Below are 71,735 nucleotides of genomic sequence, written 5' to 3' on the forward strand. Positions count from 1 at the left end.
TGAGTTTCCCAGGCAAACTTAGCTTCAAAGCACTTTTATTCTTGTACTTTTCATAGAAAATACCATACCCAAAATATTAACTTTCAAAAAATTTATATATATGTATATGTATATATGTATATGTATGTGTATATATATGTGTGTGTGTGTGTCACAGGACATTTTGCAGAGTTCACAGCTGCAGCTGCAGCGCAAACAACAACAAACACTGTTTGTAAATCTGTCCTGCAGTTTATGCAGGTTCAGTTAGTGCTGCTGCTATAAGTAAGCCCAACAGCTTCCAGATAATTTTCTTCTGACAAGATGGCAAGAAGGTCATAACTGCTTCAAGCTCCCTGACCATATGATGTGATCAGGGAGCAAGGATAGGAAGAAGTCCTCTGCCCTACTATCTCCTGGATGTCTTGGAATACAATGCATTTGTCCCTTGGAAACCACTTCATAGGAGTGGGAGTTGTCTAAAACCTACAAATGAAGAGTGATCCTCGAAGAGCTGGGGCACATGCTGATGATCTCAACAATTGCAAGACGGCCTTGTTCCTGATGCTCAGCCGCTTCTGCCATTGATCCGAACATACAGTAGTCTGAACTAGATGGTTAACCTCACCTCGCCAACAAAATGAGAACAAGGTTTTGTTTTTTGTTTTTTGGCTATTCATCAATAGAAGTAATAATGCAAAAAAGTTAAAATCATTGTTACTGTTACTGGTACTGACCTGCACTGATGACTGAAAAAAATATTCAACTTATTCCCTTTTCTTTCTGAAAAGTTACTGGTAATATATAACCTGACATTTAAAGGGTAAAAAACATGGCCATAACATGCTAAGTGGGAGTTTTTCTGTCACTGCAAAAAAAAGTAATGATGCATATTTAATCACTGATACTGTTAATCATTGATATACATCCAACTGCAATCATGATGAGAAAATAAATCAGATTGCATGTTTATTTTGAAAAAAATTTTTAAGCTTTTATCTCTTTCTAAATAATTACAATTATGTGATCTAACTGATATTTAACTGGCACCTGTGGCTCAGTCAGGCCCCTTCTGGGAAATGGGGGGGGCCTCGAACCTCAGGGCCTGGGGCTCGGCCCGCTCTGGCGCGACTGGCTGCTGGCGGAGACTGCGGGCACTTCACTGCTGGGTGACCCCCGTCTGGGGAGCTCCTCAGCTCTTTTCGGGAGGGTGGTGCATCTGTCCCTCCGGTGGTACTCCGTGGGCTCCGTGGGCCTGCTTTATGTCCTGGGGGGCAGGGCTATGGCTCCCCACACCCACTATCAAATAGTTACATGGAAAAACCTTTTGAAAACAAGTGCGCTCAGGCACACAGGTGTGACCACAGGTGTACACACGGGTGTTCATAGACATACACACAATCTTCCCTGGCAGGTGCCTCAAAGCATGCCGTGCATTGTTGGTCTTGTGTGCTGCTCAGTAACACTCAATATTTATTATTTACTGTTACTTATACTTATCTAGAGTGTTGCTGTGGTTTTTGTGTTGTTGTCTTTATGTTTGCTTTCTTCTTCTTCTTTTTTTCCCCACCAGGTGATCTAGCAGATTTAGTCTTTTCTCTGTTTGCCTCTTCTCCCAGTTCTCCCTCCTTGCTTTAAACTTATCTTGTCTACGTCTCTCCTTTTCCTATCCCCCAGTCATTTCTGTTCCATTTGTAATAACTTAAAAGTTTAAAAGAAATTATAAAATAAATAAATAAATATCAAGTTGACCAGTATGGCAAAGCCATAATGATCCACTTGGAAAAGTAAATCCGTTGGGCATCTTTCTTGGCCTTCAGACAGTAATTCTGATTGCTACAGTGCCGAACGGAACAGGCAAAAAAAATCAATTATATTGAGAAAAAAATTGAACATTATTCCCCTTTTTTCTGAAAAGTTACTGGTAATATATAACCTAATTGACATTTAAAGGGTAAAAAAATCTTAATTTGAAGAAAATTTAGGTTTTCACCTCAAGGGCTGATGCCAATTTGAAAAATCAAGTTGAAATTGTTTAATATATATTCATTTTATAGCATTTTGTGACCTTAAGCAGGAGGTGGCCACTTTTGTCCATGAACATGCTAAGTGGGAGCTTTTCTGTTTTTCTGTCACTGCACAAAGAAGTAATGATGCATATATAATCATTGATACTATTAATTATTGATGTATTTGGCCATGAACAAGCTGAGTGGGAGTTTTATCTATTTTGCTTTCCATGCACAAAAATAACAATGCATAATAATCAATGTTGATGTTAATCAATTACATGTCCCAGACTCGACTATTAATAATACAAGAAAATCCAGTAGCACTGCGAATTTATGAAATGGTCATTTTTGAGGTTGTCTTCCAACAAGTGCATTGTACAAACAAACTGATGTTTTAAGGGTTAAACAAGTAAAAAGTCATGTCTATTTTATATTTCTGAAAAGAACTGATATTAGTAAAAAAATTTATGCAGAAAAAATAGCAAAAAAACATACAAATAACCAACCAACAGACCTAATCTGTTGGTTGGCACTTTTGGCCATGAACAAACTGATAGGATTGTGATTTTGAACAAACCCAGAGGGTTGTGTGGGTGTGTGTGTCATTCTAGATTAAAACTCTGCAATGATTTGTTTTTGTGCATGTTTCTATACAAATGCAAATGAGGTTGTACTGCCATGTTGTGCACTTTTGTAAAATGTTCACCTCCTTTAAATCCCTCCCTACATCCTTAAGCTATGATTTTTTAGAATCCGAAACGTTACCCAAAAGCTCTTTTTCTGCAGCCATAAATGATTCAATGGAACCAAATACCTGTGGGCGGGCATGTATTTCTTCCCCCGTCTCTTTACAGTACAGTTGTTGGATGTCTCTGGGGAGTCTGCTGGATTATGGAAGGGATTTCTGTAGGATTTCTGTAAAACAAAGACAACTGTTTTTTAAAACACTAAAGAGCTCGCCTGTTGCATCAACCAATCACAAAGCCTGCAGACATGACATACCCTTAAGTGCTGTTTACATGCATTTTTAACAGCAGACATCTCAGACTGTAAGCCGTGTATAATAGAGTATTGCATCAGTGGAACCAGAACGGCTGTGAGTATATAAACCTTTTAGAACAGCATTGGCCTACTTTGTTATCTAAATGAATAGCATTACAAAACTTCATCGGGATCTATTGTCTATGATGACATTTACACTAACCCAGTGACACCAGCTGACAAATACGTGATAAGACTTTCAGATAGAAATAAAGGACAAAGTGACAAAATGACATCTATGTAAAACATGGTTATATTTAAAAAGCAGAGGAGGTAAAAAACACAAAACAAAACCCATCTATACAGTGAAAAAATATATATATTGAAGCCTTACAACCACAAAAGCTGATATTAAGATAGTATTAAGTTGACCTCACTCACAAGAACAATGCATCCTTGAAGCCACCATGAAGTCCACTTATGTAGACTTCTGCATAGACTTCATGGTGGCACAGGTGGGAAAAGTGTCATGGAGGTTTGTCAAATAGTAGGATGTATTGATTCATGTTTCCGGACACAAATTTCCCCTTTTTTTCCATTTTCCTGCACACTATTTGTCATATCTCACATGTGTTGACTTTTGCGATGAGTCTTTTTCACTTTTAATGGGGGAAAGAAGTGCACATCTGGAGGGTCAAAGTAAAGATTTGTTTAAATTTAGGAATTACAAATTACTTTGTAAGTTTATGCAATAAAACTACTTTGTTAGGGGTATCAAAGGAGTGACGTGTCCCCAATGAAGAGTCTAGACAACATGTGTTCTGCAGGTACTAAATATGCTTACCTACATAACATCGGTTTAACAGTTGTGCTGACTGTCACAAAAACCCAAAAAACATGACAACTGCAGTCCATATACACAAACAGACTGTCTTGTGACTCACATTTTGCTGCGAGACTGGGCTGAGCACTCTTAGGAGCTATACTGACTACATCCTATCCTGTTTTCAGTGATAACTGAATAACTCCTGGGAGAAGATGTGCTCATCTGCAGTTTGTTTATGTGGTTGCCTGACATTCCACATGCATGCTGCATCAGTAGTTGAGAACATTGTGTTCTGAAGTGCAGTGGTGAGACAGATTCCTGCTAGAAACTGAAATAACTGCTCAGAAACACATGCCTGGACATGTATGCCTTACATAACAGGTCAGTGTAATCTCATCAGATGTGACCTGGCCTTACAATAACAAGGGAGGTACAAGAAGTCAGGCATTCACAATTTGAAGCTTGACTGATGACACACCGCAGCAAGAACAGGGCAAGAAGATCTGAAGACACGCTGCAGGGCATTTTCATTTGAAACACTCTGTGTCAGCCAAACAGCATCATTAGAAATGCTTAGCCCAACTGTGTATCTTAGATGTTCAGCTCAGTTCAGATTCAGGCATGTTGATAGTGTCAGTATAATTTTTTCATATTACATTTAAAATTCCCGAGTGCCTCCATCACACATCCCTAGCATCCTCTTCTGTCACAGCAACCCTCTGCATGTCCTCTTTTACTACATCCATGAATATTCTCTATTTCCTCTTGACTGGCAGCTTCATATTAAGCATCTTTGTTCACTTTTCCCACTGTCCCTCCTCTACAAATGCCCAAACCATTTCACCCTCTTGGCCTCTCTAACTTTGTCTCCAAAATCAGTTGTGTCAAGCTGGGTGAGGATTTACTAGGTTATGAATGTGAAAGCATAAAACATTCTGTGCTAAACAGACAGTGTAGGGTAGTTTCGGTAGATGACAGGAGCTTCAGGCATGTATGTTAAGTACTAAGACGTAAGAGGTAGCATGCTTTTATTTAGATCCTCGTGGTTGTTAGGTGTCATCAAAATAAGTCCCCAACCAGGCTTTACCCATATCCGTCATTTTTCTTCCATATTTAGATATTATCACACTGGACTTAAGCTGTCATTCTCTCTGCTCATTTCTAGAGCTTCTACTGACTATCATTCCTCTTTTTTATGCAGAGCATACCTGCCTTTCTGCCACCTGCATCCTGCTCTCACTACAGGTCACAATGTCTGTAACATCATAGTCCACTGAGACTTCTGCCTAACCTTATCTTTCAACCTGGCCGGTGTAAACAAAAAGGGGCTCAGAGCCAACCCCTAATGTAATCCCACCACCACCTTGAACTCATCTGTCACTCCTACCACACACCTCATCACTGTCCACACACATGTCCTGCATCACCCTCACATACTTCTCTGCCACCCCCAACTTTCTCATACAGTACCACAGTTATATCCTGGAATATTTTAAAGTGCTATTATCTCAGTATCCTCACCTTTAAAAAAAAAAAAAAAAAAGCTCTCAACAGAAACAACTTTTTTATTACACTTATTTTCAGTATTTCTTTAGGAAAACAGAACTAAACCCTCTTCCCCTTTCCCCATTCCCCTTTTGTTTGGTTAAAAACAAGCACTGTGGGTCAAAACAGTACTGATTTTCTCTTTGTGTGCGGTAAAAACAGGCCCTGTGAGTGAATAGAGTAATTGCAATTTGTATTTAAAACATATTTGCTGTTTCAGTTCAGATGTATATAAGCATCACTTCTGGGGGAAGGTTCACAGCTGGGATTCTTGTGTGTTGTTTCATCCCTTTAAGGGTGAGCCATTGTAATAGTTTCACCTGCACACACAAATCTGTTCTGTTTAGGTAGAGGAGATCGTTGACCAATCAGAAGACTGATGTTTAGATCCCTGGATGCTTTAGTTCAAATGCCAAAGTATTCTTGGGCAAGATGAGTTTTGCAGAGTGTGCATGTTAGATTAAAACACTTGGATGCAGAAAAAAGTGCTAAGATAAATGAGCCATGTTGTATAAAGCAGCGGTCCCCAACGGGTCAAGGACCGGTACCAGTCTGTGAGTTGTTTGGTACTGGGCCATGAGAGTTGAGGCTCGGGTGTGAAATTTATGGTTTTCAGGGTTTTTATTGATATATTTTAAACTGTTTTTATCGTTATTTCGGTTTCACTGAGTCTTTTCCTGTGTGTTACGAATCAATTTTTCTTTTTCTGGGCACCGGTGCTGGTTTTATTTAGTTGTATTTATTCACGACACCTTAAAGGCCGGTCCGTGAAAATATTGTCGGACATAAACCGGTCTGTGGCGCAAAAAAGGTTGGGGACCCCTGGTATAAAGCACTCAGTTAGATTAGAAACATATGAACTACTTCTTCTACCATGTGTGTTTTAAGGCTATTGAAAAAAGAAATGGAAAATCTTCATCCATCTTTTTTTCCCATCTTTTCTCCAATTTTTTCAAATCTTAACTTTACTTTGCCAGGTTCAATTTAATATCTTAAATCCAAAAGGATTGCAGTAATTTAGTGAAACTAAGCTCAGCGTTTCATAAATTCAAGTTAATCACAGTTAATTCATGATTTAACAAGAGTTAACAAGAATTCCTCCACAGCAATGTGAATAACTGACAATTACTGCAAACACTTGATTGCAGCTCTTGCTACCAAGAGTAGCACAACCAATAATTAGGCTTAGTGGAAAATTACTTTTTCATGTAAGGTTGGGTAGGTTTGGGTAGGTTTTTCATTCAATAAATGAAATCAGTATTTAAGAACTACATTTTGGATTATTCAGGCTATCTTTGTCTAATATTTACATTTTTTTAATGATCTGAAACATTTAAGTATGACAAATATGGAAAACATTAAGAAACCAGAAAGGGGTCCAGTACCGTTTCACAGCAGTCACGACAAGAATGCGACAACTGCATCAAACTGGGTGAGGACGCTCATCAGTGTGAAAAAATAGAACATTGTGTCCTACACAGACAATGTTGGGTTGATGACAACAGCTTCAGGCATATAGGTTACGCACTGAGACTGAGGGAACATTCTTTTATTTAGATAACTGTGGTTGTTAGGTGTCACCAAAATAAATCCCTCCCAGGCTTTTGCAGGTAAGTGTATGTCATTGTTCTTGTGTGTTATGATGTCATCGTGTTCCTACTTGCTGAGTTCTTTAAAGTTCACTCACATTTTTTAATGTTCGCTTTGATACATATCTGTGCAAAATCTTGATCTGCATTTGCTTTTATTTTTATAAAAAGAATGTTGTTTGCAAACATAAAAAAAAACTTAAAATCCAACTTCATCTGGTTGTTGTAATTCAAGGTGCAGGGCTTTCCTGGGCATGTTCTGATATTTGCATGATTCAAGAACAGGTTTCTCAGCTGTGTTATGGCTGGGTTTTGCCAAAGGCTTTTAAACAAGTCTGTCCTTTGTGGTTCTTTTGCTTTTATTTTCGCATTCTGTTTAGTTTTCAGTCAGTCTGTTAATTTAATCTGTCTGTAATCATGATTGCTACATCTAACTTAAAAAAAAGTGTCTTATTTTGGATGTTTAATCTTTGTTATTTTTCTGATAGTTCATTTGATCAACATTTTGGTGATTTCATTATTAACCACTTGTCAATTGTCTTGATGGATTTTTTCATATGTAAGCAGGTATCTGTGTTTTGAAAGTGGCTGAAAATATTTCAGTACATAAGAAACCCTCGTGTGATGGCTGCTTCCGGCAGGATTATGAACCACGTCACAAAAGCTTAAACTATCTCAAACTGGTTTCTTGAACAAAACCGTTAGCTCACTCCATTGAAATGGCCTCCACAGTAGTTGGATGGTGATTCATATCATGTATCAATTTAGTTTCACGTCCAGCACTTCTTATCAGTGACCTCGTGTGCTCTATTGCATCACTAGCCACACCCATCAGTACTTTCATGACATATGCAAAAATGTCATGAAGAGTACATTCCTATAGTAAAAGAGGCGTTTAACGAATGGAACGTAAGTTATTCATTTACTGTGAAAGAATTGTTAGGAATACAGCTTATTATGCTAGAATCAGTAAGAATAGAATAGAATAGAATAGAATAGAATAGAATAGAATAATCCTTTAATTGTCCCACAAGAGGAAATTTGGTTGTCACAGCAGCAGAAGAAAAGCACATATACAAACAGAACAGGACACAGAGCAGACACAATCACACACAATCTTTACCGAAAAAAAATATTTACATCTTGGACAATAGTAACAAAAACAGAGTACTGTACAGTTATTAAGATTAAAGTACAGTTTTTTTTAAAAAACAAAAACTTGGGTCTGTTAAAAGTATAAATAAATGTCAGTCCCATCACCATATTAATAAAGCTTAAAAATGTAGTTTTCAAAAGTATGACTTCTTAATTGATGTACATATATGAGGAAAAGAATGGGATCAAGTCATGAGCCCTGTGGAACGCCCAAAAATTGGGAACTGTGTAAGCAGGCTGTTCTTCATAATTAGTCAAAGCTCTTGCAGTCTTCAATTAGCAAGCACATTTTTTTCATTTCATTTTCATTGTGAATCAAACATAAAATAAACTTTTCACATATTTTTACTTTTATTTTTTACTTTTATTTAATGTGAAAATGTGTAAAACTATTAATTTGGATGACTCTGCTTTGTATATTTAAAAAAAAACTGAACTTCCAAAGAGTGTACTTTTTGTCTCAAAATTTGAATTTGAAAAAAAAATAAAAATATTTAATTAAAATGATATCCATTTACACGTGATTTTTTACAGCCGTTTCTTTTCGAAACATGACAGATCATCTCGTATATATTTCAGACATATCTCCTCAGACCATCAGGCAAAGTACGTCTGTACTACCTCAGACTGCTCTCATGTCGCCAGTATGTTTTCACTGTGTGTTATCCACAGCCATGTGTCTCAGGCCTCCCTGCCCCCGCAGTCCGACTCAGGCAGCGTGTGTGGCATGTGTTTTGGATTCCTGCCCAAGGCCTATACAGAGCACAGGAACAAGGGCCCCCTGTGTGTTCTGTTTTTCACATTCCTCAGCCCTGACATCAGCCCAGTTCCAGGAAGGACGCTGAAATGACTGTGTGCGGGAAGAGGCCCCCTTGACCTCTGCAGTCTGGCTAGCGTACCCTGGTTTGGTGGAGGCCCCTACCATCCCAGCCAAAGCCCCCACAACAATGCAATCAAAGGGATGCTTTACATACCACATGTTGTTTTGCAGCAGAAGTTAGATGGGTAGCCAGTGATCGTTAAGATGGATTATCCCCCCTTAGACTGCCATATGGAAATTTAGGACACATGCTGAATGTAAATATTATGCTTCACTAAAATGAAATATCAAACTAACTGAAAACTCGTGGCTTTTTTTATGTTTTAGTTTTTGGTAGTTTTGGCAATAGTTTTCTTGGGTAGATACTATTGCCACTCTATCAGTGTCTGAGTTTCTTTTAATGTCAACAAATATGCATGCATACTGTAATATATCAGTTTGTTTTCTCAGCTGTTGTTCTTCTCCTCGTAATCCTGCCCCTTTTTTGTGTATCCAATGAATGATCTTCACCTGTGGGGTTGTTAGCATCTCATTGGCTGATTTAAACTCGAGTTAGCTGCTAGAGGCCTCTTCAGAGGAGACAAAGAATGATGCTCTTTGTCCCCCAAAGGAGTATTTTTTTGTATTTCTGCATTACTTGATGGAGTTTAAGCTTTTATTTGGAATGTATTTACAGAAATGCGAGATTACTTTAGCATAAGATTTGTTGAATGACCATTATTTAATTAAACAGTCATTTTGACCTATCCTTCCGGTATTTACTTCTCTCTGTCTCTTGTCTTGTTATTGTTTGGCTTTTTTCAGTATTTTATTTGTTCCTGAGTAAATCGGTTTGGCTGAGATTAAAGTTATAGTTTTTACACAGCTGAATAAACGTCAAGCAGACAACTGATTATCAGAAGTGTGAGATGCTCGAGAATATACTCCGGTGTGCTGTTATATTTTAGATAGCAAGGAGTTTATTAAACTTCCCCGAAACAATCTGCAAATTTCATTAAAATTTAATAAACTATGATCTTGTCTTTATTTTTAGTTAGCACATACCTTAAACACTTACAGCTGTAAGCTAATGATAGTTATATAAGAGCAGATGCTGCTGGTGCAATAAGCTGTACGTTTTACATCCAATGGATGCGCGATCTGATTAGTCGACTAATCGCAAAAATAATCGGTGACTAGTCGACTATCAAAATAATCGTTTGTGGCAGCCCTACTACGGTATCAGTTTCAAAATCCTACATCACCTCATTCTCAAATGATCACATTCATAATCATGCATGTCCACCTGCCCAGCCTTGTGACGACAACACCGGATCAGCCGTTTATAGCTGAGCACATAAAAACACAGGCTCAGGTAAAACATTAAAAGGCGTTTGTGTCTTCCTGTCCAGAGACATTTAGTGATCAAATTACACTCCCCCCTCGAACCTGCTCATACCAGTTTGTGGTAGTTATTTCCTAGAGCCAGTATACTCTGGAAAATGGAAGGATTTAGATTTACTCGAGGTATTTTCCATGAGCTCACAAAATGGCTCAGATGGGTTTAGTTTGGATAATGGTTATTTTGTTCCACAGTACACTGAGAATGACATATTAACTCCAGAACCAAACTGTATGAAAAACAAAGTCATGTTTAAAAAAAGAATCGGTTTATTGTGCCAAAGTTTTTTCAGTACACGGTTTTCAGCACACATAATGTTTTATATGAGGACAGGAAATGTAAAAGCATTCTGTAATCGGGCGCAGAATGCTTTCAGTTCTGTTATTTATTTCTGGACTCAAAGCCAATGGCGTCGTCAGTTTCAAGTTTCCTGTCTGCTATATTTCATCTCGACTGCTTCATACATGAAGTCATTCGATGAGGTTTTCGGGCTCACGGCCAGCTTCGCCCACCAGATGCAGCCTTGTGTCGGGTTTCACACAAGCATAAGGCACAAGCATGTGAGTGAGTGAGTGTGTGTTCATGTTCATGTGTGTGGGTGAACAAGTGGGTGCCTCAACAGAAAGGAGGGTGGAAGCTTGGGAGGAGGAGACATCAAAGCCTCGGGAAATCGGATCCCCTCTTTCAACAAAGCAGGCCATGGGGTTTGGAGACAAAGGAAACGCGATCTGCCATGTGACTGTGAACGCCATGCATGCCTCCCCCAGTCTGGCTCCATTCAGCTTTTCACTCATTCAACTTTATCAGGCCCCACCACCACAGCGAGCATTTGGAACAAACTAAATTAACCTTTAGAGTAATGTTGTGGTTTGCATGTTTCTTTCTTTTGTTTTTTTTTTGTTGTTTTTTTTAGCGAGAGCTTGGGTGCCTCTTTTTTTTATATCTTGTGAGGTTCTTTTGTTTGATGTGGCTACTACTTTTGCTTTCATTGTTACTCATGTAGAAGCATATTTGTTTACACTGACACCGTGGGGGCTTCCCACCCTTTTTGGGGGGAGGGGGGAAAGCAAGCCTCGTTACATAAAATTGAAGTTTATGTTTAATTATTTGTTTCAGGTTGGCATGATTAAAGCATGTCTTTTTTCATGTTTTTAAGCACGTGTTAGTAAACTTGAACAATAATTACTTACAACTACCACAAAAGAAAACTACAAGTGTGTAAGCACTGCTACACATTTCATAACAATTTACTTTCATCCATATTCATAAATCTACTCAATGCTTTCTGCTAAAGATTTTCAGCTTTTCATGCTGTAGTCTCTCAATTCAACAACTACAGCATTCCCTGCTAAATGTTCTTATGATTTTGTATTAACACATACATGTCGTAATCAGTCCAGCTTTTCTAGTTTTGTTCTAATACAGATACCTTGGCTTCAGTTAATGTCATGGTCCTGGGTCGTTGACCCAGCGTTTTGTGTTTTGTGATTATTTCCCTCTGTTCTAGTTATTCTGTGTCCTCCCCCCTTGTGTCCGGTTCGGGTTCTAGATTTCCTGTTTTGTTCTGAAAGTCTGTGTCTGTTGTCATTGTGTTCAGCTTGTGTCCTCCAGTCATCATGTGTATTCAGATCAGCTGTTCTTCCCTCCTGTGTGCGATTACCCGATTACCTTGTGTGTGTGTGTGTGTGTGTGTGTGTATATATAGTGGGTGTCGGTCTGTGTTCGTTGTCGGCTCGTCTGTGTTTCTTGGTATCCTGGTCCTTGGTCTGCGTCTCTCTGCGCCGCTCTCCGTTTTGTAAGATTTCAGGTTTGCTCTTTAGTTTCTCCCAGTTTAGGTTTGTCATTACTCATGCTTCATTGCCTGTTTTTGCCACTGCCACCGTGTAAATAAACTTCACTCGTATCATCAGTTTGCTGCATTTTGGGTCCTCCTTTTCCTCCACTCCACACGGCTCACTCCGCCAGCCGTGACAGTTAAGATCAGTATCGGCTTATGGGTGGGGGGTATGACAAAGTCAAACATCAGAACTTCATTTGTTTCAGCATGTCTTGTATGACATGTCATCCAGCTGACTGCATTCTTAAAAGCCACTTTACCTTTAGAGTACAGGCTCACGCCCTTACCTGAGGTATTGTTAACATGTTCACAGGTGCTTGAGTAATACAGGAATTTGTTCCTCCTTGTCTAATGTCTGGATGTTAGTTTGGTGTGCTCTCCTGCAGATCATTCCTTCCAAAACAGCACATAATAAAGTGCTGGTGAGCAACTGCATTTGCAAAACGACAATATAAATAATTGCATTTCATTTAAAAATGAAGAAAAATCTGACTCATAAACTGTTGCAAAGAGCAAGTACCATCAGGAATGGAAAGGATTCATGACATGCAATGATGTGAGTTTATTAGAAATGACTGCAAAAACATTAAATCTATTTCTCTTTTATGGTAACTATTTCCACAGTGGTGAACCTTTTACTGAAAAGTCGACTAAGACCGAAAATTGTATAGGGATCTGAAAAACTCAACACCTATGTGTGTATTTTGTTGTGTCAGCGGCGCTTGAACAATCTTTATGTTTGCTTAATATGTCACCTGTATTTACGCAAAGTGTGATAAAGAACATCCGGACTGCATCCTTTGAACCCTGTGGGTCATAACTGCCACACCTCAAATGACACAGTCTGACCACACCTTGTGGGTGGTAGGTGTAATAACAGCATGTTCTCTGTTTAACCCCTTAAGTCTGTGTTGTTTCTCCGGACCCAAATGTAACTGAAAGAAAATACCCAAACTTAATCAGTAACAGCTCCTCAACTGTATGACGATTCTTGGAAAACAGACACTTGGGATACCAAATATTAAGAGATGGCCTAGTCTGAGTAACATTTATTAATGGTGTACTTTCGTAAAAGTCATGTCATGCATGACAGAAAGTTCCTGTTTTGCTTTTAAAAAGAACAATGATAAAAGCCAATATAAAAAACACTAACAGCAAATGTTTGCCTTGAGTCAAAGTGAAAAAAAGAAAAGAAAAAAAAAGGACCAAATTATTCAAAGACTTCCCGAGTTCACGCTATTGTAGAAGAGGCATTTCCGGCTCTGGTCAGTTTTCCTTATCAGTTTCCTTGCCCTTATTTGGAAGTTCCGGAAATTTCAACTTGTTCCCAACAGTTGATGTATAAATAAATTTTGTAACGAGATGCAATAATCTACAATCTCTTTGTAGATTATTGTAGATTAGACAATAGAGTGATCAATACAGAACATTACTGATCATAAAGCTGGTAGATATAGTCTACTCTGAAACTCAAACAGCAACAGTACAAACATGATGACTACAGGTCTACATATAGATCCTATACTGTGTATATATTGTATATTGCTGTAAAAGGGATAACGAAGGCGAAGATGGGATGTTTTGGAAATAAGAAGAGAAGCAAAAGTACATTTGAAAAGCATTTAAAAGCTGAGAAGAGCTAAAGACAAAAAGAAAACTAAAGTTAAACAACCCAGTGTGGGCTAGGCTTTCACATTCCACATAATTACTATACAATCCTGAGTCCCTTTCAGTCATGTGCAGTGCTCGGCCTCACCCAAATGCTTTATCTAATCTTTTTCCAACTTATATTATAATAGAGTTTAACCATTAACTCTTTTACATTATTTAGGTAGCTTTTAAGCAGATGCACAGATACTATTGCATAACAATTTTTTTTTCTGCACAACAAAACAGCAGGTCTGGTATGGCTGAGATTGAATCAGTCTTGGTAGATGTTCTAGAGATCCTCTGCAGTTTGGCGTTGCCTACGTGAAAAGCATGCAACATTGTTGTCAACAGCCAATGTACCTTAACAGCTCTTGTGAGCATGCTCTGCACGTAGCACACACACAAGAGAGACTGGAGGCGGGGCGACAACACAGAAGAGCCTCTTTGTTTCACTGCACACGTGTCATTACGCCATCTAGTGGTGAAAAACACTGTATTTGCAGGAATCTGAGGTACGCGTATCCTCTTTTAAGTAAAAGAGGAACGAGGCATACTGTAGTTCTCGTCCTGTTTCCACTACCCGGTTGGCTATGAGAAGAAATCATTTAGACGTGTGATTGAGAGCAGAGCGCACACACAGGGAAATAACAGAGCGACGGATATTTGCAAGAGTTGGGAGCTGTGGCAGAAAGAAGGAAGAAAGTAAAAATGAAAGAAAAAACCCCTTTGTTGTTGAAAGTGACTGTCAAGGGGGAGCCCCCGCCTCTTCCTGTCAACGCGGGGCAATCCCCGCCTCTTTCACATCTCCGAAAAATTCAAATTAAATTCAGATTTAGTGACAGGATGCAAATACAGTGTATCAATAGTAGGCTTCAAAAAGTCTATGTAAAATGTATAATTCATGAAGAAGTGTCTCACTCGTGTCATTTATTGTGAAGTAAAAGGCGCACATTCACTTAAAGGACAAGGTTAAAGTATTTTAGAAGCATAAAAAGCTTATTTCCCAAAATATAGAAACATTTTTAGCTCAAAGTAGCAGCAAGCATCACTGCATTTGTTGGCACACGTAAAGCTTAGTATTATTAACTGAGAGCATAAACCTTAAAGCGGGGTAATATCAAAATTTATCACAAACTTGAACTGAGGTGTCACGAAATGAGTCATGTTTGATTTTGGAATAACAAACAACACCAAGGTTGATTTGGCTAATCCACGTGAGCTGCACTTCCTGTTACTCAGAGCCCAGTCAAATTCCAGCGTCTCACACCTAATTTCACTTTTCCTGGTAAAACCCCAGATGGTAAATTTTTGACTTCTGCCAAAATGTGATTGGGCCATCTCCGGGGGATCTCGTTCAGGCTGGCTTTTTTTCTTTCTTTCTTTCTTTTTAAAAAAAATAGTTTTCTAAGTTAGTATGCACTTCCTCTTTTCTTGTGGTTGCAACCAAGTGCCATTAACTGGAAACACCCCCACACCACACGTATGACACACACACAGAAGAAAAACCTTTTGTTTGAAAGAATTCCACTGACCTAAACATCTGGAAGGAAACTTTCAGAAGCGATGCGTTGTTTTGATTGTGTGGGCGAGGGGGCATCTATAAACCAGAGAGCGCATAACATTTAAAAAAAAGTGTCAAGTTGAAAATGACAACAAGAAGGAAGCAGACCTTGAGGGGGAAGAACGTATAACACTTTGATTATACTGCAGCAGTAAAACATTGTTGATTACTACTGTGTGTATGGACTATAAAGCTCAAAACATTTTCAGCGCCACGTGAATGTGAATGCTAATGTTTGATCATTTATCATTGAACTGCAGTCAAATGTTGCAACAAGCTAAAGATAATGTTGTTGTGGTGTTTCATCAGACTTCAGTGGAAATCTAATGCGAAACCGATAAGTCAGGTCAGGTTGGTATTTAGCCAAGTAAAACACACACACACACACACACACACACACACACACACACACACACACACACACACACTGTATGCTAACAAGGGGAACAGGGGAACACAAAAATATGTCTTCTTGTTATTCCTTGTTGTGGTTAGTGTGGATAATCCCTATTCATGATTGTTGGCAGGTCAAAGGGACTATTTCTTTGCAGAATGTAGTCCCTATAAAAAGGATGAGATGAAAAAGAAAAGCCCAGTATCAGGTTTGGGACAGCAGACCAGTGCAACACATCCACTGGTGTTGGTTTGGTGTTGATGCAGTTAAGTCCAAACCTGTGCTATACACCAAGACAACCTGAAAGGGCATGTCAGAATAATAACCAGGGATAATATTTTGAGTGTAACCTGGAGCCCATCTAGTTTTGTGTTTTGAGTGAATTTACCCTTTTGACACAAGCACATTTTATTTGCTTACACAGGCTGCAGGTGCAATAGATCACACCACGAGATCAAACAGACACCTGCACACTGAAGGTAAAAAACAGAACACAAACAGTTTGAGAACTCAGGTGTTTTTTTGTTTGCAGTCATAGATGATGCTGAGTTAATGCTGTGCTTGTTGTTGCTATGATTGGTATCTTTAAAGCGAGCGCAATGCAGTCAGTTGGAATTTCTGACATCTTTGGAATACAGAGAACTTGGAGTTACTCCTTTTATAACGACTAAGGATTGGTCATAGGGATGACTCTGCATGGATGTGCAGAAAAAAGTTACCATCATGACTTTGCAAAGTACTTGACCATAATGCAGAACTTTATAACAAAGTCATGTATCTTCACAACTGCTCTTTGCGTGACATTTTTTAAAACAGTGTTTGTTCTCATATATCGACACATATTACAGGCTATTGCCTAAACACCAAAAGCCGAGTCCTGGCAGGCATCACAGAGAGAAACACAAAAAAGTGTTAAAGACTTTTTCACAAGCCCTCGAAAGGTGCTGGGCTGTATTTGCAATGCCATCTAGTGGTGAAAGAGAAGGGGTGTGAAATGTATCTACAGTGAAGAGCACAATTTACATCTGTAGCTTACAGATGTAAGATGATGGACTCTAAATTAAAGCAAAAATACTAAGAAAAAAATAGTAAAGGAGTGAAACCACGAGCTTCTTTTAATGGAATTCCCAAAGGGTTTTTTTGTTTTGTTTTTTCAGGGAAAACAGGGAGATCACAGTGGTTTTGGTGATTTCCCCTCCAGGGGAGAGTTTTTATCATGTTGTTTTTACATAAATGACAAATCCAAAGCATTATTGTAAATAATGATGTTATGATGTGCAGCAATCGGGTCTTAGTTATCTTAATTACGTCATAGTACTGTTACCGTATCACCCCCTGCTTTGGGGATTCCCATGATGTCACTTTTTTCCCACACATTTGTTTATTATTATTATTAATCTCTGGCTCTTTAGCCTGTCTTCCTCCCTTCACCCCAACAGGTTTCGTCAGATGGCTGCCCTGAGCCTGGTTCTACTGGAGGTTTTTCTTTCCAACTGTGACCAAAGCAGTTGCTCAGCGGAGTTTATATGATTGCCAGTGTTTTATCTGTGTTCTGTGTATTATTGGAGGGTCTTTACCTTACAATATAAAGCACCTTGAGGCAACTTTTGATTTGGTGCTATATTAATACTATTGAAATGAAACTGGAATTGAATCCATTGTTTACTCCATTCTATTCTTTTATAAAGTTCCAAGCCTTGTTGTGTTTCAGGGATTTGTGTGTTCCAGTGATCTGAGGAGCTACGCTATATTGCCAAAGTGTGTTTATGGGATTTTTTTTTTCTTTTACCATTCTTCCAGAAGTGCATTTGTGAGGTCAGACACTGATGTTGGGTGAAAAGGCCTGGTTCGCAGTCTCCGCTCTAATTCATCTCATAGCTTTTCTACTAGGTTGAGGTCAGGACTCTGTGCTGACCAGTCAAGTTCTTCCACACCAGACTCCCTCAGCCACGTCTTTATGGACCTTGCTTTGTGCACTGGTGCGCAGTCATGTTGGAAGAGGAAGGAGCCATCCCCAAGCTGTTCGCACAAAGCTGGGAGCATGAAATTATTCAAAATGCCTTTGTATGAAATGGCATTAGGGGTTCCTTCCACTGACACTAAGGGGCCCAGTCTAACTCCTGACAAACAACTCCATACTATAATCTCCCTTCCACGAAATGTTTCACTTGGCACAATGCAGTCAGACAAGTACCGCTCTCCTGCAACCGACAAACCCAGACTTGTCTATCAGATTGCCAGATGGAAAAGTCTGATTCATCACTCTAGAGAACGTGTCTCCACTGCTTTAGAGTCCAGTGACATCGTGTTTTACACCACTGCATCTGACACTTTGCATTTTGATTGGTGATACAAGACTAGGATGCAGCTTTTGAGCCATGGGAACCTTTTTTCATGAAGCTTTCTACACTCTATTCTTGAGCTAATCTGAAGGTCACATGAAGTTGGAGGTCTGTAGTGACAGATGCTTCAGAAAGTTCACTTGAGCATCTGCTGATCCCACTCTGTAATTTTACATGGTAATACCATTTCATGGCGAACTTTCCGTTGTTCCCTTATCACTTCCATTTTGTTATAATACTTTGTTACAAACCAGCTCACTGTGGAATATTTAGTAGTGAGGACATTTTATGATTATATTTGTTAGACAGGAAGCATCCTATCATGGTACCACACTGGAATTCACTGAGCTCCTGAGAGTGACTCAATCTTTCACAAATGTTTGTGGAAGCATTTTGCATGCCAAGGTGCTAGATCAGTGAATACTTTTGGCAATATAATGTATGTTGTTGGGGGCAATTCACCCCTGGTAGGGTCTCTCAAGTCTAATTGATCCTGGGTGAGAGGCCAGACCAAGAGCAAATTTGGCAGCTCCTATTAGTAAAAAATCAAGGGTCCAATTTACTCTGCCTGGGACAGTGTCGCCAGGCAGGCCCTTCTGGAGCCCTTTAATCTGAACACTGGCTGCTGTTCTCTTAAGTTGCATTACATTTGTGGGCCACTGGAGTAAAAACTCTTTTGACAGTCCCAAGAATTATTATTATTTTCATTTTATTTCAATAATTATTCATTTTTCATATTGACAAGACAATGAAAAAAAAACATAAACTGGATTAAAAAGTAACCAAACAACAGTCTCGTCATAGTCATTGTGCTTTTATGGAACATATTAGCTGTACATAAAAACAACAACAACAGCAACAACAACAACAAAAACTGTGTAAGATAAAACCCTTAAATGGTCGAAAGATATATACGTCACATCTACTGATTCTAAAGTAAAAAACACTTTAATCCATTCTGCAGTCAAAGGTCACTGTTACACAGTTATTGGGAAATGCAGTTAATCTAAACAGTCATACGGAAACAGCTCAATGCATGTAGATATGGTCAAGACAACCTGAGAACGACCACACTGCTTCAAGTCAACAGGACAGTGCTCAACAGTGACTCAGACAACCACTGGTTACAGTTAAGGTAAGGAGCAAATCTGAACACACAAACTGTACCTTAAAACAAATGGACTGCAGCAGCAATATATTATAATAATAAATAGTAATAATACAGGATACCACTCCTGTTAATAAAGAACACAAAACTGAACATTTCTGCTGTGACATTCAGAATTTGGTGAAACATTAAAATAAAACATGAAAAAATGTTTTATATTATGTCAATATGTATATATGAACCAAGGTCATAGATTTAGACAGCAACCTGTTGAATCTGTGCTATGAAGAATTAAAGCACTTCCGTAGACAAAAGAGGGTCCTGCTACTTTCAAGGTCTATCTGATTGTAGTGTAAAAGTGTATTTTGTGACACTTTGACTATTTTAAAAACATTTCTTATGTACAAATCTTTTATTATTTGTTCAATTTGAAGTCATTGCAATAAATGAATAGAAATAAAATGATGTATATAATGTTTGCACTAAAACACTAACACATTCAGCGTCATTACCACTTGTTAGCAACACCATCTAAAACCAATTCATGGCACAAATGTGAGAAGCATCTATTGCTGAAACAAAAAATGATCTCAAATGATGCCAACATGATGCTTTCTGAAGTACAATTCTTCACTTTATCAAAGCAAAAAATTTACAATGAAGCAATGATAAAACAGACAAAAGTGTGATAAAGGTGCTGTTAATGTGAGTGTGTCATCTCATTTCTGATTGAAATGGCAGTTTTATTTATATACCACATTTCATTAAAAGCAAACTTAACTTCAAGAACATGAATTGCCAAATGAAGTAAAAAAACAATAAAATATAATCAAACAAAACCAAAACACCTACTGAAATAAAAAAGGTTTGAAGTTTTACCGTTTTGATGTACATCTCAGCTCTGACCACTAGATGTCAGCCATCCTCCTTCTGCCCGCCGCTAAGTTTTAATTGAAGGATGAATGTGGTTGATTCTCCACTTCAGTCTCTCTCTTTCTCTCTCTCGCCCCCCTTTCTACACGACTCTCTACCATCTCCGTCACACAGCCAAAATAATAAAATGCTGACTTCTCAAAGTGCTGTCAGTATGCCGGTCTCAGCATAGCAGCCCTGAAGCTTGACACACAGGAGAGAGGGGTGGGGGGTGGGGAGAGAAATAGGGGGTCGAGAGAGTGAGAGGAGGGAAAAAAGAGAAACAAGTTTCTCTGACAGCAGGCTCTGCCTTGCCCAGGGGCTTCAGCACTGCACTTCTGTGAAGGTAGGTGTGAGGCTGCTCTCTGTGTCTGTTTCAGTGAGTTTTTACTGGCATGTTTTAATGGCATCTCTTTGCCTCTTTGTGGGGCTTTCCTTCATCCACACTCTGTTGTGTCACTATGAGGTGTTTGTAAAATAGGAGAAAGGTGCTAGACAAATGGTATTGTCCAAAAATATGGTGTTTCTGTAAAGTTCTGTGCTTTTGTGGTTGATTTAACTATAAATCAGAAATGAGTTTTTTGGGGGTTTTTCTCCCAGATATAGCATCTAAAAGACATTCACTTAAATGAATCTATCAGTATGGTATTTGTAGGCTGCCCATCACTGTGTAAGTAATTTGTCACCGGGGATTTGGAGATGTTGTCTCAGGAGTCTGCAAAGTTTGGAAACCAGAAAAGGCTAAAGTTTACACGTGGCCTGCTCGTCCTCTCCATTTAACATCCATTAGTGCCTGATGTTTTACTATTATCACCAGGTCAGATTGTCTTTTTGGGATTGAATGGTGTAATTATATTAAAAGCAGGGACCTTTCATTTTATGTAGATGGGACCTTTTGGGTTTTTTGGCTCAGGTACAATGTTAGTGAAAGCCACAGTATGTCTTAAAAATGAATTTCTTCAATGGAACCCCCCAGCAAAGTGGTTCTTAGGGTGCTCAAAATGGTGCTCTGACTTGGTCTCACGGAGCAACCCAAGCTGGGGAGGATTCACACAGCTGTAAGTAGCTGACTTGTGAAGCTAAAATTAAGCTGAAGGGTGATTTGGAATGTTACACTTGGTCGGTAAGACGTGGAGAAGATGGCTCGCTGTTGGTGACAAATCTTCTGAGCTCTCGGTGGCAGAACGAGGCCTTAGCCTGCTCACGAGCAAAAAGAAAAAAAAACTTTTTCTGCTAACGTTACAGAAAATTGGATCTACCAAAAGAGCAAGGGAAACAGTGCAGTACAGTATTTGGAATCCCTTTAAAGTTTATTTATGTTCCAGGAAAGATAATGCACTGACACAGAAGCAGAGTGTAAATCATCTTGGAGCATTTATGAGTGCGTAACCTTTGTCACTATGAAATCTAGACGCTTGTAATGGTCTTTTACTTGTAAAATGCACTGTAACTCATCCCTGCTGCCTGCTTAAATGCAGTACTTTGACATGTATTCATTAGAACTCCTTGCATTTAAATTAAATATGATAAAAGTTGTACGATGATAAAAGTTACCTTATAGTGAGTCATGGTTTTAATGCATTCACAATAAGTGCTTCTATCCTTCAGACCTCTAACAATCGTTGCTCCAAAATGAAGCTGCACCCATTTTTTTCTTCAAATAACTTCACAGAAGTTCAAGCATTGAAATCTCTCAATACTGGAGCTGCTGTAGACAACATAGTTGTGAAAATGCTTGTAGAAACTCAATAGATGGCTTGAGATGGAAGGTTTGTAAGGGCAGGATTTTAACTGTTGCAGACACACACACTGACAGCTGCAGACACCATGGATGAGCAGTTGTTCTTATTCCACTTTTTTCAGGCCTTCTTGGCATATGCCTGGAGACACTACATTGTGCCTGAGCAGTGCACAGTGTAGTGTAGTGTCTGCTAAAACAAGTTTGTGTGATCAAAACAAATTTATGTCACTTGGACCCAAGCGGGCATAGTTGTAGATGCAGAAACTGTAACACTGGCTTAACACTGGTTTAATAGGTGCAGTCATCAAGGGGAGTGGAGACCAGGCGTCTGTTCCTGTTGAGGAAAACTCCGTGTGCTTATCAGTCTTAGCTGAAATTTGCCCTGTGAGCTCAGTTATTCTGACTGACTGGACTTTTGCTCCCTTTGAGCAAGTTATATGAAGTTGGCCTGCATAGGTGTGATCTAATCAAAGGAGAGTGGGGGATACGTCAATAGCGACAGTCTTTGATTTACAGCTAAAATAACATTTAGTTTCTAGTTTTAATTTTTAGGAGGTAGAATTACTTGATGCAAAACAGTTTATACAAATGAGTCAAAGCAATGGGTTAAAAGGGACCTGGATTGAATGCTGCTTACAAAAGCAGTACTTATCTCAAGAGACGGTTTAAGGTTTACGTAAAATGACACAGTCTTATCTGAAACAAAGAATCAAATTTATCTGAATTTGAAAAAAAAAAACTTTTTCAGATCAAAACAGAAAAAATATGACCCATTGGACTTTTGTGATCTCACTAAAGGTTAAAAACAAAACTGTATTTCAATGAAACATCAATAACATGTAGCTGTACATTTATAGCCAGGCTTAGCTGAGATCACGACTCCTATAACTAGAGCAGCTGCAGGTGCAGGACGTGGTTGAGATTTTAACTGGAAAAAGAACGGTCCAGAGCCAGCTGGCAGCGGCAGGTGACGGTCGTTGCACTGCTCCACACCCACTTTGCTTTCTATCATGCAGAAACCCTGCTGGGACTGCTGGAGACAGATGCACATGCACAAATACACCATCTGTTTCCAATGTGGACAGGGGCTTCCTGGAATGTGTCAAAACACATCATTTGATCAGACTGTTAGTTTACCAGAGTGCTATTTTCTATAGTCTACCAAAGCTGACAGCAAGAAATTCCCTCAAAATTGTAAAGTTTTGACTCTGTTTTGTAGTTTTCATGTCTCAGTGGTAGTTTTGCCTTTTGATACTTTGAAGGTTAGCTTTCTGATTTGTCATTTTCCCCCTAATCTATCTTCCCTTTGTGATTATGTGACCCTTCAAGCCTCTATAAGTTAAGAAAATATGTTCTTCGGCGCTGGCAGGCTGTTGGTATCCAGTTGTCTGAGCCCTCACTCTCAGCTGGTCAGAACAGCCATGTATTTAGCTCATCAATAAGTAAGGCTCAAAGGCTTGACAGCAGGCAAATCACATGAGCTGAGTTTGGCCAGAAACCACTTTAAAAAAAGGGAAAAATGAATGATCTAGTTAGCCTCATTTTTTTTCATGTCACAATGTTTTGGATTTATTACACTGTCTGCTTCAAATGCATGAGTCAGACTAACATAAATATATATGAATAGGTAAAAAATGACATTTATCAGGCATTGCAGATTACATCATTAGTTTTCTTTTGATCATAGAAAAAAGCCCCACAATGCATCTTTAAATTTACCAATTTATTGATTTGATTTGACAGATTACCAGATAGTGTTCTGTGAAAAAAAAGGCATTTTAAAAAAGGAGTTCACTGTAATGACTTTTATTGATCTGAAGTCACATTAAAGCATTTTTGTCTGCATCTGTGACATGATGGTCCAGCAAAAGATGAATGTCTCTGTAGCTGACTGATATTTAGTGGGGTTTTTTTTATAGCTATGAGTCTACTTTAAAGAGCTGGGGGAGCTTTACTGTCAAGAGACTGGTAAAACCTTTCATCCGTGGTAAAAAGTGAGTCTAAGTAGATTGATGCCTCACCTTGACCTGTAAGCTGCATCTTTTAAATCTCCTCTATCTTCCTCAACACTGGTTTATGCGATCCAGTGTTTGCGTCCCTGGCTTTACACATTAGAGGCACGCAGTGTTGATGAAAATAAAGATATACTTTAGTACATGTTATTTTGTGGGGTACAATATAATTTAATGGCCTATATTTTGTTTAAAAAACTCTGAATTCAGAGTTTTCACACATATGTGTATACACAGTACTCAGTATTACACAGTCACATTATGTGTGGGGACTAGACTTTACTGTGGGCATGAAAAGAAATCCCCACAATAAAGATTTGAAATTTTATGGGTAGAAACATGGCTTTTGGTTAGGTTAGGTCTGTGAAATTGATGTATGTCATTGTTTTGTCCTGTATGTGTATGCGTATTTGTGTGTTTGTGTGTGTCTGTCTGCCCTTTCTAATAAAATGTAACCTGATCGGTGACTCTAAGAACACAAACAAGCTTTCAGTCTCAGACGTTTTATGAAGAATAGAATAGAATAGAATAGAACAGAACAGAACAGAACAGAATAGAATAGAATAGAGTAGAATAGAATAGAATGGAATAGAACAGATTAGAATAGAATAGAATAGAATAGCATAGAATGCCCATTAATCGCAAAGTTATTTAGAGCTTCTGGAATAATGCAGAACAGTGCAGTTCAGTTCTATTTCCATGGTAACCAAGTTCCCATGGCGTCGTCAGGGAAACCAACTCATTTGGTTGTGTTGTATCACGACATTATTTTTTACTGATTTTCTAGAGAAACTCTGGTGACACAACAAACTCACAGGGCCTTACAAACAAACACAAGGTGTGCCTTTCCACCTCAGGCCGATGTCCTTATTCAACTTTTCATATCAGAAATTTTGTGTGTTAAATGTTTCAGCTTTTTCATGTGTTTGTGCTTTTGTTTTGAAAAAACAATGATCAAGAAAACAAGTGAAAATCCTAAAAGGGGATGTGGCTCATTTGTATGTTGTAAACCATTGTTATAAATAATTTATATCTTGATACACAGCTTTTATTTTCAATTCATTTAAAAATGGAAATGAGAAACTTGACATCTGCTGCACATATGCAGTCACTAATTTGGACCATCTTGAATGTGTTTCGACAAACTTTGTTTCAGTATAAATGAAAATAAAGAGCAAGGGCTCCCTGAAACACAAAACCCCGCAACCACAATAGAGTTATTTGAGTGCTGGAAAAGTACACTTTTCAGATCACTTTGGATAGTGGAAAGTTACTCTGAATTATGCTGTCCTAATCCATCCTTGAGCACGTGATTATGTTGTCATGCAAAAGAACTGCCTGCTATAAAACACTCGGAGTTATAGATGTGAGTGGTTTCTGACATCACGCTAGCAGACTGCCTGCAAGATACAATATTGTATGACCTGATCTGCAATGGTTTTCGCTCTGTTACCAAGTTGGGAAAAAATTTGGAGTAAAAATGAAAACACTGGCCCTTTAACCTGATAGCTGCATTACTCATACTTTGACCCAGATGTATACATGTTCTGTCACTGTGGTATTTTCATGTTTGGGGAGCCCTGTGGTGTTGTATGTAGACCACACTCTTTGTTATTTGAGGCTGGTGTGAATTAACTGCAACGTTTTAATGTGTCAAAAGCATAACTGTGTCACTGAGTTTTCATCCCTGGGTGCAGATATGTTTCGGGTGGGTCCACAACTGTATCAGCGAGTGTCTGTCAATGATAAATAAGGGATTGCACTTTCCACTCCTCTCTTCTCTCCATTTGACTATTCTTAGTCACTGTGTGGTAAGCTGAGGGTTTAAAGTTACAAAGACCTCATTCTCGCTCTCAGTCTTTCGTTGCTTACACTTCTTCGTGTCACTGACTCTCTTCTGTTAAAACTGCAAAGCATCAGTGGGCTCTTCTGCTGCAGTTTGCTTTAAGGTGAAAATAAAGACTATGCAAGAATGTGATCTGGGGGCTGCTGTAGCATATTTCCACAGACACTGCTTTCCTGAGTATTGCAGATGTATTATTGGAAGCGCATCTATTATTATCATAATAGCATTATTGAAGCACTCTGGATAGGGCAGCTGATAGGAGATCATGATGCTACTTGCCAAGGACAGTGGTTGGCAAAATACAAAGAAGGGGACCCCTTGTGGTCCTTGACAGGTTTCCAAGAGGATCCCATATAAAATAAGAGCTGGGTGGTTTATCATTTACTTATATAGTCAGTAGATCTGCGGATTAAGCTTTCTGACCATGAGCTGTAACATCCTCTGTTAGCATCTGGCTGAGGATTTCAAAAGCCTGTGTTTACACTGCAACATGTTTAATGTAGGCTATAGTAATGCTAAAACAGTACTCAGTCACTCTTTTGTCTTGCATGATTAACAGTCAAAGAGTTTCTAACATAATAAGTGACAGCACAAGATAAGTAAAAGAGGGTTGGAAATAGGACACAGTAAAAGAAGCCAAGGTATGACAGAAAAAAGATTTTAGATAAAAGAGTATAAAGATTGATTGTCCTCTCTTCTTTCCCCCCCTTTTTTACTGGCAGTGCCCTCTTACCCAGGGGTGCGCAGCAGTGTGTATGAGTGTGTGTGTGTATATGTGAGTCACAGCCTCAGGAACCATGTCAGACCCCAGGGACATTGATGAGGATGCCATCCTCAAAGGCCTTAGTGCCGCGGAGCTGGATCAGCTGGAGTATGAGCTGCAGGAGATGGACCCTGAGGTATGGATGATTTGACCTAAAACCTGCTTTTCCAGTGTCATGGGGCTTTAATAGCTGGTTCCTGACATTCACAAGTCTTACCTTTGTGCCGAAAATCTACCCGACATCAGGAGTAGCTTGTTAACCATCAGACATGTGGGAAGTATGTGACATCTAAAGCAAGAACTACATTTTTTGTACCCTTTGTTACTTGTAAATTTTTTACTAGTAGGAGAGTAAAAGCAAATGATGAAGTTTTAAAGCATACCTCTCAGTCAGTAAACTGTAGTGTTGCCATATCAAACATTACCCAATTATAAAGATAAAATAACATGGTTCTACAATGCAGAAAGTGCATGGGTTACAAATTACATTTCATTTTAGTGACTTCTTTCATAAAAGAAAATTTTTTTAATGGGTCTCTCACTTTTCACATTAGATGTAAAAAAAAAAAAAAATAGCATCCATTTGCAGAAAATGTTCATTTGATGCACTTTCAGTGCAGGGTAGAACATTACCTGCAAGAAGAGTGAGTCTAGACGTTTTATATAATTCTTAGAAGGAAAGTAAGATAACAAGGAAGGAAGACAACAAGGAACCTTCTCAGCTATCTTTTGGGTAATAAATTCTGCTGCTTCTCTGTTCAGATCATTTGATATACCTAAAACTTTCTACTAATTTAGTCTTATTTTCCCATCAACATAATATGATCCGATGTTCTCCCAGAATGCCATGCTGCCGGCTGGCTTTCGGCAACGAGATCAGACAAAGAAGACCCCGACGGGGCCATTTGACCGTGACGCCCTGATGAAGCACCTGGAGAAGCAGGCCATGGAGCACGAGGACAGGGAGGACCTGGTGCCCTTCACCGGTGAAAAGAAAGGTGGGAAAGCAGATTCTTTGTCTGAGGATTTATGTAGGTGTCCTGTTACATAATATGCAGCAAGTCATTTAATTTTGTTTTCAGGCTAAAGTTTGAACATACAGTAAAAATCTATCTAAGCACTTTCAATATCTCCCCTTTCAATTGGGAATAGTTAGTCACTAATATCAACAATGGAATTTGCAATAAATGGAAACTAGTGATGCGAAAAGCAGATGTTCTTGGGATTCACCACTGAAATTGTGAAGATAAATGAGCACAAAAAAGAGCTGAGAAAGCACCGTGTAGGATTAAGTGAAACCTGAGTTTATTAAAGCTCCATTTGTGATATGTTTTGGGAAAAATCATACAAATAAAGCTTTCATGAGAAGTGAAATTATTAGATAGATAACTTCATTAAGAAATATATATATAAACAAACATCAGATATTTTGTAGTTTTTTTTAACTACCTTTTTTGGCCTTTGCTACCCTTTTGCCTGCCTTTGTCTTCTTATTTATCATCTTTTTCTTTCTGTATCTAGGAAAGCCTTTTGTGGCCAAGAAAGCACCAGAGATCCCCCTGCATGAGCAGGTGATCCTGGAACCAGAGCTAGAGGAGGCCTTGAAAAATGCCACTGATGCAGAGATGTGCGATATTGCAGGTAAGATTTACTATTGCTACTGTTTACTATTACTACTAATTGTTTGGCAGCACTATACTTATGTAGTATATATACTATATACACATTGGTTTTTTACAAGTGCAACTTAGTAAACAGGGCGCTTTTATGACAGGCTTTATCAGGCTGCAGATAATTCCAAAATCTATATTTAGTCTGTATTTCAGGAGCTAAACATCTAACGATCCTACAGGTAATCACAGGTAAAAGGGAACTGCAACTACTACTCTGACCACAAGTTCTTAGAAAAAAAAAACTATGTATCCATCCATCCATCCCCTTATCCAGTGGAGGCTTGCAGGGAAGTTGGAGAGGTTGGGTGCATACTGGACAGGGTGGCAGTTTATCCCAGGATGCACAAAAGACAAAACATAACAGCAATCTCATATTTAAGGAATAGTCCTTTAGTTTGTTCTCTCCCTAATACTGTAATGAGGGGAACCAGTGTTGCCTTCATGAATCACATACATACAATAGGAGACAGATTTCTCAGTCAGATCTGCTCATCGTTTCCAGTGAACAGATCTGACTGAGAAATCAAGGAACAGTGCATGCTCAGCAACTTGTGAAGTAAAGCATACGCTGCGTTATCATTCATTCCAACTGTAATGAGGACCATTAATTTATAAAATGAACATTGTTTTTATTTGATAAGATTTGGAACTAGAGACCGAGACCGTAAACTTGTTAGGGAAATGTTTACTGAGATCACAGGCAAAGGAGCTGGAGGGTCATTTTCTCATAGACTTCTACATAACCAAACATCTTTTTGAAACCAGAGCCATTGCCCTCTTGTACTTTTGTGAGGGATGAAATGGGTAAAATAAAGTGTTAAATGCGAATATTAGCAACGGTTCTGTCCCAGTAAGCCGTACTAATGAGCCGGCATTCATAACACCAAGACCCCGACTCACCTATGACATGTAAAAATGTCTGTAATTACATCTTTTTTATGTGTGATGTCATCTGTTTGTCCTCATGCAATTTCCCATCAGTCGGTGCTTATTAACCAACAATGACATGCACAGCATACTGTGACCTCAGTGTTTTCATCACAGCGGCTTTGACCCACATAGTTCTATTATACAGATCCATTCTCTTTCTACTGCTAGCTTTATATTGTTTCCCTCAACACTGAGACAGCTCGGTTAATGACATGGCCAAACATGTGACGGGGTCCAATTCCCCACGCTCAGCAACACAAAAATAAATAGGTCTGGCTCCAGGCCACCGAAGGAAGGGTGGAGTGGACATGGGGATGGTGGAGGCAAAGATATTGTATCTGTTTAAAACATACTGTGTTTGCAGATAAAGCCTCAGTTTTCCATGTTTCCAGAAACTTGAAATTAAAAAAAAAGTTCACACTTGTTGGATTGCTTTGTTCTTGAATAATAAAATAATTTAAGAGGTGATTTTGACATTTTTTAATGTACTAATGCATCTTAGGTTAGTAGTAATGGTAAACAGCCAAACTAAAGAAAATGTAGTGACAGTATGACAACTGCAGCTTTGTCAAAGTTAACAGTATCCTGTGCAATGCCCTTTCTGGGTTTCTTAAATGTTAGAGAGAAATCAAAACCCTTACAGCCTTCCTCAGTGAGTTACGTTGCTCATCAGTAATTGGACAAGACCTATTTGGGGGAGCTATTTTACAAATGCAGAAAAAATGAAAACGGAAAACCTTAGATTTTCTAAAATCCTCTACACACCATTAATCCTAAATGCCGGATGGTATTTTAGGCAAAGTCAAACTGAAGCATAAAACATGCTTTATTGAGTGTGAAACCCTGAACAGGCGGTTAGACTCCCCTGATGTGCCAAACAGGCAGGCAGGCATCCGGAAAGGCATAGTAGGGGAACATGTTTGTCCAGCACCATGAGTCTGACAGAGAGACCGCCGTTTTAAGCTTGGATAGAGTCCAGATGGGGATTAAACCTCGGTTAGCCTCTGTCAGTCTATTGTTGGGGCTTTCTGGCAAACAGACTGAAGGGAGTGAATAGCCTGGCTGGCATGTCCAACAAATCACTTAAGGATTTTGATTTATATAAGACAATAGCAGTTTATTTGAATTGGTTTAAATTGATCTTGTCTTGATTTATTTAGATTTATCTCAGTTTATTTAAAAGAATTCCAGCATTAATTTTTTTTTAGGTTGCTGTTAGTGTATTTAGCCACTTTAGGATGGCATGGGTGTCCATGGCAAATACTCCCCTTAACCGAAATACTCCGACGTTGAATGAGGAGGTTGGTGGGAAGGTGCTATGCAGGGAGGTGTTGCTGTCACAGCAGTTGGTTTGTCAGAGACTTTGGACCTGGCAGGTTTCGACAAGAGCAAAAAAACACACAAAACAACTTGAAGTCTGCCTCCTCCTGGTTGTAAAGAGTAACAGCAATAGAAAAAGAAGCCCCGATTCAACAGCTGTAGAAGGTATTCATTAGTAAATATTTTATATAAGTGTAAGTTCTATTTTTTTGCGTGAGTTCTATTTTTTTTCTAGCTCACATGAATATAATAATGAAGACAACAGTAATTTTATCCAATGATAAACTGCAGAAATTGGGAAAAAAATTATCACAGTATATTGTCACCTAATCTTCAAACTACTAAAACTACCGTGAATATTATGATACTATAATATTACAGTGCATATTAAACACAATAAAATAACACAATACTAACTCCTGCACTAATATGCAGATTGTGAGGTTCTTATTTAATATTTTATTATTTCCAGTTTGGGTTCCTCTTTGCTACATTTCAGCAGTAAATGCTACTTTGACATTACTACTCTAATATGACAGGTATACTTTGTATTTTGAAATGGTCTTTATAGCATTTATGATCAGCTCATATTGCTATACAGTTAAGCTTAGAGGTATAACATGTAAAAGCAGGAGAATATCTTTTTACATCACAATTTTAGCACATGTTAGCAGTTACTGTAAAACAAAAAAGGTATAAATAATTATTTTTAACATCTAACGCTGAACACAATTATTGTGCATCACGTGAATGTCTTGGTTTTATTGTCCTGCAGTGTTATTGTTTTTGTTTTGCTGAGGTGTCAGCTGTTTAAGAAAATCTAAATGCGATACGCCCGTCCTGCACTACCACATCAAACAGCTGACAGACATGGGTCAGCGTATTGCTGATTGTGACCACTGGCAACCTCCATAACAAACCTAAAAACAGGAAAACAAAAAAGCCAGTGAACACTGAACTATAACTTCAACTTAATGCAACAGGAATGATGCAAAGATATAGTTAGTGTTACTTAAGAAAAGCAGTACTTCCTTCACCTTTTCTAAATACTTGCTATTGATGTATTTTTAGGATTAGTTTGACCTGACAAATACTTTAGGTGCCCCTAAACAGAGTCTTTTCTTCTTTTAACTTTGTGTTGTCACAAATTAACACTGTCTCAATGTCAGCTATAATAACACTAAGAATTCTAGAGGCCCGCAGCTTGACCCTGAAAGTTGTGTATTGTGCAAGGTATCTTTACTTCCTTGGGGGCCCCTCGAAAGTGTAAGATTAGAAGTCCCCACTGAACTCAGACAACAGTTTCCTTATCTCATCAAACACCTGTGCACACACACATAGACACACACAGGAGATGAAGGAAAAGGAAAAACTAACTGTGGCACTTTAGGTTTTGTCCTCGCCACAGAAACATTTTTTCCTAGCAAAGCAATATTAACAAACTTGCCTTTGGTATATCAGTACAGGGACACAGGACACACCATTAAAACTAGCTAAAAAAAAATAAGTATAACAGGGGCACAACTCTCTGATTTTATTCAAATAGTATAGATATTTTTATCTGAATGTATTCATGGTGATTGTTTTCCTGTATTTACAGCTATCCTTGGAATGTACACGCTGATGAGTAACAAGCAGTACTACGATGCTCTGGGCACCACAGGCACCATCGCCAACACCGAGGGCATCAACAGTATGTCTGAAAGCCAAAGACATTTATGAGCTATTGCTTATACTCACACAGACAGACGTTAAAATGAAATGCAGACAGACATGTGACAGTACTGTATGTTTTATTGTGTACCGTTTACACTGTAGCCAAAGTTGTGATCATTTATCTCCTTCAGGCGTTGTGAAACCAGATCCTTTCAAGGTCTTCCCTGAAGAACCTCCAAACCCCACCAATGTGGAGGAAACCCTGGAGAGAATTCACAACAATGATAGCAGTCTGACTGAAGTCAACCTTAACAACATCAAGGTCAGCTCATTGGAACGTCACAATTATGAAAAAATTATGCACAGATAAAAAAAAAAAGTTTGTCAAAGGGAGCTTGAAGCTGGACTCAGAGTCCTTAAACGCCCAAACAAGATTAATTTCCCATATGACAACAAATATTACACAATCGTTTCAGTGAACCAGCTCATGTCATATGCTATACTGATCCTTGGCTGCAAAACCCGGATCTGCAAGCTTATCAAGTATTCCTTGTTTGCGAACTGAACATCTCCGTATTTTCCTTGCAGGACATTCCCATCCCAACACTAAAAGAGATCTTTGAAGCGATGAAAGGAAACTCTCACGTGGAGTTTCTGAGCATCGCTGCAACCCGAAGCAACGACCCTGTGGCATATGTGAGTAAATTACCCACTGTAATTATCAACTGCTTGCCAATGACAGCAAATTTCCTCAAAGTTTAAATCAATTTTTATGGTATTTATTTCTTTGATATAAAAATCTTAGAAATGTCTTACAGTTTATATCTCGTTCTAGCTACAGATCTGTTTGTTTACTGAATGACTCTTGATTGAGGGTATTAGAGGATATTTATTTGTAGTGTAAAATATCAACTTAAGGTACTGTTGTACCTCTACTGTGTAATATTGTTTCACATAAAAAGAGATTAATTGCAATGACTGAAGTTTTCCTTCAGATTCTATAAAGATCTCCTTTTCTTTGTCACCTGCTCTTCAGATGCACTGTGGTAAACTATAGTTTATATCCGAATGTGTCTGCCACCTGACTATAAAAAATATTTTTAAGTCCTTAAGAGCTTTTAAAATGTGGAAGAAAAATATAGTTTCAATGTGCGTTTCTGTCTGTGTTTCTAGGCATGCGCTGAGATGCTGCAGGAGAACACCAGCTTACAGAGTCTTAACATCGAGTCTAACTTCATCACTGCAGACGGCATGATGGCGATCATCAAAGCAATGGCTAATAACGCCACACTGATGGAGCTCAAGATTGACAACCAGGTTAGAAACAAATTATTGGACATGCTGTGCATCTACAGCTGATAATTTGCAAGCCACTTTGATACTCACCTGTAGAATAATTTAAGCCTGGCACACAAACATACCATTTGTGTGCAAAACAATGCCAACATCTACAGTTTTACAGACATTAAATTGTAATTTTGTACCAACAAAGTGATTCCAAAAGAGCTATTAACCGAAGACTTGGCATATTTCAGCATGATGTGCAGTGTAATCTAAAAAAAAAAGAAAGAAATTAAATTGAAAAACACAATGAAACATGGAATGACCTCCCCAGAGGCTGGACCTGAACATTACTGAAGCAGTGTGGGATCGTCTTGGCAGAGAAGCTTTAAATGTCCTTCAAGAAGCCTGGAGAACTGTTCCTGAAGACTATTTAAAAAAAAATTATAAGTCTGCCTAAAAGAAGAAAAATGGTGGTAACACCAACTATTAATTTTCAAGCTCATTAGAACTGTGCAGACTTTGCCATTTCCATCAATGCATGCATTTCCCATTTTCATGGTAACATATAAAAAAAGACTTATGCACAGCAACCAAAACAAGACATCCTAATTTTTATTGTCCAAGTATGAAATAACTGAGTTAATACTCATACCCAATGACATGCTTTTCTTACTGCTTTCAAATTTAATTCACAATGGAAAAAAGGACTCAGTGCTTGATTGTGTTATCCTTTCATGTATCATATAGCGACAAAAACTTGGAGACTCAGTTGAGATGGAGATTGCCTCCATGTTGGAGAACAACTCCAGTATCCTGAGATTTGGCTACCACTTCACCCAGCAGGGTCCCCGAGCCAGAGCCGCCATGGCCATCACACGAAACAATGACATGAGTAAGAAACCTGAATCCATGGTCAGATAGTCTTGAAATATTCATGTATAATACAAGGAATCATTTAAAGTGTTATTGGATTGTGCAACAGAATATGAAATCGGCATCTTCTCTCTTTTACATAGTTCGTCAGCAAAGATTAAGATGAACACGACAAGGAGTGAGCAGAAGAGCAACCATTAGCCCCTCGAAGCCTGCAAAAACGGATGACTCTTGTGCCAGCTCACTGTGGTGCAGCAGAGCTGAATGAATTCTTCCAAATTAATTCTGGTCACTGTGCCTGGGGGAAACCATGTCTAACATCCATGTTCAACCATTCATTTCATTTACTGCAGCAAGAGTTTTGTAGGTTGCTGAATTTCTCATAAAGGCATGTAGAGATCACAAGCACAACCTGAAGTGTCTTTTTTGTGCTTTTAGTTTATGCGTCACCAACATCAACCCAAACAAATAGTTAACTATTTTCATTCACTAACTCAATGTGGTGCTATATCATATGTGGGAGAGGGGGGAAAAAATCTGTAAATACTTTAAATAAAAATATATATTCGATTATTTTTTGTAATTGTTTGGTAAGTTTAATTTTATTGTTTCTAATTCTTATTGCACACATAAATATTATACTCAACAAATATTGTTTTAAATGCACCAAGAAAAAAAAAATCATACTTTGGCACGTTTAAGCAGACTATCTACAGGTTGTGAGTAATCTGTATTTGAGCCACTGATACTGGATAAACTGCTATTTACAAAAGTGACAGCATTTTCTTTTCAAAATTGTGTCCATCAAATAATTGCCATCTTGTAAACCTGAATCAAGAAATTACTTAAATAAAACCTGACTGACAAAGTGAAGTCGGCTAAAAGATTTAGACTCAAGAACAGAAGAAAAACAAAGTCCTTGACATCTATATGGGAAGGCTTTGGGACTCCAACGAACCACGGTGAGAGCCATTATCCCCAAATGGACCAAACTTAGAACAATGGTGAACCGTACCAGAAATTGCCAACCTACCAAAATGACTCCAAGAGGACATCAAGAACTCATCCTGGAGGTCACGAAGGAACCCAGCATAACATCTAAAGAACCAAAAGCCTCCCTTATGATTGAACAATAACAAAGAGAGTGGGCAAAAATGGTATCCATTGGAGAGTTCCAAAGAGAGAAATCACAGCTGACCAAAAAGAACACAAAGGCTCATCTCATATTTCCCCCCAAAAAACATCTTGATGATCTCCAAGACTTTGGTGAAAATGTTGGGGGACTGATGAGACAAAGCTGAACTTTCTGGAAGGCTTGAGTGGGGTAAATCTGGCACAAAGCTAACAGCATTTCATAAAAAACAACAGCAAACCAACAGTCAAACCTGGTGGTGGCAGTGTGATGGTTTGGGGCTTGCACTTTAGTGCTTCAGGATCGGTAACCGATGGAACCGTGAATCAGAATATCAGAATGTCCGGCCATCATTTCATGACCTGAAGCATCAAGCCCACTTAGGCGGCAAAACTGAGTCGTTAAACAGGTTCATGCAGGAAAACTCTCCAGTGTGACTGCATGAAAACTATTCTGCAAAGAACAGCAGACCAAAATTCTTCATCCCTTCAATTCAAAATTCCTTACAAAAGCTTGGTTGCAGTTTTTGCCGTCATGGGTGGCACAACCAGTTATAAGGTTTAGGGGGCAAGTAGGTTTGGATAACTCTTTTCCCCTTAATAAATGAAATGATTTTTAAAAACTGCATTCTACAGGTTATCTTCGTCTAATATTAAAATTTACTTGATGATCTGAAACATTTAAGAAATCAGAAGGGGTGCAAATAGTTTTTCACAGCACTATACATAATCGGAACTGTTATAATCATAATCTCATTTTCTGTGGTAAATATTATATGAAATTATTTCCTAAAACTAACACAAAAAAACCCCTTGATTTAATAAATCACAGCCCTTTAATCGCTTACAGTTTCTTCTGATCTTTAGACTTCCTCCAGGCACCTGAGCTATTTTTACATCCCACCCGGCCCAACGCAAATGTGAAACGGATCCTAGCCCACTGAGCTTGAGTTACCTTGTTCCAAATATAAGAACTAACTTTAAGAGGGTTGCACCCTAATGCACCCACAGAAATTTATGAGCAGAAACAGCTGCTAACCTCTCAGGATTTTCACAGCATTGCTTGCATCCCTGCCTTCCACCTCTCGTTTCATTAATCCATTTCTTGAAAGACTTCTCACCTAATGTCAAGTTTGACAAGACCACATATGCTTTTTAGATTTCTCAAAGGTCACATTTTAAAACTGCAAGCTTCACTGACATTTGGCTTTGTGTAAAACTTTCAAGTCAGTGTTGCCTTACCACATCTATTCTGAGAGTTTCTCTTCCACTTCTTAGTTTCCAGTAAAACACGGATGTATTTTTGGACTGTAACCCTGTCACAAATGTATTCACCACATTGTATTTATGCTTCTACTGTTTCGTAAACAGTAATACTGAAATATCAGATTTGAATTTGTCTTAAAACGCTCTAACATACTTCCAAATCCCTACAAAGACGTTTTAAGACCGTGGTGACGCTCTTAACTCCAAACTAATGAAGTGAGTGAGCTTCTGAAACATATTAGCCATGTCATCAGAAACTAACCCATGTTAAGTCCCTTTGCCCCCTTCCACTGACCCTGATGTTATCCAATTTATACCAACTGTGCTGAGAGGAGCTTTAAACGAACGCACAGATTAGCACCAATACAGCCAATCTGCTGCTGATTTATAGGAAAGCTGGCTGAGAATTGATCGTATCAGACAGAGCTCACTGAACTCAAATGGAAAGGACACGATGAACAAGAAAAGGGTAATGAAAATAGTCACAATAATTATAAAGGTCAGAAGTTCAGCTGAAAATTGTTGCCCGAGCTTTTAAACCTGCTTCTTTCATTCTAGAGGAGCCATGAAAAAGATGTAAGGCTAATGTCACTGAGGATGGCACAGTTTATCCAGTCTTTCCAGACTTCTAAGATGTTTCATGTTCAGGCGGGATGTTTTGGCAAAAGAACATCCTGGTGATCAAGAATGAGAATGATTTTCTTATAAAACTAATTTCATTTAATGAACACAAACCCCCAACTACATCACAATAACAAGTTTTAAAAAACAGAGCTATCACATATGTTGGGACAATGTTTTGTGAGTGATCCACCACAAAAGAAGAAAGTTGTTCAACAGTCCAGGATGACTTTTTCAGTCTTAATCTTTATGTCTTTAAAGCTAAGGCAGATGTTTTAATGTATAAATTCTATACAGATTTTAAAAATGTTCTGAATTTCTGCCAGATAATCAGGCAAATGCCAATTTGAGTATTTTCCAACATCACCTTCCCCAGAATTCTGATGTTACCTTAATCTGCTTGTGCAAGTAGGGAATCAAACATGCAGCAGACAAAAGAGCCAAATCTTAACACATCTTTGGGACAAACTTGCTCTTCCCGCATGAAGAAGCACAACCTGTCGGGGGGGAGGGTCACAAGCAGAGGTCACATTACACAAATCTTTTCAACAGATTGGAGGAGCGGTGTTGGATTTTAATGTAACAAAAAATATTCACAGAACATTTTAAGGAAAAGTGCCGGTAACTGAGTGGTTTGTCTCTGTCACAGGTGTAAACGATTTCAGACTCTTCCATTCAGGACTCTTTATGGGTGTAGAGGGATTTCCTCCCTGATAAGTAAGCTGTTAGAGAATATAAGTACTCAAATTCAGAGACCATTGGTTAATTCTTGTCACTTTCCTGCAACTCAATGCTTTTCAGGGTGGACTATGATAAGCCAACAAAGGTTCAGCCTTAAGCATAAAATATAACTGGATATGAAAAGTTGTCACTTGAATAAAGACTGACTCTGTAGCAACCTCTATTGATCACATCCTGGATGGAAGAAATAGTTCGACGCTGAACACTCAGTAGCTTTAAAAAAACAAACAAACAAACAAAAAAAACAACAAAAAAAACAAAAACAAAACATAAAAAGGCTGATGAACAGAATAAATCTGTTAAATTTTTGTTTTCACATTGAGCTGTCTGTTTTATGCAGCACTGTGCCTCGTGAACGTACCACTGTGGTACAGGTTTTATCTGTGTGTCCACACCATTCTGGTGCTCTCATTTATTTGCAGGCGCTGGGGCAAGCGTGAGCGGCTCTTCCTCATCTGAATCAAACTCGACATTCTCGTCTTTAACCCACTTGCCGCTGTGGTCTTGCAGCCACCCGTCACTATGATAAAACAACAACAACAAAAAAAATAGATGAAATGCACTGAAAATCTAATAGTGACCTACATGCAGATGTGATAAAAGTAGTGAAAATGTAGAACATTAGAAAGTGAAAGTCCCACAACATTTAGGCACCTTTTCAGTTTGAGATAGTGCTCCAGCTCCCTCTTCCTCTGAGCAGTAATGGGTTCAGCCTCCTGTCTCTCTGCAGCCTGACATTCGGCAGTATCTTTTGATGGATGTGGCTCGTTATTGGCTACAAAAGGAGTTGAAGCAAAATCATGACCGAGGTTTGCTCAAAATAAAAGCTGACAATAAAACATTTTCTCTAGCAGATCTTACCTGTTGAACAGACAGTAGAGTTGCTTTGTGACGTGTTCACTGAAATGCCAGACTCCCAGCATGCAGATGTCATGTTGTCACTGGGGTTTGAGCTGGTGCTTGCTGTCACTTTTTCAGATTTTGTACTTAAAAAGAATGACAAATAATTTAAATTGTGTTTTTTATTGTATGGCTTTAAATACAGACAACAACTCTCATACCAAGTAATCACTCACCTGGTTTTTCTATGGCAGCTGTTATATGGTACCGTTTTCAGCAAAGCATGATGGGTGAGCTTCCGTGTTTGTGCTAGTAATGGGGCTGAACTGGAGGGCTCCTGAAATCACAACAAGAGTAGCTCATATTTTCCACCATTACACAACTACACTGAATTGTTTAGTAAGGTGTAATTTGTTAGGGTCATATGGTAGTCACACGGGCACCACATAAGTAATTTAACAGGAGACAGCATGGAATAACAATGTCATGCAGTAATGAAAGATTACATCTGTCGAGCTTGTGATGTTTTTCCTGTGATGATTCATTGACCGTCTGCTGGCAGAATGACCCAGCTGGTTCTCATCTGTTGTTGCTTTGTTAAACACAGCTTTTTTCTTTTGGCTATGAGAGACTTGTAACCTTGACAGAGAACGCATGATTAACAGTTACTGACCTGCCTTTTTTCTTCAGCCTGGACATAGTTTTCATGTTGCCGTTTTGTTATTTCAGTCTTCAGCCGTGCTTTCTTGCCATAAAATGCTTTTAGCCCTGAGTAGAACACACAACAAACAATTGGGTTTACTAAAAAGTCAATGTAAAATGAACCAAACCTGAAAAAAAAAAAAAGTCATACTCGTTTCCCTTTGAAGTACAGCAAGTTTGGTAGATATCATGAAGACATGCAAAACTTTACCTTCATACTGTAGAAATTAAACTCGTATCGAAATGTAGGTAAAAACAACATTTTTTATATGCTGTAATTTATCTAACATACATGTTATACGGTGATACCCTTATTCAAAATACACTTTCCGGCATTTTTTCATCAGAAAATAAAGAAAACCTCCAGGGTACACATGCTTGTCTTTGACTGTTTGTGTAAGAGACAACAGACAGAGTTTTGCTTTTCCGAATGAGAAAAGTTGGATATTTAAAAAAAAAAAAAAAAAAAAATGAGGTGAAGAAAAATTAGATAGTTGTACAAGACTCTGATACTTAAAGAGTACAATTTGTTTGACAGCCATTTAAAGTGATGGAAAAACTAACATAAATTCAAAAGCATGGAATTTTTACTTATCCCTATGTACTTGTAAATATACAGTTTTAGCGTAAAAAAGTGCGACAATGTATAATTGTTTGGGTTTTTAATTCTTCCAAATAATGAGGGGATATCAAATCCAGATAATTTGAAAAGAAAAACACAAAAACAGCTTACCAATGACGCAATCCAAAAACTACTGAACTTTCCAATATTTCAACTCTTTGTTATCTTGATTATCTTGACTTGATTATCTACAAATCCAATACAAAATTTCCCCCTGGCTGCTGCTTTTGAGTTTTATTGAGTGTATTCATTTACTCTGTTGGGTTCTCAACTGCTGCATCAAATTACAATACAGGTCTTGTTTTGACTGTTGTTTTGCCTGATGACTACATTGGCATTTTACTGAGGACACAACTACTGACCAGCACATCTCTTTCTTTGATCCTCAGTTAGTTATGTAGCTTCTCCCTCTCACAAGTAGCTTTTCAGTCTTCAGTGTTGTATTTTATTTTTGAGCAGATTGTATTAAATATGCATAGTTTATGTATCTGTATTCCTCTGATTTTGTGTAGCATATGTAGCAAGGATGGCATATTAACCTGCACTTCACAGCACCTCAGATGATAGCACGACCTCATACAAGTGCCCCTCCTGCAGCATTGACTTTGAAATGCAGAGCCATTTAAAATATGGGGCACTGTCTCAATTAATAGGGCGAAAGACAAGGGATAGAAATGCTGTGCAGATGGCTAACCCTTGATACAGTGCTTCTTAATAAGACTGGGAGCGAAACTTCAGGTCCCCTGGGTCCCCAAATTGCTTTAAATAACTTTACAGGTTCAAGGTGCTCACCGTCTAGATGCCTCTTTCCTTTTCTGTGGACTGCCAACATGTCGACTGTATCAAACACAGGACGGTAGGAACACACAAGGCAAGTGTACCTATAAGATAAGGGGATAAATTACATTTAATGCCATTAGCTACACAAGTTTTTCTTTCCCAAACATATCAATGTTTTGAAGTTCACTTCACCTTCCGTTTTTCATAAGAGCAGCCTCATCTTCTGGAATAAAATTAGACAAAAGGTCTGCCACACGACGTTTCTGTAAAACGAAGTGAATAACGTTAGATAGTATGTAAGTATTACTACTTATTTTATTCTCCAAAGAAATAACTACAATATGTTGTTAGCTTAAAGATGCTAACACTAGCCGCATGTGTGCTCTTAGCTGAAGTCTCTGTTATTAAGCCAACATAAAATGCTGCAAATTGATCCATACCTTAAGGAGATTCAGCTGGCTTTTATCATCACCTTCTCTTTTAAAAGACATAACTGTTATGATCGATAATCTAAAAACTAATCTGAATAGCAGCGTATAGCTTCTTGGCTATAATATATAAGCTAATAGCAATGCTGCATTCATGGACAAACGGAAGATGGGAAATATAGACAACTTCCCCCCCCTATGTGCTCAGCTTTGAGGTGGATAATTGTTCCGGCTATCGGAACTACAACGATATCTGCTTGTTTTTATAACATAAAGTCCGCATAGTCATTTGAAAGCTCGATTTGTGGCTATAGTTCATATTTACTAAATTTGCGGAAAAAAAACCCCCAAACTCTGTCAACTTAATATAAAACGCACAATTTTCCCCTACAGTCTTTAATGCAACACGTTGTGGCGAATCATCGGACTAGTCAGTGAACACGGCAGCCATGGCAACATATGGTTGTAGACAGCTGACTGCAAGAGTTTTGAAAACAAGTTTTTCAGCGACTTTTAGGTGTGTATTTGACAGATAAGGTACGTTATATTTGTAATCCAAGAAATTTTCTATAGAGTTTAAACGGCTGTCATTTGGAGAAAATATTGAACGCTTGGAAAAATAACGCGCGACGACATTAATTAAGTTGATAGCCTTAGCTAGCAGGCTAACTAAGCTGCTAGTTTGATAGTTATGGGCTAAAGCGGAAGCCATTATTGTAAAGATGTTATCAGCAGTGAAGTTCGCTGGTAAGCGCATTTTAGGCCCACATGGTTGTTTACCACCACACGAAAAAAGAACAATATAAGTGTTTTACGACAATGTCAGGGGAGCGAGCTCCACTACCAGCCGGAGGGGACGGCCTACTCCGAGGGAACCGCACAAGATCTTACGGCAGTTTGATCCGATCTCCGCTGTCCCCGGTGCACCAGAGACGCATTGAACATATAATTCAGCCGGGAGAGACACTGCAAGGCCTGGCGCTGAAGTATGGAGTGTCTGTGAGTATGACTGTGTTGATTTGACTCTGAGACTGAATTAGTTCAAGTATTCATTTTTTGCGCCTTTAACAGTTCATATTAAGCTTATATTGAAATTTACTTGTTGCGATATGATGTCTTCTAACTGAATACTTGATTTGCCAATACTGAAATGTAAATGTGGGTGAATATTCACTTTTCTTATAGTCATTGTTTTATTTTCATATTTATTGAGGTAGGTTATCTCAGTGGTTCAACAAAACGTTCAACTACATAATTAAGTTGTTTATTCAGCTGTTAGGGCATACTATGAAAAAGTGTTTGCCTTAAAATGGCATGTATTTATTTGGTTTCCTGTCTGCCTACTGATCTCGGTAAAAGTGAGACTTGATTTAGCCAAGTCTAATACTAATTAACAAAAGGTTCACAAGGACATCTTCTCTTTCAGATGGAGCAAATCAAAAGAGCAAACAGGCTTTACACCAATGACTCAATATTCCTGAAGAAGTCTTTGACAATCCCTGTGATATCAGACCTGGATGACTGCAGTAATGGGTTGGATGTGGCGGAGGAGGATGGCAACAAAGGCAGTGGTAACTCTGCTTCACTTCACAATGGACACATAGGGAGTTCCTCTGAGAAAAAGCAAGAAGACAGAAAAGATCTCACTCCAGGGGATTTTTTGAAAAGGTTGGATGACTTGATAAGCCAGTCCAAGCAGGCTGCAGTCAAAGGATGCCAGGAAGCAGAGAAAAGGTATAACTGTGCCTGTCGCTGGTTGCTCTTTTCTTTGCACAGTTGTTGTCCAGTCAGGGTCATTTGTAGCATTACAGAGACTTACTCTCTTCGTATTTAAGTCACTAATAGTTAGATCAGTTGGTCCTGCTTATGCATATGTTTTTAGTCATAATCCCTGGGCCATTATACTCATGCCATTCGTATTCCTAAACACAGTTCAGTGGAAATATTATGTTACTCAGATTAACATTTTTTTCCTCCAGGTTAATATTGGAACATATTACTGCATGAGAAATGGTCAGTGGCAGTGTAATTTGCAAATATTGTACCTTCACTGATGTGTAAGTAATGTTGAGGTCATGGTCAAATATAATGCATTTTGATGCTAAGCATAGATATGCATGGATAGGATCTGATAGTCAGATTAGCCTAGATTGTCATGTCAAGTATAGTCATCCACCTTTCTGGCCTTCTTAATATTTCATCAGCCACTCACAATGTGGCTGTTCAAAAGATTCCCAATGCTTAATAGCTGCTTTAAATGCAGTTTCTAATGGCCTGGTGATAGTACCAGTGCAACAGCGATATTTTTTTTTTTAAGAATACCAATCAATTTAGCCTAAAGTCAGTACACTCTGAACGACTTGCTCTGTTATATATTTATTTTATTTGCCAGGTTTGCTGCACTAGAAGCAACTTGCAACAACAGGACATCAGATTGCCGGCCGCTTACGAGGTCACAGAGTGTCATTTCATCTTCCAGGATGGCAGTACAGGGGACAGTACCGCTCACTGTCACCAAACTGACCAGGAAACTGAGAGACAAGGAAGATGAGATCTTTGAACTGTGACATGTCTGTCACTCAGAACATTAATGGAGCTTTCCCAGGGAGCCGTGATGCGCTGTTTGATCTCCAGAATAATGGAGCGTTACGGATAAAGGAATGAAAAGGAATCCCCGGTGATCCCGCTGCTGCTTAAAGTATAAAAGTGTTTTCACACTTCCATTTAAAAATTTATATTGCACAATTGTAGACTTGTTATTTATTTGGTGAGACATGCTGTAGGTTGTGAAAAGCTTCATATGACTATTCACATCTGGGAAGTTGGAAACTTGAAATTTGAAGAATTAAAAATCAATCATATTTGTAGTCAGATGATCATATGGTCAACACAAAAAGGGTTTGTGTGTAACTGCCTCATATTTTCAGACTTGTAACGTTAGGAAATGGAATCTAAAACACAAGTCGTGTTTACTGTAATAATGATGATGACAATGAACTGGTTAGAATGATGGTTTTTCTATTAATGCTGAAAATGCAAGAAAAAATGTTGTAGGCTTTAGAATATTTGATAGCAATGATTGTATTGTTAAGGTTATATTTCTAATGTCTTTTCAATTTTGTATTGTTTGTTTTAAAATACATATTTTTATCCCATGTTAAATGACATTTGTTCACATTACTGCTAACAAATATTTCTTTTAGTATAACATGTAGATTTAGCTGTTTTGGGAGATTTAATGTCCAATTGGAGTTGATTTTTATCTGTTTTAACTGCCATATAAGACCAACGAATAGTCAGTAGGCCAATGAATTTAAACATTTTTTAAGCCCTACTGCGATCCAAAAATCATGAATTATAGATTGGATGTCCAAGCAGTCATGAGTAAAGAGTCTGTCTTTTTGTTGAGCTAAACATGTTTTTAAAATACAGTCATGGTCGCAGTAATTGTGCACTCTGGGGTCATTATCTTTATTTTTGGCTTGATTGTTGTCTGGACACCTCAGTAAATACAGTTTGTTGCTGCAGAAGCATCATCTTAACCACCAGATGGCAGTGCTGTACTATAGTGGTATTGTTCCCAGGCCTAACTTGCTTATGCATCGGTCCACCTGATTCATATCAGTGATTATAATGCATAATATCAGTATTTCTGAATAATACAGTTCAAAGTCACAAATATTAGATGATACTTTGTGTCCTAGTAAAATAATCAATGCAGAATATATCTGTTTAATTTCAAGTTTGTTTTCTCTGGACACTGTCTGAATAGAAGATTAGCATCACTTACATAATATATATTTATGGCCCCAAAATATCAAAAACTTGAATGACTCCACAAAGCTTTTTTTGTATCCCTCATGTTCTTTGAGAACTATGGGAAAGCAGGTTGGTTCTCAAATGACTTGTTTTATGTTGCCAGTCCTCAGTAACAGAAAAACAAGCAGTTCGGAGTCCTAGTTGAGTCTGTCTGTTGATCTCCCAGTGTCTGTTTGAAATTTAGTTCTGATGTCATATTGTCCCATCCTCCACTAGTTTATTCAGTCCTTTACAGATCTTGGTGAGGTTGGGTCTGAAGGGCCCATCAGGGTTGTACAGTTGGGTCAGGAGCTGTGGGTCGGAGTAATGGTTGAAGACATGGTTGATGCGACCATGAGATTTAGTGGTGAGGTGGGTGTTGACCAGTTTCAGCAGCAGATCCCTGCAGCTGGTCAGGATGTCTGCCATCACTGTTTTTTCAAAGGTAAAGTCCACCTGCGTCAGACAAGACATGCATTCATGTTACGTATTTCATACAAGTCAAATTGTATAATATCTTAATGTGAAGTAGCAGGATATGATGTATGAATATTCTACCATGTTTAAAGACTTCTTAGAGATTGCATATTTTTGTTATTTTGCATCATTAATATTCCTGCATATTCAGTTTTAATCCCAATACAGAAGTTTCAATATCAACATATTGTTCTCTCACATTACCAAAGCAGAGAAACAAGCACTTGATTATGTGGAACTGAAATAAAACAAGCGACCCTTTAAAGCAACGTCTGAGCCACGCGTTGATGCATAAGAGAATCCTATTCAACAGTGAATTAACCTGGACATTTTGATGCCATGTGATTAATATATTTATTTATCTGTTTTAATTGGAAATATTAACACAACTGCAAATTGCATTTATTGTGGAAAAACTAAGGTCAGAAACCTCTTGAAGTTGCCTGATTTTCCAGCCTTGAAGTTCATGCTGCGCACAAAACATTTTCCCCATTTGAGAGTAATTGGCATTCTTTTGCAATTGGAGCTAGAAAACAAGTGCATTGGCACAAATTTCTTTCAGGTGATGTATGCTTACTCATACATCATGGATTAAAAAATTAAAGTTGGGAAGTGTACCTCATAGAAACTGATAGCTGTCATTGCTCCCTGGTGGAGCTTCTTCTTAAAGTCTTGGGCCACTGCCAGCTCTTCTGTGCTGAAGCGGTTGTTCCTGAAAAGGACGCCAATCTTGACTGCAATCTTGATGAGGTCTTTGATGACTTTCTGAGCCTCTGATTTATTTCCCAAGTAGTCTCTGGAGACCCGGTACAGTTCATCTAGGATCTCACTGGTGGTGTCATCAATGAACATTTGTACAGAGCTTTTTGTGGCCATGCTGCTGAGGATTTTCTTCTGTGCCTTCATGGCCATGTCCTTGGCATTGAACGCATCCATTGTTGCCTGAATTATGAAGACAATTAATTTAATATTTCATTTTAATGTCTGTCCTGATAAAGTTATTATACAACTATTCAACTGTTTTAATATCCACATAAACATTTTACAGCTCAGTTTGAGCGCAATTAAATTTGTGTATAGACAAAAAAATTTCATAATTATACCTGCAGAAAGAAAGCAGTGAAAAGAAATAAAATATTCATACTTTATGCTCATAAATAGCCCAACAGGATATCATTACACAGTGTGTAGTTCTCTCAGCTATAGAGGCAGAATGTTCAACATTTACAGTTTCAGCTTCCTGTGATTAAACTGATTGGTAACCATTTTCAGTTTGAAAGTTTGAATTTGTCTCTTCAGGCAGATTTGCTGTCACTACCCATACCCATCACAGTAAATCGACAGCAAATCCTGTTGGTAGGCAAGTAAAGACTAGATTGCACAACTTTTTTTGGCTGAATGAATTAGCATGGAAGTGCTAAAGAGGTCCTGTTTAAACCTGAAAGGAGAAGACACACAAGTACACTCTTAAAAGAAAACAGTTTTTCTTTCTGCCCTCGATTTAAAACAGCAGTTCCAGTTGAGTAGTTGGAGAATGATTGCTGACTACAAGGTTTAACTGTTGGAAAGGGAGGAGAAACATGTTTTACAGCAAAGTGGCGAGTCTTCCCTCATTACTTTTTAACTTTCAGATTATCATCCACTGACCCTTCTTACACATCATAAAACTCCATCTTAGTGTCAATATTAGTAACAGTTCAAGCCTTTTATTTGTCATCTTTAAATTAGAAACATACATCGACACAAACACTGAACATGTAGTGTGTTAAATTCTGAAGCAATGCCTTCATCTTATGTTAGTTACAGTGTTTGTTTTGATATCTGACATGTACTTACATTGCCAAAAGGGAAAACTACCATGGAGGAGCCTCCACAGAGGCACTTAATTTTCACTCCTGGGATTCTAACCACACCTAACATCCATCACAGAACCCCCCCCTCGGGAAGTCATCAGCATGCATACAGCACACTATGACAGAACTACAAAATCCACAGTTTTATCTTTGATTGTCAACACAGTTTGAATTAATTCTTTTTTAATTCCATCTAATTTCCCTCTAATCTCTAACATGGAAGCAAGCAGATATGAAGTGGATCACTCTCAGAGGAAAACTACATTTGAATTTGATTTCTCTGATGTTCTTGTTAGAGTGTTGCAAAGAGTGGGCAAGCAAAATAAGATTTAATTCCCACATCACCAAAAGAACAAAGATTGAAAGTATCACAGCAATAAGACTCTTACAATGGATGAAGCAAACAAGTGTGTTTGTAGAATATTAATGCTAAATAGATAAGCTCTAGCCTTATATCTCCAGTTCCAGAAACACGGCAGCTTAAGCATGAGCCTAAATGCTTAGCTTCTGCTTCATATTAATCCATGTTTTATGAGTAACACAGAATCAACAGATATGCAGTATCTTTAGCAAACATCAGTGCCACCGAGGCAGCTGTGCATTCTCTCCTACTTCCTGTGTCACTTAGTATTGTCACATGTGCAGAATCTCAAAGTCTAAACAGGTCTCCAGTTAATAAGACTGTTTCTGAACCTCTTTCTGAGTCATTTTCTGCACTAAACCTGACTTGTGGCCTGTATGGACAAGTATATGAGGGGTGCAGGGAGGCTGCATAGCTCAAGCATGTCCGCGCCTGCTTTTTTCACATTGCATCAGTGCTAGAACAAGAACAGGAAGTGAGCACCCTGAATCCACACGCTACCTCAATTTTTCTAACTGGGTCTACCTTTGAGTGGAACGTCGAAACAGGATGTAAACACTATTTATTAAGCGCATATTTTCTGTAAGCTGTCAGCTATCAACAACTGTAACCCCTGTGATGCATTTCTTTCCTCCCTGTTTATTGTTATTAGCAACATCATTTAAAATATGATGTTCAAGTCGCCCAGTGCCAGCAATGCACAGTCAGCAGTGTGAGCAAATGACTCCACCATTCACTCATGAATGAAAAAGTGATCGAGTCACATTAACGATCATATCATGCAAATAAGTAGCACTCGCTGTGATTCTCTCCATCACTGTTATGCATCCCACTCCCAGCTCCAAAATTCATTATAAGCAAACAGTCACTTTTATAGCATATCTCTAGTAGGGTTTATTTTACATGCACAACCATTAATTTCAAACAAGTGTCACATTTCTAATAGCTCCCTTTGTTACAAAAGCTTTGGGGTCCCTGTGGGGAATTCAAAAACATTCATAAGATTAATTTCCCTTAACAGTGATAATGAAAGTAGAGCAGTGTGACAGCTATTTCAGTTTCATACTTCAGTCTCATTTATTTGCTAAAAAGACTACTGGGATCGGAAGGATGTGCACTGTGCGCAGTCATCAGCCAGTATTCCACACAGTGAAACTCCCACAGCACGAGACAGGTCGCTGTTTGGCCTTTTGTGCATCAGCATTGTTTATTTTATGCAGCGCTGTCAGGGGTTTGAGGCTGTTTGGGTAACACTGGAACATTTCGATGCTACAGCAGCATATTGCCATAAAACCAGTGTTTTGTAATGGACATCATTCAGTCGATCATGTCGAGGATGCGCTCAATGTTGAGCAGCAATTTTCTGGTACAAATGGATAGAAGAGGGCCTTTGAGCATTTATCAGTTTGTTGTTGACATCCACAGGGAGTGACTCCATTATATGTTCAAGTGTTTGTTTCCCTCCCAAATGCCTGAAACTGCATGCTGTGTGAAATCTAATGCTGGAAGGAAAAGCACAAAAATGCAGAAGTAGAACTATCAGAGCAGAGATGGCCTTAATCAGTTTCAGAGCTGCTGTAACATCCAGGCAGTGCAGAATCTTTAAATGGTAGGTTAATGGACAGTCAAAGAGAGTTGTCCTTATTGGTGGAGTCATCCAGGCAGGCAGGAGAGGTAAATATTTAGCATTCCTCAGATGACTCAAGCATTAAGCCTGAGTGTTTTTGTGTTTGTTCGTGTTTCTACATGTTTTTAGTTGCAAGGATGACAGAGTGTATGGCCAAGCAAAAGTCATTTTCCTGCAGTTTTTGTCTGCAACTTTTTAGCAATAAAAGATTTGTTTGATGTTTCGTGTGTACTTACGTGCTTGCATCTTTGTTTATTCTACTGTTTTTGTGTTATGAAAATAGATCTGCTCGCACGCCCCCTTTGACTGAGCCAATCTAAATATTCTTTGTAATGTTCCTAGAGTGCAGCTGAGCATTATCTATGAAATCCTCACTGTTTCTCATACCAGCCATGAGATTTCTATACTGGATTGTAGCTTCTGGGACCTAAAGGAATGTATGTTCCCTTTAGTTGCCTTTTTTCATACTGAACACTGAGAATATTCTGGGAACAGCTCAGAGACACGAGTCTGTCATGCCATTTTTAGAAAGGTCATCATTGATTGGCGGTAGTTGCATTAGTACCTGATGATATTCTGGACAACCTGAGACAATAACAGCATAAAAAATAGGAGAAGTTTCTGTGTCCTTACTCAGCAGGTTTTTGTAATAGATCAGTATCTTGCTGAATAAAATGTCACTTCCGTTGTATGTTTTGAACTGTGGGTAATTGTTGTAGTTTGTGATCCTGTTTTTCAATTATATAAATATATAAGTATATAAAGTGTTTTATACAGGTTTCTAAGAATTAATTTTGCTTTATGTTATTGTTATTAACCAAGTAATACTTTTGTTTCAGTAAAGATGACTGCTTTATAGGTTTAGGTTAAACGAGGAAGCGTTTTGAAATCCTCTTAAAGCAGATATTGCAGTTTCTCTTTCAACATTGCACAACTTAGCAGAGTTGTTCAAGCCTGCCACACATCTGTACTGCCTCAAAAGGGAAGCGAAACAGAGCCGTTGGCGCACTGGCGAGGAGTCATTACCAAAGGCCCTCAGCGTTGTATTTGTCCCTTGAATGTGTGCGGCCATGAGAGCTATGTTGCAAGCTTTCACTGTCTTTGGCTTGGGCTTAACATGCTTCAAATCAAAGTAGGCCAAAGAAGAACTAAAGTTCACTGCCTTGAGATTTGAGTTGAGCAACTCTCAGCCTGTGCAAACAAAAAAATGAGAGCTCTACATCTGTGCCTGTCACTGTACTTGTCCCAGCATGACTGTGAGCATACATGCATATCTTCCAACTCGTGTTCAAGATGGGGAAGTGAAGCAAAGTCAGACAGTTTCCAGTCATCCCTCTTCTTAGCTAACCTCTGTTGGAAACCCTTAATTAATACTCTTAATTTTTAGGAGATTAAAGAAATGGAGAGACCACAGATATCTAGTCCCAGAGGTTGTTTTTTTTACTGGCATATGAACACAGCAGAAGTTTCTTACCTGTGTGTGCGTGCTGAGTCCCCCTCCCTCCTTGTCTGTGTCAGATGTCTGCCTCTGCTCTGTGTATCAAGTTGACAGCACAGGCTGGTCAATTTAACGGGATCCCTTCATCTTAACTACGAACAGAACCAAAACCTAAAAAGAGCCCTCCTGCAGCGCTTCTGTCAGTGCTTGCCACCCTTTTCTTAAGATAATGTTGAGTTGTACTTCCTTGAGGAACTAAATTGCTGTGACACACCCCTTAGTGTGTGTGTATGTCTCTCTCTCTCTCCCTCGCTCTCTCTTCCTCTCTCTCTCTTGCTTTTTCTCTCTCTATACGCTATCATGTGTTTCCCTCTGAAATTCAAATTCATACTCTTCCAAACCACTGTATTTCTCTCTTAGCCTCGCTCTTCACAATTTGGCACTCTGAATCGGCTTGTCTCTTTCCCTGCTCTTCTCTGTATTGCTGACGCTGTGCCTCTGCTTGTTCTGACTAGTGAAAAACCCAGAAAGAATTTACGAATAATCCAGTGATGCAGCCCATTGAAAGGGGAGAGGCTTAACTCTTTTTTTTACTGCTGTTCACCTTCGCTGGAATGTGGCTCCTGTCAGTTCTGCTGCGCGCCATGTCCCTCCCCGCATGTCTCTTTTTGAAGGTAGAATCAAAACAATGAGTAGCCAGGAGTGTGTCTGACGTACACAGTCAGAGATCACTAACTGTTCTACAGCTTTTTTTTTATGTTTAAAGATTGTGTAGAAACACAGCACCAATGTGATAATTAACAAAGTTAAAGCTTTATATTAGTTCTTTTCTTTAGTTGTTTAATAATGTTGTAGTAAGTTGTCCATTTTAAATTTTTTTTAAATCTTTACACTAACATTTTAATTACAAGCTAACTTAGCGCATTGTCGCTGAAATGTTTCTGTTGTTATCAGATTACAATAAAAACTAAAGTCCAAAAGTGTTGCTCCCCTGAATGAACTATTGTTCAATCAGTGGCCATAAAACTCATAAAGTCTTATCTGAATCGGAGGCATGCAAATACACATAAAGGTCTCAATAAGTCTCAGCAGTTACAGCAAATGTCTGCGATTCAACGATTCATTTAGAATCAGGAAGTGTCCCCTGCCTCTTGAGCTGTGTGTTTATCTATATATATTTTTTTTCTGAATGACAACCAGCTGTGCTGAAAGACTTTTGGCCGAGGCCTGTGCCATTCAAAAAGACATATCCACTAAGCATTTGCAAATGGTAATTGTTGTCAGATGTTGAGGTTACAAGTCGCACTGAGACCCAGCTGGACTAAGAGGAGTGCCTGGACAGGATACAGCCCACCAGTATCCGATCGAGCACACCTGCCTCTTTGTTTTGCCACCTACCCTGCCCTTCTGCAAGAAATTAACATGAGTAAAGTCGTGGTAAACTTTTCTGCAATTGCAGAATGAGGTCTGTCGCCTTGGCAACAGACAGGAAGTAGTGCTTAAGCGGTTTCCTGATGGCTTCCTCTTTATCATGTAATGACATCTCACAAGGAAACATCAGCAGGGAGTACTCAGCTGTATATCTGTGAGTGAGAGTTTACACCCTTGCCTATGTTTGTGCATATGAGCGAGTGTGTTTTTGTGAAGGAACGTGCACGCGGTGAAATTGAGTTCTTAACTCTCTCACCTTCATACTGTACACATCTGACGCATGCTCCTCTTTTGGTCATGAGATAATGTGAGCATCTTAAATTATGCCTGTTATGTTTCATTAAAAGATCACAGGAACCTTCAAAGCCTCCAACTTTGCACACACACACACATACAGGCACTCACATAATGGCAGTGTGTTATCACCAGATGACTAAGACAAGAATAACCACTGAGGTCAGAAAATTGGACCTGAAGATTTGGAGTCTGAATTGGATGGAGGATTTGGTGAGCTTAGGTGCTTTCTGCACTCATGCTGGCTTTGTGTTATACGGTGAACAAATGCTGTTTCAGGTGAGGCTAGAGGTGTGATATGGTCTTTCTGAAGGTAACAGAGAATCAGTTTTTAAACCCTTACAGCTCAGCTTTTTTTTTTTTTAGCTGTGAAGAACCTCAATGATCCAAAAAATAACTAGGTCATGGTCTCTCATTCATTTATTTGTTGCTGTGTGTCTAGTGCATCACCTCCTAGTGGTTGTTAAAATTAATGCCATCTGTTTACAGATAACACCTGAACAGTAGTTGTTTATCATCATCCTTTTGCAATCTCGTGCTTTTTTAGACACACCTTTTTAATGTCCTTACAATTTCAAGAATCTCCTAAGTTTTGGGAAACTACAACAGCAGCTTATTATCACCACTTAAGCTGTATTTTTGTAATTCAGATAAACTTTTAGTTGTCCACAGTATAGACTTTGTCTAATAGAGATTGACCATTATAGTTATAATGAAACATTCATAAATGAATATTTGCTTATTTCAATGAAATTCTTCTTTTTTTATATAAATGTTATCAAGTGATATAAGAAATTGCCTAATTTTTAGGAATTTATGCCTGTGTAAATTGAGGTCACCTCATTATCATACTTAGAAATCAGGATTGAGAGTTCACAAACATTCCAAGTCAAGAACACATTAGATGTGTATTTCTGTAGGTCAGTATTTTATCAAATCATCACTTAGGTGTCACTGCCGTGTCACTGTCGTTTCCAAAACAGAATTATTTGAGGTTGTAAATGCAGTTGTTTAAAAAAACAACACAGTCAGCAAAAGAAAATTGTAATCACAAACAGGAAGAAGAAAGTCTATCATAGATTTTTCATATACTTGGACAAAACAGGATAAACAAGTTGACTTCTGATTGTATCTATTCTTGATTAATCAGGCTTCCATTTCTGTATAATCCCGCACCTCTTTTAAGAAAAGTGGAAAGTAATATCACTGTACTATTTGCAGTGACTTCATAAATGTTTTACTGATATAAAATGCAGCAAATAGCACACGAACAATTCCCATGCTGGTCACTACCTGTAGTACAAGTTTTAGGTTCTCTGCTTCTGTATATGCCTGCTGTTCTCGCATGTAGAGGAAATTGGACTTCCTCTTTTTTGAGAAAAAAAACAAAACAAAAAACCAACCCATAAGGCAGGCATGTTGTAAAACCTGCACAGTCTCATTATTTAGAATAGTAACAAACCTATAAAACAAGACAATGTCATTACAATTCTGTTCATTAGTAAGAATTTTTTATCTTGTCCCTAATTGACGTGAAAAGATATAATTTTTTTATTTGTTTTAATCGCACTACAACACTGCTTATAGGATGCAGCAGGCAAAACTGAACAGAAGTGGGTTGGCGGGCAGTTTGGCGTAGTCCTGTTTGAAGCTGTTTCTCTTGTTATTGAGTAAAGGACCAGGGTTCTCCAGCCTATCAGCAAGGGAAGAGGATTCTGACATTATTGAGCTTTCGTCACTTGTTCTTCGCCTTTTTGGCTTCCTCCTTCGCTTGAAGTTTTGCTGAAGTGGTGGGGGGCTCATTAGCAGCTTTTCGTGTAGGCAAGGTGTTGCAGGGAAGGTCACTTGGGCTTGGTTTACCTTCTGAATATGCCTCATTGCCATTAATGTGCAGACTACAGGACATGTGCTTAGGATTGGTGCTAGTGCAGTTATACATTAGTTGAATTCACAGATACAACATAGAAAATGTTCAGAAATTCTACGGCTTAAAGCAGGCTTTGGTACATCTGATCACACGGGCAATAGTTTGGGAAAAAAAGTCTTATTTTCTTACAGCATCTCTCCTTCAAGTAATACTATTCCATTAAATGGAATATTTTCCCTCAAAAATAAAATGTGTGCATTTCTAATCCACTCTTTCAACAAATTGTTGCTTATTTTTAAGATAAACCTTGGGAAATAAGGGAAACATCACTGAGTAAAAAGTGCAGTTATGTTGCTAAAGTTAATGAATCTTTCCCCTTCTTTTTTCATTGTTTCAGGCCCAATGTGAGGCTAAGTTGTGTTCTTCGTAGGCAGTATTGCTCCTTCCAATAGACAAACGCACCTTAAGTGCCTTCCAGTTTGCTTTCTGTCTCATACTGCAGGGGGCAATGAGCACAACTCTGACTAAATCAACAGGGGGCATCCTGAGTCCACACTGTGTGAAAAAGATAAGTGATTCTTTGGTGCTGACTGCTCTGCTTTTCTCTACTCACCCATTAGAGCTCATCAGAGTCTTTCTGTTCACTGCTGTAGTGCAGCTCTGCTGGGGGCTTGAATGATAGATCTTTCTTTCCTTTAAGCCAGTAGTTTTTCATGTTTACCCTGGAAAAATGTGGAAGATATATTATTTGATTAAAAAAAGAAATTCTTGTGTACATTTTGGAATGAATATTTCATGCAATATCTCAGAGAGTGGCTTAAGATAGGGGGCATTTTTTAGGAATACATAACAGCAATGTTCCCCTGAATTTTGCATCTCATCGTAAATTAAATTGCTTACAACTGCAGTTACAACAACAACAGAAAGTGTGTAAAGTTGTAATCAAAATGTTCATCTCGATGCTTTCTGGGAGGATAAGAATGCTTTTTTTGTCCGAAGCATGACCGACAGCAAAAAGATATGTATGCTTGGCTTCTACTCGCTTTTACAACAATTTTGCCCTTGGCCTCAGTTATATAGGGCTCATGCTCCAAGTGGTCTTTGGTGGTCTAATGTATGTGGATCTGCATGCCCTGCTCAGTCACACAAACACAAAACTAAGCTAAAGCTGGCTATTGAGATATAAGGCCTATTTGTTCTGAAATATCTTTTTTTGTGCAGTTTACTGAACTCGTAAATGACAGTTCTTTTACTTGCCTTGTGGGAATGTATAGCGAGGAAATTATGTCTGCACAAGCGGCTTCCTTTTTTTCCTTTTCTTTTCATCAAGAGCAGATTTCATACACAACATGACATCAACTTCTATTATTGTAAGTAATTGAAAGGAAATGAAGTGAATAGCATGTTGCATCAACCAAAGAGTAACACGCATAGTGGCATCATTACACGGAAAATGGTTTTCTATTCTAAACTATATGAAATTTGACTGCATGAAGTCATGAATATTATTACCGTTTTTTTTATATTTTTGCTGTTGCTTATTTGGAACATTTTGCAGGACAGTTGGTTATTAACAAAGTTATTGTTGTCACCACTCCACTGCTTTTCATCCTTGAGGCTGCGTTAACAGTGTCACCATGCAGACAGTAGCAAGGCTTCTTCAGACCCGCAACGCCAGCCACCCCCATACTCGAATGAATACCTTTAGTGTAGTTATTGCTGACATATGAGAAGAGGTTTACATTTATTTCTCTAGCTTCCACCCATAGTTTAAGCAATTAATTCAGAACTAATTCATATTAATAAAAAACTCACCCATTCTTTCTTTGAAGGTGCAGTAATTTTAAATGTTTGCTATTGTTAACATAGCCATGATACATGTTTAATCACAATTAATAAGTGTCTCCAACCTGCAAATTTTCTGCCAGTTGAAAAACAAAGTTTTCTGTATAGCAGTGCTTCCTTCAGATGTTTAAAATCTAGAATATTAAAATTGAGCCAATAATGATCTACAATAATCTATCTCAGTACATGCTAGGATAGGCTTCACGAGAAGCTGATCAGAATAAGCTGTTTACAGAGTAGATGTACAGTTTAGTACAGTGATATTTTAACTTAGCTTTGTGTATATGTCACACCCCAGTGCAACATTACGACTTTTCATTTTGTTACAGATGGTAGGAAAACACATAAAACAGCTGTTCTGTTGCGTAGTATAGTACATTAGTCATGCATTGTTTAATGTTCCTTTAAATCGAAGCATTTAGATTTCCCCCGTTTGCTCTAATGATGTCAGGGACAAAATCAAAATAGAGACCCTTTGTGATCTGTGTATTTGAAAAAAGATGCATCTGTTAAACTTCTGTCTCTCAAAATTTCTGTTTTTGAACGGTTGCTTGAACATTGCTGAATAGCTGAGTAGATAAAATGCCAAAACCAAGACTGTTTGAAGTGCAAGGATCAATCCGCTGAATCCTTTCAAGAAGTATAGTTAATTGTATACCATCACCAACATATGAACAGCAATATTTAAACCACAAACATCCAAATAATCTTGGTGCCTTATGACTTTGAAGCCACCAAAGCTCCAGACAGTTTTACTGTTTCACCAACTCTGATTTGGATGTTATTCCCGGCGGAATGATCTTTAATATGGTCAATGTAGCTCCATTTATGCGATGTAGCTCCATGCTCACCATATCACAGATATGGTGAGCATGGAAGGTGCTCTTGTTAGGTGCACCTGCAACCACCATGTAAGCATCATTATTGTTTCCACCTGGACAGAAAGTGGAAATTCAAAGTGAAAATATAATTCTTTCTCTTGGCCAACAAATGCCAGAATGTGTTTTATGCTTTATTTTAAAACTAAAATATAAGATAAGATAAGATAAGATAACCTTTATTAGTCCCACACATGGGAAATTTGTTTTGTCACAGCAGGAGTGGACAGTGCAAAAGTTATGAGGCAAAAATTAGAATACAATAAGAATAAATACAGTACACAACTGTACAGAATAGAATAAAATAAAATACTATATACAGTAGAATAAAATAAAATAAATATACAATAAGATAAAAATAGAATACAAATACTATATACAACTGAGTAAAAATACAACGATGACAGAAAGGATTATTGCACTTAGTATTATTGCATATGTATGGATGTGTGTGCTTGATCAGTTAAAGTCTTTATTATGGAGTCTGACAGCAGTGGGGAGGAAAGACAGAATAAAACAAACAAACAAACAAACAAACAAACAAACAAACAAACAAACAAACAAACAAACAAAACTCAGTGTATAAATAAAGTCAGTAGGTATTTTAAAGTATTTCTAATTCATTAAATATTAATTTCATTTAATAACTCAGAAATGTATCATTTTTTAAATCATGTATTTATTCACATAAGTGATATTTTCCTTTTCCTTTATCAAATGAAGTGTTTCCACCTTTGCCCCATGTCAGCTGGGATAGGCATACATGGATGGATCTGTTTCCACAGAATTGCATGCTGAACAGGGAAAAGGCCAAATGTAACAATCATCAGTTTTTCTTTTATTTTCCAGACATAACAACCAGACTCCTACACACTGTTCAACTCGCAATAAATATTTATATGTTCTGCAAATAAATATATTTCTCTGTTTGCAACCTGAGATGTGTTTCCCTCCCTTTCCTATTTGTTTTTCTTATCAAGTAAATGTGCTAAAATATATTTTTCATATTCTGAAATATGAAAATAGGCTTCAGACAGACCCTATAATTTGGTTCAGAGTAATATACAAATACAATTGTTTGTGTTGCTTTCTTGGACTGACTTTGTAGACATTGTGTTTAAAATGTCAAAGACAATGTAGATCTCATTAACATGTCTACCACCTGTATGGGTGTAATGGGGATACAGATCTCGCTAAACTTAACTTTGTCCATGGACAGGACAATCGCATCTTGGAAGACCCGGGACACAAGACGTGTATTTCAAATGATGACAAACCTGCACTGTTGCACTTGCCAGGAAAAAGTGCATTTAATTCATAAAGTGTTCTTCTGACACCTGAGTTCTTTTGTGAATGAATAAAAGTTACTTTAGATGCAAGATGTGCTTTCCCTGTGCATGACTTGGGTGCTTTGGTGATCATTTCTTAATAACTAGAACAGCAGGACTTTCAAATAACAAGAAAAGTCTATGACCTCAATTTCCCTCTTGACCATTTTTTAAATAGCATAATGTTTTTATATGTAGTTCAGACCAAGCATTTTTTTCTACCTGGCATGTCTCCAGAGCAGTGATTCCCTTTCTGAGGCGGTCAGCAACGACTTTACGGTACAGCCCAAAATCGCGTCTCTTCTTCTCTTTGTCCAGCTCCTTGAGAATTTCCTAAAGCTGAGTAAATTTTTGTTGCTTTTACAGGATGAGAAATGGGACACAAGAGTCTATAGTTACAGTCTCACCTCTTTTAAAGCTCAAAAATCCCTCTTTGCATTTTCTAATCCTCTTAATCCACATCTTTCCTGCATGACTGAAGTGGATTTAATGGGTGAAATCAATAGGGTAGCAAAGCTTTTCACCTGGGTTCACTTGGTCAGGTTGCTTTATGGAGAGCTGGCATTATTTTGTGCACTTAGTGTATCATTCTACAAAATCACTGATGCTTTAAGCCATACAAGCCTTTTACTTTTTATAAGGTTATGTGAGCTACCTCAAACTCCCTTTAAAATGCAGCATTGTTCGGTTCTCACTGTTGAAGAAAAGTCAGCTCTGTTGGCATAATGTGCTCTCTCTCCCTCTCTCGAAGGAATGGGCATTCTGGGTATTTTCTTCACCTGATCCAGGGCCAGCTGCAGCTCTGCTGATTGCTGTGTTCAGGCCAAAATCAGCTGTGCTAGAATCATGCAGGTTCAGATCGTTCACATAAACACCCATTTTCAGCATGTCCTCCGCAGTCTATACTACAAGAATAAAGAAAGAAAATGAGGCAGTGATTGGGAAGCACACAATTTAGTATCAAATGTCAGCACATTAGGCTAAAATGTGGAAGTTCTGTTTTTTCCACTGTTGCACAACAGAAATAGCCCATTTTCTGTTCTGTTCTGGATGTTATTACTTTTTTCTAATAAGCTGATATTAATAAAACCATTTCACTGTAAGGAAATCAAAGGAATATGCTGTCTTGAATTATCTTAAACAGTTAAACAGTGTCAACAGCAAATTAAGACCACAAATAGGAGGAAATCAGAATGTAAATTTGATATTAAGAGAGCTTGAAAAGACATTTGACCTCTTATCTAAGAGACTTCATAGGATCTAAAACTGACTGAGAGTCTGCTTGGGCCTATCACCAAGATGCCAAGATGTGAAAGATCTGTAAGATAGTCAAAAATGTGAACGCTGGGTTCTTCAAAAGAGTATCCTTTCTCTTTGAAGTGCAGGTGTACAGTAGAGTCTTGTCCTGTTGAGGTTGCTCTGCTATGTTGTGCCTTAATTTGTGGAGTGGTTGTGAGCAGGGCTAATATACTTTGTACTCGCCCTCACTTTGATAAGTCTCTTCGAGCACTCGGGGATATCTCATAGTATGAAGTCTACATTCTAATCTTCTATTTCTGGTCTTGATTTGTTGATGATGCTGTGTGATCCTTCAGGTAAAGAGAGCCTCAATTTATGTGTTTTTAATACTTAGAAGACAAAAAAATCGACTATAATGATTAAACATGATGTAGGTGGATCCATATTGGTGTTAGGCGCAATAAGCTACAGACTAACACGACTGTCTGATTGACCCTCTATATGGCCAGTCAGACATGATTAGACTGAATATACCCAGTCTTTCTTGCAGCTTGTGTTAGGTCTCTATTATTAAGGATGTGCCTAGATGTCTAGTCCTGAATCAGTATCATCAGTCACTATTGTCACAGTATGCCTTGGTCTTACATGGGTGTTCCTAGGAAGATGAGAATCCCACTAGGGGACTTAATCTGGCTCTTCAGGTGTAGAGGCTTCTTAGGAGGCTCCCACATGTCTTCAGAGATGGTCTCGCTACATTTGCCTGAATATCATTTAAGAGAGTTTTTTTAAATTGCATTTTAATTACAGAGGTTTTTTTTTTTTTTTTAATAAAATTAATTAAAAATATTTTCATTAAGATAATTAAGGAGGGACAGTGATAGATTGGTTTTCCTAAAACAGCTATTTATTTACAATCCTACTGATAAGCACAGGGAAAGTAAGATAAGCTGTGTTTTTGTCTTTTCAAGACAAAGGCTGTTTGAAAAGGGTAAAATGTTCTGACCAGTTACAGTGTGGAATGCCAACAATTTGATGTCCTCGCCTACGGAGTTGGCAGAGCTGTTCTACTGAGTGAGAAAACTGCTGTACTCTTCTACCCTTCATTTCCTCCACTGCCTTTGGCTCTGATGGAGGGTGAGAAATGGAAATTGTGAGAGGATAGGTGGCCGAATGAACCAGGAAAAGTTAACTATGCAAAATTAACAATGTGTCAAGATGCAAATCCAAATCACACAGTTGGGCAATAGCCGAATAACGCTGGCCGGCAAGAGGATAAAATAAAGGGGATATCCTCTCGAAATAATTATACACAGTATTGTGCTTCAGATTAATTTCCTTATTTCATTTCCTCTAATCCCCTTTTATTCTAGTGATGAATATTTGAGACATATTACTCAGTCTGTACTGGGTCTACAAGGTTTGCATAAGGGTCTCTTATGTACTGAAAGTTTATCTATTTCTTTCTACATTTTTAAACTTGATGGGGACTTTTATTTCCATCAAGTTGTGATCCCATTTACCGTATTAAAAATGTTTTTAATACACCATGAATTTGACATTGAAACGACAAGCAAAAAACAAATAAAAAATGACATGGCAAGACCAGTACCCCTTTCTTCTCCTCTTTTTGCTTCGTCAAACTCCTTCCTTTCCTCGTCTTCCTCCGTACTGAGTTTCAGGATATTTATCTTCTGCTTGCTTTCCACCACAGATTTCGACAAAAGCTCAAACACACTGTTCAAATGGGCGTAGATCAACAAGTAGAAACAAGTAAGAAGATACATTTTTGTTAAGTATATTCAATAGTGACGATAAAACAGGAAGGTGGGACTTTAAACTAAATTTGAATTATGACAAATAACTCCTGCCAAACTCACATTATTCCAGCTGAACTCCACATTGGTCTGACCAGAGTGAACTCTTCATTGACTTTCTTGCCTTGGGGGTTGGCGAAGATCTCTTTGAAGCCAGTACATGTTGGTCATATTAAGATTTTGTTTCTTCCCAGTACACCAAGTAGTGAGCAAATAATTTGGATAAAGTGCTGGTTTACTGTTTCAGAAACATTAGCTCGAGGAACAGTTCTAGAATAATAAGGATGACAATGTCCATGTGAAGCCTAATATGACATTCACTTATATACCTCTTTTAACTCCCAAGATGTGTCTAAATGGATATTGCATAGGCACTTAGACTCTATTAAAAGTTGGTGGACAATTTTCTTCAACTGAGAAAACAGGAGTCCTTGTTTGTGGCCCTGACAGATTTGTGCCTAAGGTAATGGAAACTTTATATTCCTTTGTCACTGTTGCTAAATCTTCTATCAGGAACCTGGGACTTTTGACTCAGCCTTCACTTTGGATACTCACATGAAATCTGTGGTTTGCTCTTTGTTGTCACTCAAGAAATGTTGCCAGGTTAAGCTCTACTGTGTCACGGTCTGAATACAAAATTATTATTCATGCCTTTATTTCACCACATCTGGATTATTGTAATTCAGTGTTCGCTTGTGTTGGAACGTCTGCTGCGAGGCCTCTAACTACTCACATTTCACTGTTGCATTGCACTATTGTTGTGGTGGCTGACCATTAACTTCAGAGTCCGCTGTAAGATTCTGGTTTTGACTTTTAGAGCTCTGCATGGGCAAACACCAGTGTACATCAGTAAACTTTTACATCCATTCATCCCCAGCGGGTCCCCAAGGTCATGTGATCAGGGCCTGCTGGGTGTGCAGTATACAGGCCTGAGAACTAAAGGAGACAGAGTTTGTGCAACAGTGGCCCCCATAATCTGGAACGCTCTCCTACTGAGACTGAAATCTGTGGACTTGGTAATCAGTTGTTTTTTTTTTTAAAGCAGCTAAAAACTCATTTTATTAAACTTGCTTATGGTTAGTTTTTATCTTTATGGTTTCAGATAATGTTTTGTTATAAAGCACTTTGTCATATTTATCATGAACAGTGCTATAAAAATAACATAATATCCCAATTCACATGTTATATGTTCTATGGTTGTAAAAGCTAAAACAGAATAAACATTCTCAAAAAAAGTCCTTGTCAGGATTAATGGCCTCAAATGGATTGACATTTCAGTTAGTTTCAGGGGCCCCAGTTAAATATTTCTGGAAATTGATCAGTGGAAAAAAAATTTATAATGCCAATGATTCAACCATCCATCTTTGCTGTAAATGTGTGGGTCCATTTTTGCTCTTTCCAAAAATGCTGGCCTTTAGACTGAAATGATCCTCTGCAGAGAGTTTAAAAAAAATCCTGTTCTGTCTGGCAGCTTTTGCAATCAGAGTTGTGATCTGAATGCACTGTGGTGCCAAACACATTTTTCTTTTCCAAGAACAGCTATATAAAATCTTTATAGCCTCCTCTTGTTCATGTGAATCATTTATCTGTTTATTTTGTAATTTCTATTTGGGTAATTTCATTTATTATATGTTATAGTATGACAATGTCCAAAGCAGAAAAGGCAGGGGGGTAAAAGGAAGAGGGGGTGGGGATTTAGGGAGAATGCATAATGTATCACCAACTGCTTCACCTTCACGAAAAAACAAACATACAATACCTGGAACACAAAAATTTGAAAATGCACTCATATGTAAATTAACAGTCTTCTTGTAGTGTGAGTGTTTGTGTGTGTGAGAGAGGCAGAGTGCCTGTGTATGTGTCTTTGTCACAAATGTACTTGTAATGAGTAATAGTAGACCAGGAAACACTTGACCCCTGTTTCAATCCAGGGGGTCAGTGTTGACATTGTGGAGGACTATAAATACCTTGGAGTACACATTGACAATAAACTGGACTGGGCTAAAAACACCACAGCACTTTACAGGAAGGGCCAGAGTCGTCTCTATTTTTTGAGGCGACTGAGGTCCTTCAACATCTGCCAGAAAATGCTGAGGATTTTCTATGAGTCTGTGGTGGCCAGTGCGATCCTCTATGCTGTTGCATGCTGGGGGAGCAGGCTGAGGGTCGCAGATGCCAATAGACTTAATAAACTGATCCGTAAGGCCAGCAATGTTGTGGGGATGGAGCTGGACTCCCTCAAGGTGGTGTCGGAGAGGCGGATGCTGTCCAAGATAAAGACAATGTTGGATAACACCTCCCACCCACTCCATGACATGCTGGTCAGTCACAGGAGCTCGTTCAGTGAGAGACTGAGATTACCGAAAAGCACCACTGAACGACACAGGAAATCATTCCTGCCTGTGGCCATCTCCCTGTACAACGCATCCACTTAACACACTGTTTGCTGCTACAGCTACACATGTTTCTTTTCCAAATATTTATCTATGAGTGACTTATGTATGTATGTATGTATATATATGTATATATTGTACTATTCTTAGTTAGCGTATTGTCTGTCTTGTCTTAATGTTGGTTTAAAATGGAGCACTGTAACAAAAAATAATTTCCCCCAGGGATCAATAAAGTATTCTGATTCTGATTCTGATTCTGATTAATGAGGGTGGGAAGCCGCAATAATAGGGATTTATTTTTCCCAGTATGGATTTCAGTTGCCGAAATTCAAGAAATTTACCTTTGCTGATTCTAGATTTTGATACAAATTCTTCAAATGACATAAACTTTCCATCTTGTACAACATGTTCCAGATTTTTTTTAACCTTTTCTCTTGCCACAATGAAAAACTTATTATATTCTTCTTCTGATAAATATCTAGATTGTTCCAAATGGGTGTTAGTTTACATGGATAAGTGATACATATTTATTTATTTTTTTAGAATTCCCACCAGGCTGTCAGAGAAATGTTTAATAGTGGGGCTAATGAAAGGCAGTTTTACATTTCCACAGAATGCTTGTTCTAGGCCCAGCCAAGAGCTGTCGAATACGCTTGGTTTAAAACACTTTGAAAGATATAGCAATCTATTGGATAGGAAGTGGTGATAAAAATTTGGTAGTTCTACACCACCATTGTGTTTTGGTTTTAGGCTTATCTGTGATGGTTTGATTTTCCATAAAAAGTTCCAAATGATTGAATCTAGTGATCTAAACCAAATAAGAGAGGGTTTATTAAGGATCAGTGAAAATAAGTAGTTTATTTTCAGCAGAATCATCATTTTCATGGTCTCAGCTCTTCCCATGAGTGATATAGGTAAAGTTCTCCAACGTGTGAGATCATCCTCCACTGTTTTTAATAAAGGAATATGATTTAACTGTACCAGGTCTGAGACCTTGGTGGAAAAGTTAATACCTAGATATCTAATGTTACCTGACTGTAGTGAAGTGGTGGTGTTTTGAAAATTACAATTCAAAGGTAAAACTATTGACTTACTCCAGTTGATCGAGTAGTGATTGTCTTTATAAGCGAGGTTTGTGAGTTCCCGAGTAAATGTAATACATCATCAGCATATAGGCTTATCTTATGGTCGGTATTTTCAGTTCTTTGATATCTACACTTTCTTAGATTACTGCTGCTAATGGTTTGATAAAAATAACAAAGAGGGAGGTGAAAGTGTCTGGTGCCCCTCTGTAGGTTGAAGCTTTGTGAAGTAAGATCATTTGTTCTAACACAAGCATTTGGAGTGCTGTACAGTGTTTTAATCCTGTATATGAAGAATGAACTAAATCCAAATGTATGTTTTCCAGTTTACCCAGTCAAATGCTTCCTCTGCATCTGGGGAGACAACTGTGGTTTCAGATTTCTTGATGGAACAATAGCCTATTATATATATTAGTCTGTGTATTATTCGATGAGTGTCTGCCTTTAATCAAACCTGTTTGATCAGGTTGTGTTATGAATGGAGTGATTGTTTTTCTAATTTTCTCTCAAGGACTTTGCAAAATATTTTAAGGTCTATGTTTATAAGAGATACTGGGCTGGATGGGGAAGCAGGATTCTTGCTTGGTTTAAGAAGTAGACTAATAGGCCATAAATCTTTGTAAAACTCTGCTGAAAAAACACCTGGATCTGGGGCTTCATTGTTTGGGAGATACTGTAGGGTTTCATGGATTTCAGAGATTGAAAGAGGTGAATCCAGAGCCACAATCTGTTTGTCATTTAGTATTGCTAGATTTATATTGTTAAGAAATTCTGCGACATCAGCGTTGGAGGGATTAATCTGTGATGAGTATAAAGCATCATAAAATTCTTTAAAAGATTTGTTTCTTTGTTGTGGATCATGAGTAATGTTTTCCAACTACCTACTACCATCTCCAAAGTTCTCCCAAAGCAAACTGTGCATCAGAAGGTTTGTTCTTCTGTTAATTATTTCATTTAATACTACTTTTAGTTTTCTCAGGTTATTAATTACATGTTCTTGTGGTGAGGCAGCATAGGCAGATTCTAGTGATTAAATTTTTTGTTCTAGTTCTAATACCAGCATTTTTCCCCTTCTTTTTCTTATATGAACAGTAAGATAATATTTTGCCTGCCATTACTACTTTTCCTGCTCCCCATAAAACACACGGTGATATTCCTGGCAGGTCATTATTATTTAAATGCATTGCCCATTCCTTTTTGAAATAAATTAATGAAATCTTGTTCTTCCAATAATGATGTATTAAATCTCCAGCTCATTATTGGTGGTGTGACTCTTTTCTCTGTCAGAGAGATAGATATCGGTGCATGATTGTTGATAGTGATAGGATGAATCTGAGTGTCTGTGATATCCCTCAAAATGACACTGCTAACCAAAATCTAGTGTAAGTGAGACAGTGAGTGGTGTACTGGTGAAAAGGTGTAATCCCTGAGAGTGGGGTGATGTTGATATGAGCGCCAAGCATCGCAAAGACCAAATCACTCATGTATTGTTTAAGAATATCTGTAGACTGCCAGTTCCTTTGACTCACTCCAATTCTAAGTGTGGTGTCAAAGTGATCCAAAAGGGAAGAAAAGAAGGAAATGATCCTCTGCAGAGAGTTAAGACTCTTAACGAATTAAGAGCAACATAATAACAAGATCTAGGAGATAGATATTTATCTTCAGGAAGCTAATCAAACACATGAAATAAGCTATTCGCTCTGGAAGAAACATGCATGACATATTCAAAACTTGTTACATTGTTTCAATTTAATTGCATCTGTGCATGTAAATACCAGAGCGAGTCCCATTTCATGTAAGCCAATCTGAAATCACAAGTAAATATGGAAGAAAAGAAATGTGTACAAGTAACTGCAGACAATACTGACAGAATCATGCAGGTTTCACTAGGTTGCATAATTCATATTTGTTCCGTTGTGAATCCTGTCTTTACCCAGAGTCCCATCCCAATAAACACTTATCTAGATGCAGTAACCACTTGCTCTCCAAGTGAAAACACAAACGCTGCCTGGTGCCTCACTGAAGAGGATGATATCTTTTGCATGCTCAACAAACTGACATAGGGTCAAGATCAGGCATACAGTAGCTGGACTGATAGTTCAAAGTCTGAGTACCTACCACATATGTCATTTTCTCAGTTTCCTCCTAAGATAGGATTTCTACTTCAATATCTGTGTTGTAGAATTGTCGTCCCACTTAGGAGAGCTACCCTGCTGCAATCAGACAAGCGCATGCTGCTCATGAATGTGTAGAGGTCAACTTCGTGCACAGGAAATTAAGTTACAATCGGCTTGCGTAACCTTAATTTATGAGCTGTCTGTAGTAGGTTTATATTTAGTTTTATTTTAAATGAAGGACTGAATAGGTTAAACCTTTCCATTTCAACAACTGTGCTCATTCATTTGTTGACAAAAGGTTTTTCTCTCCATTTCCTTAAAATACATATATATATACATATACATATACTCTTTGAAGTAGTTTGGCCAGATTAAAAGCAGAGCTTTGTTAATATACTACAGCAGCTATAGTATACAGTACATACACATGTACACACTTTGTATGTATACTATAGCTAGTGTAGAGTGTTAAAAAACACTCATTTTGTGTTTTTGGCACAAATTGGCCAAAATACTTCAAAGCAACTTTTATTGTTAAAGAACTTTTTCTTACTTGATCACACTTAGACCTGTTAGACTAGACCCTTTCCCAGCATGAAATAAAAAAGAAAGCCACACAAACACAGGAGAGATGTAAGCATTGCATTACAGATAGGTCTAGGGTTTGGGGTCAAACCAATTTCCTGTTGCTCTGGTAAACCATTTTGCACACCCGCTGTTTACCCCATCATGTTTCTTGTTACCTTTGACAAACAGGGTGAAGCCCTTGCGGGTGCTGCGGTAGTGCAGCATGAGGCTCGTCTCACAGTCCTCCTCCACACAGAAACTTGGTGGCTGCAGCTTGGGGAAGCAAGTTGCCAAACTTATTGATGAAATCATGCACATTTCTCCCCAAAACCTAAAAAAATGGTCCCACGGTTATTCATAAGCAGTAAAACAAAATGTTGTTTGTATAATTTAAATAACATTTAATGTAAAGGTTTTTTTTTCATGTTGCCACAAAACTTAGTAGTTTGTAATCTGTTCCTACTCTGTGCTGTTTCTACACACTCCTCATTGGGGTTGAAGATCACAATTCAACCCCACTATTGCTATATAAGGTACTTATATACAGGTTTCCCCCCCCTATATTACCTTGCAGGAACAAGTTGTCACTGTATAAAAGAGAGAATACCCTTTTTTGGGTATTCTCTCTTTTGTGCAGCATCATTAGTTTCTGTTCAGAATTTGATTATTTCTGTTTAAGTACAGAAATCCAAGATATTGTGAAGATTGTTCCTAAACCAAGCAATCATCACAATATACTGTGGCATGAAAAACAAAAACAGACTTATACATCTGATGTCTCAGAAACTTGAGATTGGGTCAGCTCTCAGTCTCCATAAAATAAAAAAAACAGGGCATACAGTTCATATTGAGTCCACATGTATTCATTGATTAGAACAAGATAATATCCTTTTTACCTGTGACACACACAACAGTCATGGAAACTCGGGCAGCTTCTCCAGACTCCAGCTACATCTAGGAAAGAATGTCAGGGAAAGTATTAAACAAAAAACTGCTATAGCTGTGCACACCCACTGCTGCTTTGTTTTACACATACTGTAAAATTTTATTGTTATAGAAAATACAAGGCACTGAAGATGCATCGCTAGGTAATCAACCAGTGTGTAATGCTTGTAACCCATCAGTTATCGACAATAAAATCCATAAAATGAAGACAAAAAACTCTGCAAAGCATGAAAAAGTGCAAAGACAAGGCCCCTTACCTACATTCACTTAGTGCTGTATTACCCAAGGCTCTCCGACTGTGCCTGCCAGCATTACCCAGTGCTGAGAGTTTCCACCTGCAGCTGACGTGTGCTCTCCCCTGACTCTTGGATGCCAGGTCAATAGATGACCTCATCCAACATAGTAACACCAAGGCATGTTTGTGGCAGGTAATAAAAAAAATAAGAAAGTTTAATTTGTGAGGCATTTGTTAAGAAAGAGGTCTGTGGCTGGTTGTGACCGGTTATGGGAATCCCTTAAAAAGAAGCTCAGTTTCCATCTTAGTTCACAGTGTCAGGCTCATTATCCGAAATTAGCTTGTACTCTTTTGCAAAAACTCATTAGGGCTACAGGTTGTTTGACTAATTACTTTAAATTTGCATAATTACAGTCAGGTGCACATTAAACTGACAGGCATTGTGTTGAGATTGGCATTTGAAAGGTTTTGTTGCTTTGTGAAGTGTAGCTAAATGGATCCATTCAAAACATTCGGGCCTCCTGTTAAGGCTACTATTATCTACCCCTTGATCAGTGAAGGTTAAAATTTGACAAACATTTGTGTTTTGACTCATATCATGACTGTTTTGACCACCAGAAAGTACTTTTGCATTTGAAAAGAGTATTTTGTCATACTGGAACAGGCACATATGATAAGTGAAGCTTTATTTAAAATAACAAAAACAAAAGAAAACAAAAAAAACCTGTCAGCTATTGGGGCTTACTCAGTTTCTAAGATGAGGTAAATATTTAAACATATCCACAAGGGGGCACTGTTACAACATCTTTTATTTATTACTGGCTCTTCTTCTGCTTCCACTGGCAGAAATTAAAAACTAAAAAATGTGTGGCTGTGGCCTTTTGGTAAGGCCAGACAGCGAAGATCAAGCATTCTGTCATTTTCTGACATTTGTGGCCTTTTATATTTGGCCTGTTGCAAAATATACAGACCTAGTTCAAAATATCCTTTTACTCCATGAAAAGACTGGTTTTAGTCATGAACAAAGAGAAATACGTTTTTTACTTTAACTTTTTTAATATTTAAATCTTGACCTGGAAGGTTGAGAGACTTACTCCTATCATGTGGAGGTCTAATTAAGAAAACACTTTGAGCCATCTAGCCACCGCTTTCCACCGCACCTACTCTCCACCAGGCAACCAAAAGGGTGATGACAGCTAACCTGTAATACCTGCTCTGAGCGATAATGAGGCACTCTCTGTTCCATTTATTGTATGGCTTCCTGCCCCGTTCCCTGCCTCTTTCTTCCAAGCTGTCCCCTATATTCTACATGCTGCCTTCTGTCTTTAATGGCCTCTAGTGCAGCTTTTACCACACTCTGGTCTGGGAGGTCTGCTGCTGCCTCTTAGCCTGGGAACAGAGGGAGATAACAATGTGCTGATGGTGCCAACCACAACTCCACACAGATGCTGCGAGAGCTTTCATTAAAGATGACATGACTCATCTTCTTTTGCTTCACCAATATTACACCCCGCCTTCCTTCCGTTCTCACAAAGACAGAAGTGCCGCTGTTTCAAAAGGTGTCCATTCATACCATTTTTCAAACGCTAACAGGGAGCCAAGGAACACCTCCCTCCTATTGTTTGATGTGAACAACAGAAACACACACAGCAACACACTTACACAAATGGGCACCCAGCCCTGTTTTTCCTATTACTCCACCGCATGCACTGGCCGTATCTTTTTCACTTTTACTCATATATGTTTCTTTTCTGTCCTTGCTGGTTATCTGGGCTGGCTGACGCTGATAACTCCCCTAACAGAGCGGGGATCCAATCTTTGGAGAGAATCGGGGTCACTGGAGGAAGCCATGCATAGTTGGGCTTATTCAGCTACGGCAAAAAGATAGCGGTTTATATAAGTTTTATATCATCGAAGCACGAAACGACTTCACCATTCAAATAAGAGACATTGATTAAAGCATCAGCACAAAGCACAATCAGGTTATTGGAGCATTTCAGCAGACTCGGGCGATGGAGTTATCGGGTGACAAACTCGCACCATAAACTGCTGCTTATATTTTATAACCAGCAGCCCTTCAAGATAAAATTACACATCCCTTTGCTGTAGCAGGGCTGTGACTGCACTAAAGCTGCAGGTATGAATTCTGCGATGTGACAAAATGGAAATCTCTGCCTCTGTGGAGGAGCTGTAACTGCTGTGACCCTGTGGTGGAATACTTAATGGGAGTCTATCTGTATCCCAGCCGTCCTATCTCTCAATCCACTGAACCATGCCCCCCACACCTACCCCTTTCTCCCCCGCATGCACACACACATGCGCGTGCACACACACCTCCCACTGCAAACGAATATTCCATATTTATCCTGCACAATCCCATGATACCACACTCTTATTGGTTTTACTGTAGACACAGCAGGAGCTGCTCCATAAAGCGACGCTAGCTGAATGCTAACAATGTCGAAGCATCTTATTGTGACTTTATGCAGCAACCAAGGTCCTCACTTTTGCTGTATTTATAGCTCCTCTGTGAGTTCTTCCCCCTGTCTTCCCTCCCTCTCTTTTCAGTTTCACCTGTCAGCATCTCTATCTTTCCCCGTACTCTTTACTTCACCTGATACTTTTCCCTCTCTCTCTCTTTTTTTACTATTTCTACAAAGACCAACTCTCAGTCTCTTCCAACACCAGCTGTCTCCAGCTTTCCACCATCATTTAAGGCAGCGTTTCCAGATTATTGCTATGATTCATCAAATAAGGAGCCGTGAAAACGTGTTTTCCATCTCCTTGATTCCTTAGTTTTTTGCACATTTGTCACACTTCAGATC

At 38.4% G+C, this 71,735-nt stretch overlaps 4 protein-coding genes across 6 annotated transcripts; 2 read left to right on the forward strand and 2 right to left on the reverse strand.

The window, feature by feature from the left end:
* Window positions 1-19,094: 19,094 nt before the first annotated feature.
* tmod4 (tropomodulin 4 (muscle)) lies at window positions 19,095-34,763 on the forward strand. 2 transcript variants are annotated; one of them, XM_004560158.4, is made up of 10 exons: window positions 19,095-19,207; window positions 26,414-26,590; window positions 27,296-27,452; window positions 27,976-28,095; window positions 31,978-32,070; window positions 32,225-32,355; window positions 32,622-32,729; window positions 33,207-33,350; window positions 34,065-34,209; window positions 34,334-34,763. In XM_004560158.4, exons 2-10 carry the CDS (start codon window positions 26,489-26,491, stop codon window positions 34,354-34,356), a joined length of 1,023 nt encoding a protein of 340 aa, XP_004560215.1. In that variant the 5' UTR covers window positions 19,095-19,207; window positions 26,414-26,488; the 3' UTR covers window positions 34,357-34,763. The 2 variants fall into 2 exon arrangements, with proteins under 2 accessions (XP_004560215.1, XP_004560214.1); XM_004560157.4 differs by lacking the exon at window positions 19,095-19,207 and adding an exon at window positions 20,273-20,438.
* A 2,521-nt stretch (window positions 34,764-37,284) lies between these two features.
* On the reverse strand, window positions 37,285-41,503 carry scnm1 (sodium channel modifier 1). Of its 2 annotated transcripts, XM_076890200.1 has the most exons (9): window positions 41,334-41,503; window positions 41,086-41,156; window positions 40,906-40,994; window positions 39,463-39,557; window positions 39,026-39,126; window positions 38,811-38,935; window positions 38,604-38,724; window positions 38,311-38,469; window positions 37,285-37,705 (listed from the first exon to the last, which is right to left on the reverse strand). In XM_076890200.1, the coding sequence occupies exons 1-8, from the start codon at window positions 41,382-41,384 to the stop codon at window positions 38,358-38,360; spliced, it is 765 nt and encodes a 254-aa protein (XP_076746315.1). In that variant the 5' UTR covers window positions 41,385-41,503; the 3' UTR covers window positions 37,285-37,705; window positions 38,311-38,357. The 2 variants fall into 2 exon arrangements, with proteins under 2 accessions (XP_076746315.1, XP_004560219.1); XM_004560162.5 differs by having other exon boundaries at window positions 37,285-38,469.
* A 263-nt stretch (window positions 41,504-41,766) lies between these two features.
* Window positions 41,767-44,775, forward strand: lysmd1 (LysM, putative peptidoglycan-binding, domain containing 1). The gene is made up of 3 exons (XM_004560160.5): window positions 41,767-42,320; window positions 42,748-43,055; window positions 43,714-44,775. Exons 1-3 carry the CDS (start codon window positions 42,090-42,092, stop codon window positions 43,886-43,888), a joined length of 714 nt encoding a protein of 237 aa, XP_004560217.1. The 5' UTR covers window positions 41,767-42,089; the 3' UTR covers window positions 43,889-44,775.
* Window positions 44,766-51,396, reverse strand: tnfaip8l2b (tumor necrosis factor, alpha-induced protein 8-like 2b). Its single transcript, XM_004560159.6, has 3 exons — window positions 50,912-51,396; window positions 46,215-46,538; window positions 44,766-45,575 (listed from the first exon to the last, which is right to left on the reverse strand). Exons 2-3 carry the CDS (start codon window positions 46,530-46,532, stop codon window positions 45,333-45,335), a joined length of 561 nt encoding a protein of 186 aa, XP_004560216.1. The 5' UTR covers window positions 46,533-46,538; window positions 50,912-51,396; the 3' UTR covers window positions 44,766-45,332.
* Between the last annotated feature and the right edge of the window lie 20,339 nt (window positions 51,397-71,735).

This window comes from Maylandia zebra, linkage group LG11 (genome assembly GCF_041146795.1).
Source record: "Maylandia zebra isolate NMK-2024a linkage group LG11, Mzebra_GT3a, whole genome shotgun sequence".
NCBI lineage: Eukaryota > Metazoa > Chordata > Actinopteri > Cichliformes > Cichlidae > Maylandia > Maylandia zebra.

Excerpts from the sequence above, each read along its gene's own strand:
- tmod4 (XM_004560158.4), top strand. The coding sequence starts at position 26,489 with ATGTCAGACCCCAGGGACATTGATGAGGATGCCATCCTCAAAGGCCTT. Across the intron at positions 33,351-34,064 it reads AGCTCAAGATTGACAACCAG|CGACAAAAACTTGGAGACTC; the intron begins GTTAGAAACAAA and ends TGTATCATATAG. Across the intron at positions 34,210-34,333 it reads CACACGAAACAATGACATGA|TTCGTCAGCAAAGATTAAGA; the intron begins GTAAGAAACCTG and ends TCTTTTACATAG.
- scnm1 (XM_076890200.1), bottom strand. The coding sequence starts at position 41,384 with ATGTCTTTTAAAAGAGAAGGTGATGATAAAAGCCAGCTGAATCTCCTT. Across the intron at positions 41,157-41,333 it reads GCCAGCTGAATCTCCTTAAG|AAACGTCGTGTGGCAGACCT; the intron begins GTATGGATCAAT and ends TTCGTTTTACAG. Across the intron at positions 38,936-39,025 it reads AGCTGCCATAGAAAAACCAG|TACAAAATCTGAAAAAGTGA; the intron begins GTGAGTGATTAC and ends ATTCTTTTTAAG.
- lysmd1 (XM_004560160.5), top strand. The coding sequence starts at position 42,090 with ATGGTTGTTTACCACCACACGAAAAAAGAACAATATAAGTGTTTTACG. Across the intron at positions 42,321-42,747 it reads CGCTGAAGTATGGAGTGTCT|ATGGAGCAAATCAAAAGAGC; the intron begins GTGAGTATGACT and ends CTTCTCTTTCAG. Across the intron at positions 43,056-43,713 it reads TGCCAGGAAGCAGAGAAAAG|GTTTGCTGCACTAGAAGCAA; the intron begins GTATAACTGTGC and ends TTTATTTGCCAG.
- tnfaip8l2b (XM_004560159.6), bottom strand. The coding sequence starts at position 46,532 with ATGGATGCGTTCAATGCCAAGGACATGGCCATGAAGGCACAGAAGAAA. Across the intron at positions 45,576-46,214 it reads CAGCTATCAGTTTCTATGAG|GTGGACTTTACCTTTGAAAA; the intron begins GTACACTTCCCA and ends TGTCTGACGCAG.